At 40.2% G+C, this 56,511-nt stretch overlaps 9 protein-coding genes across 11 annotated transcripts; 4 read left to right on the top strand and 5 right to left on the bottom strand.

Annotated features, from left to right (window-relative positions):
* Positions 1–21,709: 21,709 nt before the first annotated feature.
* On the bottom strand, positions 21,710–23,363 carry J3458_021347 (uncharacterized protein). Its single transcript, XM_007816870.2, has one exon. It carries the CDS (start codon positions 23,220–23,222, stop codon positions 21,750–21,752), a length of 1,473 nt encoding a protein of 490 aa, XP_007815061.2. The 5' UTR covers positions 23,223–23,363; the 3' UTR covers positions 21,710–21,749.
* A 322-nt stretch (positions 23,364–23,685) lies between these two features.
* Positions 23,686–24,393, bottom strand: J3458_021346 (uncharacterized protein; the record flags this gene model as incomplete). Its single annotated transcript, XM_007816869.2, has 1 exon — positions 23,686–24,393. The coding sequence occupies one exon, from the start codon at positions 24,391–24,393 to the stop codon at positions 23,686–23,688; it is 708 nt and encodes a 235-aa protein (XP_007815060.2).
* Positions 24,394–27,621: 3,228 nt separating this feature from the next.
* On the bottom strand, positions 27,622–30,447 carry J3458_021345 (uncharacterized protein). Its single transcript, XM_007816868.2, has one exon. The coding sequence runs from the start codon at positions 29,618–29,620 to the stop codon at positions 27,854–27,856; it is 1,767 nt and encodes a 588-aa protein (XP_007815059.2). The 5' UTR covers positions 29,621–30,447; the 3' UTR covers positions 27,622–27,853.
* Positions 30,448–33,254: 2,807 nt separating this feature from the next.
* J3458_021344 (uncharacterized protein) lies at positions 33,255–37,304 on the bottom strand. 2 transcript variants are annotated; one of them, XM_007813779.2, is made up of 2 exons: positions 35,910–37,304; positions 33,255–35,851 (listed from the first exon to the last, which is right to left on the bottom strand). In XM_007813779.2, exons 1-2 carry the CDS (start codon positions 36,364–36,366, stop codon positions 33,864–33,866), a joined length of 2,445 nt encoding a protein of 814 aa, XP_007811970.1. In that variant the 5' UTR covers positions 36,367–37,304; the 3' UTR covers positions 33,255–33,863. The 2 variants fall into 2 exon arrangements, with proteins under 2 accessions (XP_007811970.1, XP_065972316.1); XM_066122560.1 differs by having other exon boundaries at positions 33,304–36,581.
* A 377-nt stretch (positions 37,305–37,681) lies between these two features.
* On the top strand, positions 37,682–41,025 carry J3458_021343 (uncharacterized protein; the record flags this gene model as incomplete). Its single annotated transcript, XM_066122559.1, has 9 exons — positions 37,682–39,217; positions 39,276–39,410; positions 39,530–39,790; positions 39,847–39,912; positions 40,002–40,142; positions 40,211–40,297; positions 40,354–40,394; positions 40,457–40,620; positions 40,692–41,025. The coding sequence occupies exons 1-9, from the start codon at positions 39,136–39,138 to the stop codon at positions 41,023–41,025; spliced, it is 1,311 nt and encodes a 436-aa protein (XP_065972315.1). The 5' UTR covers positions 37,682–39,135.
* A 1,026-nt stretch (positions 41,026–42,051) lies between these two features.
* J3458_021342 (uncharacterized protein) lies at positions 42,052–43,401 on the top strand. Its single transcript, XM_007813777.2, has 2 exons — positions 42,052–42,416; positions 42,493–43,401. The coding sequence occupies exons 1-2, from the start codon at positions 42,310–42,312 to the stop codon at positions 43,253–43,255; spliced, it is 870 nt and encodes a 289-aa protein (XP_007811968.1). The 5' UTR covers positions 42,052–42,309; the 3' UTR covers positions 43,256–43,401.
* A 33-nt stretch (positions 43,402–43,434) lies between these two features.
* J3458_021341 (uncharacterized protein) lies at positions 43,435–45,102 on the bottom strand. Of its 2 annotated transcripts, XM_066122557.1 has the most exons (2): positions 44,797–45,102; positions 43,435–44,640 (listed from the first exon to the last, which is right to left on the bottom strand). In XM_066122557.1, the coding sequence occupies exons 1-2, from the start codon at positions 44,916–44,918 to the stop codon at positions 43,497–43,499; spliced, it is 1,266 nt and encodes a 421-aa protein (XP_065972313.1). In that variant the 5' UTR covers positions 44,919–45,102; the 3' UTR covers positions 43,435–43,496. The 2 variants fall into 2 exon arrangements, with proteins under 2 accessions (XP_065972313.1, XP_065972314.1); XM_066122558.1 differs by having other exon boundaries at positions 43,435–45,102.
* A 153-nt stretch (positions 45,103–45,255) lies between these two features.
* Positions 45,256–46,264, top strand: J3458_021340 (uncharacterized protein). The gene is made up of 2 exons (XM_066122556.1): positions 45,256–45,543; positions 45,613–46,264. The coding sequence occupies exons 1-2, from the start codon at positions 45,361–45,363 to the stop codon at positions 45,877–45,879; spliced, it is 450 nt and encodes a 149-aa protein (XP_065972312.1). The 5' UTR covers positions 45,256–45,360; the 3' UTR covers positions 45,880–46,264.
* A 5-nt stretch (positions 46,265–46,269) lies between these two features.
* On the top strand, positions 46,270–51,546 carry J3458_021339 (uncharacterized protein). Its single transcript, XM_066122555.1, has 4 exons — positions 46,270–46,679; positions 46,749–46,949; positions 47,007–49,628; positions 49,695–51,546. The coding sequence occupies exons 2-4, from the start codon at positions 46,848–46,850 to the stop codon at positions 49,794–49,796; spliced, it is 2,826 nt and encodes a 941-aa protein (XP_065972311.1). The 5' UTR covers positions 46,270–46,679; positions 46,749–46,847; the 3' UTR covers positions 49,797–51,546.
* Positions 51,547–56,511: the final 4,965 nt, after the last annotated feature.

Here is a 56,511-nt window from a genome sequence, read left to right as displayed (position 1 = left end):
TATTCTTATAGTTAAATAATTTAAATCTCTATTAATTAATTTAAGTAATAGTCTTATTATTAAGAGTTATACTCTTAATAGCCTTATTATAATATTACTTAAAAGCTACTTTATAGTATTTAACTTAACTTACTTTTTAAGAAATAAACCTATTATACCTTAGAATTTAAGCTATTATTATATTTTAATTAATTCTATTTAATAAGTTACCTTAAAACTTTAAGTAATAATAACTTTTAAGATATTTACTTTAAGTAGAAAGACTATTAACCCTAAGAAGATAATAAAGTACCTTTATAATAAGATTATTAAGCTTAAGAAGTAAAATTTATAGCTTTTTAACTAATAGAATAATCTCTACGAAAAACTTAAGGTATAAGAAGAGAAACTTATAGTAGTTTAAAATCTTATACCTATATTCTTTATTAATAATAATAATATATTAAAATTCTCTAAGCTTAAATTATATAATAGTTATAAGGGTAATATAAGAAACTTTCTTATATAAGCTTAAGCTTACCTATAAGTTAATAAAAAAATCTATATAATACTTAAGTTATAAATTCTTTATATTAATAATCTCTTAACTAAAAAAGTAATAGAATAATAGAAGCTAACTCTTTATATATATCTTAAATATAATATTAAAGTTAAAGTAAAAGTTATTTATATCTTCTTTAATTATAAAACCTTTAAAGAATAACTTCTTATTACATTTAAAAGCCCTAATAAGTATAAAGAAGCTATATAATAGCTTACTTAACTTAAGTTAACTAGATTTATAGCTTATTATACTAGGGAATTTAAACGTATTATAGTAAAACTTAATTAAAATATTAAACCTAAAATAAAAGTCTTTTATTAAGAACTTAAAGAAAAAGTAAAGAATAATATTTATTAAGATGATTATTTTAAGTTATTTAATAACTTTATTAAAATAATTATTAAGGTAAATAATTATTTATATAAGTAATATTACGAAAAAAGTTATAGGAAATTTAAATTATATACTAGGTTTAATAAACCTAATAATAATAAGTTACGTTAAATATTAATAGTATATAGGTACCACGTTAAACCTATAGAACTTAACGCTATAAATAAGAAAAGGGAGAGAACTTATTATAATTATAGTAAGATTAAATACTTTATAAATGAATGTAAAGCCTTAAAGAAGCTATAAAAGCTAATTCCTAAAGGTAAAAAGCTTTATACTATAAACTAAAAAGACTTACTCACGTGAAATCTTAGTATAATAAGTAATAAAGAAAGCTTTACGTTAATAAATAATATTAGTTTAAATAAAGATTAGAAATTTAAAACCTAATTAATACCTAATAACTTTTAGGAATATTAAATACCCTTATTAAAAAGTAAACCTTTACTAGAATAAATCTAAGAAGAAGAGAATTATTTAATTAAGAAAAATAAACTTAAAATTAAATATAGACTTTTTAATTAAACCTTTTATTATAATAATAATTATTATACGCACCTTAATAGTAAGTAAAGTAATAAATAGTTTTTATAAGAATAAAAGGGAAGAAAAATAACCCTTATAATATAATTAAAATTATAATAAACTAATTTAAAGATATTAAACGAGAAGTTATATTATACTAAGAATAACGTATATATTATTTAAGTTATAACCTTATAATATAAGAAGAAAGGGAATTATATAATTATAAGTAACTTACTTAGCTTAAGTTTAATTAATATAAATAGTAAATTAAGCGATTATTAAGAAAGCTTTAATAATACGTTAAAGAATAATTACTAATAATAGCGCTTAAAGATACGCGCTAAATAATAAAAGAAGAGAAATAATAAATTAGAAAATAATAGCTATTATTATAATTAAAACCGATTTCTTAACGGAGATTTAATAGGTCTTTATATACTATAAATATTAATAGTATAATATACCTTATAATTAATATAACTATAATAAAACGAAAGATTTAAGTAATAATTAATAGCGGAGTATAAGGAAATTTTATCTTATTAAATTTTATTAATAGATTATAATTACTTTAAACACCTAAAGATAAGCTTTATTAACTTATAATTATAAAAGGAACTATAGTAAAGTATAACTAAGAAGTAATTAATAAGAAAGTAGCGTAACTTCTCGTTAATATATAAGGTATAAAATACTAAGTTACATTAAATATTATAGTAATCTTAAAACATAATATTATATTAGGGATACCTTAATTATAAGCGAGTAATCTATAAGTTAATTAAAGAATTAATTAACTTTAATAGAATTTACTAGAATATAATTATAAAGCTAAGAGTAGCCTATAAAGAGCACCTTATTTAAACTATAATAGGCCTTTAAAAATATATGTAATTATTAGAGAGCTAAAAGCTAAGATAATAGAGATTTTTAAGAAATACTTAAAGTATAATAAGCTATTTAATAGAGAGTTAAAAATAAGACTACTAGAGTATTTACGTTAAGACTATAAGATTAAACTTTAGCTTAGTATTAAATTAACGTTTAATAAAATTTATTCTTAGAACCTTAAGTAAGATAAAGCGCTTAAGAAGTATTTAAAGAATATACTATAAAAGGGATATATATAACTATTAAAGTCTCTAATAGAATATTTAATCTTATAGGTATTAAAGAAGAATAAAAAACTATAATTATATATTAATTATTAACACTTAAATAAGATTATAATTAAGAATTAATACTTATTACTACTTATAACGAAAATTAAAGATAAAGTTAAAAAAGCTAAATAGTTTACTACACTTAACTTAAAAGAAGCTTATAACCTTATATAAATAAATGAAAGCTACGAGTAAATAATAGTATTTTAAACTAGTAAAAAATACTAGGAATATTTAGTAATACCTTTTAAGCTTACTAACGTATTAATAACCTTTTAAAGAATAATTAATATAATCTTATAAAAATAACTAAAAGTGTTTATAATTATATACCTTAATAATATTCTTATTTATTTAAATACCCTTAAGAAATATAAATAATATATATATAAGGTACTATAAACTTTATAGAATAATAAACTCTTAGTTAAAGCCTTAAAATACTAGTTCTATTAGAATATTATATACTTTTTAGGGTATATACTTATATATAAAGAAATATAAATAAGCTTAAATAAAATTAAAACTATTAAGAAATAGCTTATATTAAAGAATTTAAAGGAAGTTAAAGAATTTATAGTATTTATAAACTTTTATCGTAAATTCTTAAGCGAATATAAAGATATCTTATAACCTTTTATAAACCTAATAAAAAAAGAAATTAGCTTTTAATAGAATAAACTAAAAGCTATAATATTTTAAAAGATAAAAGATTTAGTTACGTTAAAACCTATATTAAAAGCATTTAATTAAAATAAACCTTATAAGCTTAAAATAAACGCTTTAAACTTTATACTAGGCGAATAGCTTAAATAATAAGATAATTAAGAAAGATTACACTTAATTATATTCTTATTAAAGAAACTTTAAGAACCTAAACTTAATTATAAGATTTATAATAAAGAACTTATAATTATTATTAAGTGCTTTAAAGAATAAAGATATTATCTTATAAGAGTAAAGCATTAAATTAAGGTTTATATTAACTATAAGAATCTTATATTATTCTTAACTATAAAGAATTTAAATAGATAATAGATTAAATAATATAAAACCCTTATAAATTATAACTTTAAGATTATATATTATAAAGGATTTAAAAATAAAAGGGTTAACGCGCTTAGCTAAAAAGAGAATTTAAAATTAAATAAGTAAGTAAGTGATATACCTTTACTATACGCTATTAAGAATAAGAACCTTATACTAGGCACCTAAGAAGTTAATATAACCTAGTAAGTTAAGCTAAATAAAACATAAATATAATAAATTATATTATATATTAAGAATAATAGTTACTTAAATAATTAAAAAATAAAAACGCATTTATTTAAGAAAGGTAAAACCTTCTTATATAATAAACGGTAGTATATTTCTAGTATACTTTAAGAATAGCTTATTAAAGAAATATTAGAACACCTATTATATAAATATTAGGGTATAGGGAAGATAATTAGTAGATTATAAAGATTATATAACTTTCTAGAAAGTAAAAAAAATAGTATAAGAAGTTATTAAGAAATATAACACGTGTAATAAGATAAAGGTAATATAATACGTACTATACAGTAAACTATAACTAATATTACCACTTAAAAGAGTATAGTAAACTATTATAATAGACTTTATTATTAAACTATTAAAGTTAAAAGAACCTATAATAAAAGTAACTTATAATAGCATTTTAATTATTATAAATAAACTTATAAAATACGCTTATTATATTCTATATAAGAAATTAAGTAATACTAAGAACTTAGCGTATATATTCTTTAAAATAATTATTATATAATATAAATTACTAATAAAGCTTATATTAAATTATAATAAATTATTTACCTTAAACGTTTAGAAATACCTTATAAAAACTATAAAGATTAAATAAAGCTTATTAATAGTATTTCACTTATAATTAAATAAATAAATAAAAATCTTAAATTAAATACTCGAATAATATTTATAAAGCTATATGAACTACCAGAGCATTGACAAAAAAACTACACTACATGTAGTTTTTTAGTGTAGTTTTTAGTGTAGTGTAGTTTTTGTAGTTTTAGTGTAGTTTAACTACACTACAACTACATTTATAGTGTAATATGTAATTATAAGGGCTTTAAAAGTAGACTTATAAGCTTATAAAAATAATCAAAAAATACTATAATTTTAGCTTATTATAATGCTATAAAAATATCCTTTATAAGTTAATTAATAAGTAAGATATTAAAGTTTAAAGAATTTTAAAAATAAAGATATTAACTTGATTTATTTTAAGTATTTAATAAGAAATAAATGCTTCTTAAATGTTATTTATATATATATAATATATGTAATTAATATAAAAATTTAAAATATATATTTTTTTACCTTAATTATATGTAAATAATATTTTAAAATATTTTTAGTTTTTATTTATATTTTATTTAATTAAAATAAATCTATAAAAATAAGTAATAAGTATTTTTATATTTTATATAAGTTATCCTAATAGCTTATTAATATAAAACGTATAACTTTATCTAATATATATTTAATAAAATTTATATAAATTATTTTATATATAATTATATATGTTTTTTAATTTAATTAATATATATTATTTATATTAAAGTAAAATTATATATATTATTAATTTATATATTATAAAGTATTTTATAAGCTTAAATATATATTTAATATAGTTAATTCTATATATATAAAGATTAATATAAATATTAAAAACTTTATTCTTAAGTTTTTTTTATTCTATATATTAAAACTATTATAACTTTATGAAAAAAAGGAGTTTAAAAACAAGAGTAGTATCATTTTAAAGCTTATAATCTTAGCTATTTAAAAATATTAACCCCACTTAATTTCACCCATTAATTATAAAGATAATAGCCGTGGTATTTAGTGGGGCAAGTTAACTAGGGTAAAACGCTATAGCGTTTTACCCCACTTTAATAAAAAACGCCACAATTTCTATTTCCTAATATCTCTACGAATACTTGACTAAAATTTATAAGCTTATAACTAATCGATAGCCCTTAAAAAGCCCTTTAATTTATTACTAGTTGCATAATTATAAGTCTAGTATTCTAGGAGTTATATTCGGTTAAAGTTTTAAGATACAAAGATTTCCTGTAAGCTGCATATGCATGTTTTAAGTGATAAAACAGCATATTATCACATAATATAACGCCTTTAATACATTATAAGCACACCGGCTTTTTCAACTGTTTCACTATAGTTACATTTTCTCGTAAAACTATTCTATTATTTTCCGCACGAATATGCATGTTTAAGGGGTAAGTTAGGCATTAAAAAAATGCCTAAATTTTAAGGTTTCTAAAACCGTTTATATTATAAATTTATTCTATATATTGACTGTATTCTCCCACTTTAAAGTTCAGAACCTTTCTTTTCTACATTAATCTTCTTACCCTTATAACTCTACGAATACTTAACTTTTATCTAAACTTTTTTTATTATTAGATAGCCTTAAATTTAGGCTATCTTATAAAAACTTTTTATTATTTAAAACCTACCTTTATAATGGATTAAAATCCTCTTGGAATTACACCTCTTATTATTACGGATAATTCAAGCTTTTCTCAGCAAACTTCAACTAAAAAAGACTATACAAATGATAAAAGCTATCAATTTCGCACAAAATCATATATTATTCAACATAACCTTTTTTCTTATAAGGTTTCAGCAGTTAATTTAGAAAAACCACGAGAAATCACCTTTTTTTACAGCTAACCAAGCTGTAACTTTACTTTTACCTACCTAGCTAGCCGTTTTCAGTCCTCCAATGGTTTAGCACATTATAGGAAAAAACATCCTACTATTACAGTATTAAAAGCCGAAGAAAACGATAAAATAACTAGTAAGTTACTTCTTTTATTATTTTATATCTTATTATATTATTATTTTATATCCTATTATATTATTAATTTATATATCTATAATATTATAAATTTATAATTTACTAATTTACTTATAAATAGTACCTGCTATTATAGAGTTACCTTTAATATCCGACTTTTCAACTGAATCTAGCTTTTCTAGCTTTTTAAGAAGCAATAAAAGACCTAAAAATAATACTATTACTAGTAGTAGTAATGGATTTTCTAAGGATACTACTCTTATATTAGCTCTTGAATTTATGCTTTAAAATAACCTATCTTTTACTACTATAACTAGTAAAAGCTTTAAAAAGCTTTTAAGTTATTATTACAAGTAAGTTTATATTATATTATTATATTATTTATATATAAGTTATATATTATACTAATATTAAGTTATTTTAGCCATGATATAAGCTTTTTTCATTATAGAGGCCTTACATCTCACATGAAAATATTACATTCCAATATGAAAAAGAATATAATAAATAAAATTCAAAATCAAGTTAATAAAATGGGTTTTATATCTATTTAACTTAATATTTGGACTTCAATTAATTCTAAATTATATTTAGGGGTTATAGCTAATTGGTTAAACCCCTAATTTAACTTAGAATATTATTTAATTGGTAAGTATATTTATATTTATATTTATATTATTATTATTATTATTATTATAATTTAAAAGCTAATTATATATTAGGATTTGAATATTTACCTACTAGCCATACCGGCCATTTAATTAATTCAATTTTTAATGAATTATTAACTGAATATAATATAAACCCTAAAAAAATTACAAGGTTAGTAGTTTATAATTAATAATTATATATAAAATAATATTAATTTCCTAACTTTTTAATTATTATAGCTTTACTAGAGATAACAGCTCTAATAATAACACCTTTTTATCTTCTTTTTTAAACTTATATTCTAAAAGGCATAAAAAGCCTTTAAATATTCGTTATACAGCCTATATTTTAAATATAGTAGCTAAAGATATAATATTTATATTTATTAACGAAATAACAAATACCGAAAATATCGAAGATTATATAAATAGCGAATTTTTACATTATTCTACCGAAGAATTCAACGATTTATCTGCTGAAAAAAGAACAAAATTTAATAATTTAATTCCAGGTATTTATTATAATTTATAATACTTATTTTAAGTTATTTTATATAATTTAAGCTAATTATAAAATAGGAATTATTGGAAAAGTTAAAAGAATAGCTATTCTTATTAAAAATAACTAACAACTTTATTTACAATGGTTAGAAGCTTTAAAAGAAGCTAAAGATAAAGGATTTATTACTAGAAATAGTAATCTTACAAAAATACTATTAGGTAAGTTATTAAATCTATATTATAAATATTATTTAAAGCTTTAAAAGCTTATAAATATTATTATTAATATTAATAAGTTATAATAACTAACTTTACTTATATTAGCAAACGCAATAAGATGGAATTCAACCTATAAAATGCTTTACACAGCTATTTTATTAGCAGAACCTATTAAAATATTACAAAAAAAAACGAATTTAGCAGCTTTTAAAGATGCTAGCTTAACTACGCAAGAATAGGCTGATTTAAATACTTTAACAAGTATTTTAGAGATTTTTAATCAGCCTACAACACAATTACAAAGCTAATCTTATAATACTATAAGTTTAGTATGTTTTTTTCTAATAAGAATTCATACTTTACTTTAAGATATATTAAAAGATCAAAAAGGTTGGCTTAAAAATGTAAGTTTTATAATATTTATAATATTTATAATTTTATTTTAAATTACTAACTATTTTATAGTTAAATACTTATAATCCATTAGCTAAGGTCTTTATTTTAGCTTTAGAAAAAGGCTTACATAAATTAAATTACTATTTTCCTAAGGATATTAATAGTAATTATAATTTTTAGAAGCCTTATTTATTTGCTATTATATTAGACCCTAGGCTTAATTTACAATCAATTAAAAATCAATTAAGTATTAATTCTAATACTATTAATCAACTATTAAAAGACTTAAAAGCCGAATATAAAGAGTAAGTTATAATTTATTATATATATATTTTAAATCCCTTAATAACTATTAACTAATTATATAATAGAACTTATTAAGAATATATAAAAGACCCTAAAATAAAGCAATTCCTTATATAGAATTAGAAGAAATTTCTTCTAATTCTAAAAAATCGACTAAAAATATAAATAATACTCGAATCGAAGTTAATTTACAACAACCAGCTAATTTAACTTCTTATAATAATACTAAGCTTCAACCTAGCTTATTTAATAACTTATTTCTAAAGCAAAAAACTAAAGCTATTAAAAAAACTAGAAAAAATGAGATTTCTAGTTATTTAAAGCTTAATTTTAAAGAAGATACGGTATTTTTTATCTTTATAATATTATTTATACATTTATAATTATAAGCTAACTTTTAATAGCAAGATATATTTATTTAGTAGGCTAATTCCACTGAATCTTTCCCAATTCTTTCTATAATAGCTCGAAAATATTTAGCTATTCCAGCTACTTTAGGAGCTATAGAAGGGAATTTTAACTAGGGAACTAATATTATTACTAAGCGAAGAACTACTTTATTACATGAAAATATTCGAATTATTTTATTATTAAAAAACTGGGTTAAAAATAAGAATAAAAGGGTAGAAAATAAGAGATATTATAATTTATTTTCATATTCTAGTGGAAATTCAGAAGAAAAAGAAGAGGAAGAGGAAGAGAAAGAAGAAGAAGATCAGAATAAAGTTTTAACTAATTCTAATAAAAATAAGAATATTTCTAAGTCTAATTATATAGATATTAGTGAGGATATGGAAGAAGAAGAAGAGGAGGAAAATATTTATGATTCTGATACTTAATTTAATATTAAAAGGGTTTTTTTATTATTATTTTTTATTTTATATAAAAGAGTGAAATTTTAGCGTTATAAAAGTCTAAAAAGTAATATTTAAAGTTAATTATATAAAGAGTTATTTAAATTTATATTTTATATAAATTTATATATATAATATAACTAAAAGAATATAATCTCTTATATTTATAATAATAATTATATTACTTATAAGGCTAAAGCTAATATATTTAATTAAGAATATTATTTATTACCTTAATATATTACTTATAAGCTTTATATTTAATATTTTTATATTTAAGTTATAGGGTAATAAGTTAAATCTCTTTTTTTATAAAATATTTATATATAAATAATAGGATTTTTTTCCTTTATTAAATTAAGTAAATTTTAATTATAATTATAATATAAAATAATACTTACTTACCTAATATAAATCCCTTAAATTTCTCTTATACTTTCTCTTATTTTTATATTTTTATTACGTCTTTAATCCCTGTTTTTAGCTTATCTAAGCTAGCTAATCCCTGCTTACTAATACTAATATTAGTAAGTAAATTTAGCCCTATTTTAGCTTACTAATTATATTAGCTAATAATAGCTTATAAATTTATTAATACTACATATTACACTAATTTTTAAAATGTAATGTAGTGTAGTAAAACTACACTACACTACACTACACTAAATTTCACTAAAAACTACAAAACTACACTACTTTCAATGCTCTGTTAACTACTAATAAAATAATTAGGTAAAATAGTTATTATTAGTATAATAGGCTTATAATAGCTCTAAGATTAATAATATAAAGATATTATTATTTAGGGTAAATTACGAATTTAACCCTATTATTAGATATATATAATATAAAATATAAACGCGTTAATAGCTATAACGTATATAGTAACTATAATAAAAATATAAAAACACTTATAATAGAAATAGATATTTTTATAAAACTAAATAAAATATTATACGAATAAAAAGAGATTATTAACACTAATTTTAAAGAAGAGATATAAAGTATGCCTTATTCGTAAAAACATTAAAATTAAGCGACTTAATAATAAACTTAACTAAAAGAAGATTAGACTATTTCTTATTAAACGGAAAATCTTAAATACTAATTATAAACTATTATTACTAAATAAAATAAGAATTCACCTTATATTTTATATATTACTATTAGAGAAAGTATTAAATAAATCTATAATTACTATAAATATTATAATAAAAGATACTAATAAATATAAAGTTAAACGAATACTTAAAGTATAAGGAAATATAAAAAATTATTATTACCTTATTAAATAAAAAGGATATTTAAACACTAAAAACACTTAAAAACTAGCTAAAAATCTTATGAATTACTTAACGTTACTTAAATAGTTTTATTTTTAAGAAACGTATTTTAATTAATCTTTTAAGTATTATTTAATAACTTAATATTAAATTTAATATTTAAGAAACGAACTAAAATAGAATTTAAATTCTTAAAAGAAGTAAAAAGAACCTTTATAGTCTTTTAAAGCTATTTTACTTTCTTATATTTTACACGTTTTAACTCTTTAACGTTATTAATACTACGCGTAATTACACGTATTATTTTCTTAAACTATAATTTCTTTTATTTTTATAAACGTAAGACCTTTTAATTCTTAGTTAAGGCACGCTTCTTAGCTTCTTTAAGCTCTCTCTTAAGCTTATAATATTAATTTATAATACTATAAAGCTATTAAAAGGTTACCCCTATAATATTATAATTCCTTTACTTATCTACTAAGACTACTATACACTTTATATAATAACTTAAATTAAAAATAAAGGCTTTATATTAAGAAAGTCTTATATAAGTGTAATAAGTGTAAGCCTTTATAAAGCATAAAGATAAATTATTAATTATTATAAAAAGAAGGTTATTCTAGTAAAGGGAAGAAGTAAATAAAGCTTTAAACCGCTATTTTAAGACATAATTAGTTAATATAATAGTATATAATAATAGAAGAAAGAAAACGTATAACACTTAAGCTAGCTTATTTTAATAGCCTTAAGAATAAAATTAATAAAGGAGAGGTATAATATTACGAATAATACTATATAAGATATAAGACGAGACTATATTAGCTAAAATAGGTATAACCTATAGGTATAAGAAGAAGGTAAAAGCACGTAATTAGCTACGTAATCTAAGAGGCAATTAAAGAGGTTAATATTTAAATATATTAATTAAAGAGAATTAAATTAATTAAACCTTAAGCTAATTAATTAAAGTTTAAAGGGATTAATAGTTAAGCTAATTAATTTAAGACTATAATAAAGAGATAAACGAGTACTTAAAAAGAAGATATTCCTATAATTAAATAATTTAGATCTCTATTAATTACTTTAAGTAATAGTTTTACTATTAAGAGTTATACTCTTAACGGCCTTATTATAATACTACTTAAAAGCTACTTTATAGCATTTAACCTAACTTACTTCCTAAGAAATAGACCTACTATGCCTTAGAACCTAAGCTACCATTATATTAAGGTATAAAATAAAAGAGTTTTAAGCCTTAAAAGCGTAAAAAGTTAAAGGCCTTATAAGTAGCTATAGCATTATATTAAGTGATTTTTAATAGTAAGCTTAACTATTATAACGTGCGATAATAATAGATTAAATATACTTATAGCCTTAAAAATTAATTATAATTATACGTTAAGTTAATAATCTAATAAGTTTAAGTATAATTTATATTTATATAATAAAAGACTTATAATTAAAATAAGTAATTAACCTACCTTATTAAAATCCCTTATTAAAGCTCTAGTAAAGCTAATAGCCTTTAAGGGCTTTAATTATAAATAAATAAGATATACGTAGGTTAATAGCCTCTATTAGGTATCTTATAATAATTACTATTAGACCTTCTTATAATACCTATTTCGTTTTCGCGGGTAAATTACTATAAAAAGGTATAAACCTTATAAAAGGTTTAATAGGTCTTAAATAGCGGAAAAGGCCTAATATTAGCGCCTTTATAGTAGCCTTCTTTAAAGGTATTATAGCTGTTATTGATTAATATAATAGAATAATTATAATAATAGGTAAAAGGGATAAATATAATTATTTTAATAATTAAAAAATAATATTTATTTATTTATTTAAGTACCCTAAAGCTATTATAGCTATTCTAGTACTTTTACATGTAGTTTAAGTGGGAAAACCCTTTATATAAAAAGAAAAACCCCCTTACTTTTATTCTAAGTTATCCTCGCTCTGCTATAACCTATAATTATATAAAGCGTATTTTAAATTATATAAGTTAAAGGTACCTACTAGGCTAGCTATTCTAGTAGTAGTTTATTAAAGCGTATATAGTAGGGGTTTAAGCTAAGTTTAGATTAGCTTTAATACGTTAATTAGGTAGCTATTCTAGTATTTAAGTATTTAAGGCTATTATATAGTTTCCTTTAAGCGTTATATTATATCGTATTATTTTAGGCCTAGCGTAACGCTATATCCTAGATATTCCTAGTATAATTAATGTATTATAGTAAACTTTACTTTATCCTTACTTTTAGGGCTACTTAGCTAGGCTTAGCTAGCTATTACCAGCTATTTAAGGCCTATTATAGCCTTTATAAGAGCTTTAAATTAAGCTACTAATTTTCCTTTCTTTCTTTCTTCTTTAAACCCTTAATTTTCGTACGTATAACCTCTTTTTATAGCCTTTAATATTAGGCTAGCCTTATAATAGCTTTTAGCTCTCTTTATAAGCTTATTAAAGTCGTGCTTATATTAGCTTATTTTTTAGGCGTTTTTTAGGCGAATTTAGCTAACGCGCGTTATTTTTTTAGGCTTTTTCTCGTCTTATATAGCTTCTATAAGCTTTTTTTGATTTAAGGTAAGTTCTTACCTAATATTAGCCTAACGCTAGGCGTCTCTCTCCCTTATCTTATTTGCTATTTTTAATCGTATATTAGTTTATTTTACTTTATACGTTTACTTAACTCTAGCTTAGTTTTAATATCTTTCTATTAATATTTTATAAAAGCTTATTATTTTTAAAATAATTATGCTTAACGCTACCCTTAAGGTACGCCTTAACTAATTAATTAACTCTAGTTTAATAGTAATATTAACTTAACTATAAAAGAATAGCCCTTTTAAGGGTAAGATACTCACGCTTACCTAGGAGAAAAAGGCTATTAAGTAAAAGGTTACTATAAGTACCTCTATTCTACTCCGGCTAGAGCATTAAAAGTAGTGTAGTTTTATAGTTTTTAGTGAATTTTAGTGTAGTGTAGTGTAGTGTAGTTTTACTACACTATATTACATTTTAAAAATTAGTGTAATATGTAATATTAATTAATTTATAAGCTATTATTAGCTAATATAATTAGTAAGCTAAAATAAAGCTAAATTTACTTCCTAATATCAGTATTAGTAAGCAGGGATTAGCTAGCTTAAATAAGCTAAAAATAGGGATTAAAAAACTAATAAAAATATAAAAATAAGAGAAAGTATAAGGGAAATTTAAGGGATTTATATTAAGTAAGTAAGTATTACTTTATATTATAATTATAATTATAATTTACTTAATTTAATAAAGGAAAAAAATCCTATTATTTATATATAAATACTTTATAAAAAAAGAGATTTAACTTATTACCCTATAACTTAAATATAAAAATATTAAATATAAATTTATATAAAATATAAATTTAAATAACTCTTTATATAGTTAACTTTAAATATTACTTTTTAAACTTTTATAAAGCTAAAATTTTACTCTTTTATATAAAATAAAAAATAATAATAAAAAAACCCTTTTAATATCAAATTAAGTATTAGAATTATAAATATTTTCCTTCTCTTCTTCTTCTTCTATATTCTTACTAATATCTATATAATTAAACTTAAAAATATCCTTATTTTTATTAGAATTAATTAAAACTTTATTTTTATCTTCTTCTTTCTCTTCTTCTTTCTCTTCTTCTTCTTTTTCTTTTAAATTTCTACTAGAATATAAAAATAAATTATAATATCTCTTATTTTCCACCCTTTTATTCTTATTTTTAACCTAGTTTTTTAATAATAAAATAATTCGAATATTTTCATGTAATAAAGCAGTTCTTCGCTTAGTAATAATATTAGTTCCCTAGTTAAAACTCCCTTTTATAGCTCTTAAAGTAGCTAGAATAGCTAAATATTTTCGGGCTATTATAGAAAGAATTAGGAAAGATTTAGTAGAATTAGCCTACCAAATAAATGTATCTTACTATTAAAAGTTAACTTATAATTATAAATGTATAAATAATATTATAAAAGATTATAAAAGATTAAAAATACCGTATCTTCTCTAAAATTAAGCTTTAAATAACTAGAAATCTTATTTTTTTTAGTTTTTTTAATAGCTTTAGTTTTGGCTTTAAAAATAAGTTATTAAATAAGCTAGGCTTTTTTTAAAGCCTAATATTATTATAAGAAGCTAAATTAGCTGGTTATGATAAATTAACTTTAATTTAAGTATTATTCGTATTTTTAGTTAATTTTTTAGAAGTAGAAGAAATTTCTTCTAATTTTATATAAGGAATTGCTTTATTTTTAGGGTCTTTTATATATTCGTAATAGGTTCTATTATATAATTAGTTATTAAGAAATTCAAAATATATATTATATATAATAAATTATAACTTACTCTTTATATTTAGCTTTTAAGTCTTTTAATAGTTAATTAATAGTATTAGAATTAATACTTAATTGATTTTTAATTAATTATAAATTAAGCCTAGGGTTTAATATAATAGCAAATAAATAAGGCTTCTAAAAATTATAATTACTATTAATATTCTTAGGAAAATAGTAATTTAATTTATATAAGCCTTTTTTTAAAGCTAAAATAAAGACCTTAACTAATAGATTATAAGTATTTAATTATAAAATAGTTAGTAATTTAAAATAAAATTATAAATATTATAAAACTTATATTTTTAAGCTAACTTTTTTAATCTTTTAATATATCTTAAAGTAAAGTATAAATTCTTATTAGAAAAAAACATACTAAACTTATAGTATTATAAGATTAGCTTTATAATTATATTATAAGCTAATTAAAAATCTCTAAAATACTTATTAAAGTATTTAAATTAGCCTATTCTTACGTAGTTAAGCTAGTATCTTTAAAAGCTATTAAATTCGTTTTTTTCTGTAATATTTTAATAGGTTCTACTAGTAAAATAGCTGTGTAAAGCATTTTATAGGTTAAATTCCATCTTATTACGTTTACTAATATAAGTAAAGTTAGTTATTAATACTTATTATAACTTATTAATATTAATAATACTATTTATAAGCTTTTAAAGCTTTAAATAATATTTATAATATAGAATTAATAACTTACTTAATAGTATTTTTATAAGATTACTATTTTTAGTAATAAATCCTTTATCTTTAGCTTCTTTTAAAGCTTTTAACTATTATAAATAAAGTTATTAGTTATTTTTAATAAGAATAGCTATTCTTTTAACTTTTCTAATATTTCCTATTTTATAATTAGCTTAAATTATATAAAATAACTTAAAATAAGTAATATAATAAATACCTGGAATTAAATTATTAAATTTTATTCTTTTTTTAGTAGATAAATCGTTGAATTCTTCGGTAGAATAATATACAAATTCGCTATTTATATAATCTTTAATATTTTTAGTATTTATTATTTCGTTAATAAATATAAATATTATATTTTTAGCTACTATATTTAAAATATAAGCTATACAATAAATATTTAAAGGCTTTTTATACCTTTTAGAATATAAGTTTAAAAAAGAAGATAAAAAGGTATTATTATTAGAACTATTATCTCTAGTAAAGCTATAATTAAAAAGTTAATAAATTAATATTATTTTATATATAAACTATTAACCTTATAATGTTTTTAGGGTTTATATTATATTCAGTTAATAATTCATTAAAAATTAAATTAATTAAATGGCCGGTATAGCTAGTAGGTAAATATTTAAATCCTAAATATATAATTAGCTTTTAAATTATAATAATAATAATAATAATAATAATAATAATAATAATAATAATAATAATAATAATATAAATATAAGAATACTTACCAATTAAATAATATTCTAAGTTAAATTAGGGGTTTAACCAATTAGCTATAACCTCTAAATATAATTTAGAATTAATAGAAGTCTAAATATTAAGTTAAATAAATATAAAACCTATTTTATTAACTTAATTTTAAATTTTATTTATTATATTCTTTTTTATATTAGAATATAATATTTTCATGTAAGATATAAGGCCTTTATAATGAAAAAAGCTAATATTATAACTAAAATAACTTAATATTAGTATAATATATTATATTTAAGTTATATATTAATATAATAATATAAACTTACTTGTAATAATAACTTAAAAGCTTTTTAAAGCTTTTACTAGTTATAGTAGTAAAAGATAGGTTATTTTAAAGCATAAATTTAAGAGCTAATATAAGAGTAGTATCCTTAGAAAATCCATTACTACTACTAGTAATAGTATTATTTTTAGGTCTTTTATTGCTTCTTAAAAAGCTAGAAAAGCTAGATTCGGTTAAAAAGTCAGAAATTAAAGGTAATTCTATAATAGCAGGGACTATTTATAAGTATATTAGTAAATTATAAATTTATAATATTATAAATATATAACTTAATAATATAATAAGATATAAAATAATAATATAATAAGATATAAAATAATAAAAGAAGTAACTTACTAGTTATTTTATCGTTTTCTTTAGCTTTTAATACTATAATAATAGAATGTCTTTTCCTATAATATACTAAACTATTAAAGGACTAAAAACGGCTAGCTAAGTAGGTAAAAGTAAAGTTATAGCTTAGCTAGCTATAAAAAAAGGTGATTTCTCGTGGTTTTTTTAAATTAACTGCTAAGACCTTATAAGAAAAAAGGTTATGTTAAATAATATATAATTTTATACGAAATTAATAGCTCTTATTATTTGTATAGTCTTTTTTAGTTAAAGTTTACTAAGAAAAGCTTAAATTATTCGTAATAATAAGAGGTGTAATTCTAAGAGGATTTTAATCTATTATAAAGGTAGGTTTTAAATAATAGATAGTTTTTATAAGATAGCTTAAATTTAAGGCTATTTAATAATAAAAAAAGTTTAAATAAAAGTTAAGTATTTATAGAGTTATAAGGGTAAGAAGATTAATGTAGAAAAGAAAGGTTTTAAACTTTAAAGCGAAAGAATATAATTAATATATAAAATAAATTTATAATATAAACGGTTTTAAAAACCTTAGAATTTAGGCATTTTTTTAAATACCTAACTTACCCCTTAAACATGTATATTCGTGTGGAAAATAATAGAATAGTTTTACGAGAAAATGTAACTATAGTGAAATAATTAAAAAAGCTAGTATACTTATAATATATTAAAGGCGTTATATTATATGATAATATGCTATTTTATCACTTAAAACATGTATATACAGCTTATAGGAAATCTTTATATCTTAAAACTTTAACCGAATATAACTCCTAGAATATTAGACTTATAATTATGCAATTAATATTAAATTAAAGGGCTTTTTAAAAGCTATTAATTAATTATAAGCTTATAAATTTTAATCAAGTATTCGTAGAGATATTAGGAAATAGAAATTATAGCGTTTTTTATTAAAGTAAAGTAAAATGCTATAGCGTTTTACTTTAGTTAACTTACCCTACTAAATACCGCGGCTTTATTATCTTTATAATTAATAGGTGAAGTTAAGTGGGGTTAATATTTTTAAATAGCTAAGATTATAAGCTTTAAAATAATATTACTCTTATTTTTAAACTCTTTTTTTTATAAAGTTATAATAGTTTTAATATATAGAATAAAAAAAACTTAAGAATAAAGTTTTTAATATTTATATTAATCTTTATATATATAAGATTAATTATATTAAATATATATTTAAGCTTATAAAATACTTTATAATATATAAATTAATAATATATATAATTTTACTTTAATATAAATAATATATATTAATTAAATTAAAAAACATATATAATTATATATAAATAATTTATATAAATTTTATTAATATATATTAAATAAAGTTATACGTTTTATATTAATAAGCTATTAAAATAACTTATATAAAATATAAAGATACTTATTACTTACTTTTATAGATTTATTTTAATTAAATAAAATATAAATAAAAACTAAAAATATTTTAATATATTATTTACATATAATTAAAGTAAAAAAAATATATTTTAAATTTTTATATTAATAACATATATTATATATATATAAATAACATTTAAAAAGCATTTATTTCTTATTAAATACTTAAAATAAATTAAGTTAATATCTTTATTTTTAGAATTCTTTAAACTTTAATATCTTACTTATTAATTAACTTATAAAGAATATTTTTATAGTATTATAATAAGCTAAAATTACAGTATTTTTTAGTTATTTCTATAAGCTTATAAGTCTACTTTTAAAGCCCTTATAATTACATATTACACTATAAATGTAATTATAGTGTAGTTAAACTACACTAAAACTACAAAAACTACACTACACTAAAAACTACACTAAAAAACTACATGTAGTGTAGTTTTTTTGTCAATGCTCTGACTCCGGCCCAGCATCGTGTTAATATCCGTACAGGTTAGCGCTTAGCGCTAAATTCTATGCTTACCCTATGTGGCCCGAGTCGCCACCGGCGTGGAGGAGAGCCGAGCCTATCTCTGTTATGCTATCTCTGGTAAGATTGTTCCCATGCCCTGGCTCCGGCCTGGCTCCGCTAACTCCCATAGGATCTAGTACTGCTACTTGCTTTAATTGCTGGGTCCGTAATTGTCCCTGCCCGGAGGATTAAAAAATAATAAGAATAGCTTTAATAAAGATGTTTAAGAGCTTAATTAATTATATTAATAAATTTAATAATATTATTAAAGGAGAGAAAAATTTACTATAATTACCTTATTATACGCTACTAAAAACCCTATATATTATAATACCCTTAATTAGGTTATAACTTAACGCGAAAAAACGCGAAAATAATAATAGATCACGATTTCCATTTAATTACACGTAAATTACATACGAGGGTGTGGCAGCCTAAATGTGTGTGTATCATCTTGTGGAGCGATGTGGGTTACAGCGCTCATGCATACAGCGGCGAATAAATGGACTCTGTCCACTGGGTATTAGAGCATCGCCAAGGTCAAGTTCTCAGGCTTTCTAAGCGGCTTATCTGTTCGCATTCCGTACCGCTGTCCACTTACGGATGATCATTTGGGTAAATCTATCTGCTTTAAACGTCCACAACTTTCCTACTTAGGCGGAAAAACACTGCTAACCCCTTTCACTTTAGCCTTGAATATTTGTACACGTATACATACAGGCTCTCCTTGCACAAATTCATATTCCAAGGCAGCGGCAGCAGTCTTAGGGAGCTTCATCTTGCCTAATCCTGTAGCAGAGCTTGAGCTCAAAGGGAAAGGGCTAGCTAGTTGGTGTTTATGTTACAAAGAGACAGAACGTTAGGCCTGGGTACGCTGCGTAAGAACTCCGGAAGGGCAGATTGACCACACTTTTTTCCTCTGTAAATAATCCAAGAAAATGCCATGAGAATTGTCCAGAATAAGCCATAAGATGCCAATTTCAGCCTTGACAAGCCCCAAGACCTGGAACACATCACTCTCTTGTCAACAGCGTCATCTCCTCCCCAAATCATGGCTCAAGAGCGAGCACGACTATTTATTATGTTGGCTCAAAAGCTCGAGATTGAGCGCAGCTTGGCTTGGCTCAGACCTTTTCAAATCCTCAAATTAGGGTTCTTGCTTTAAGCTGTTGTCTCAGATCAGGTGACATGGTGACGGTCTTAGTCTTAGTCCCACTTGGGACTTTCCTGCCCTTTAGTGACCTGGACGGTATTCTTGGTGGGATATCGATTATTGGCATGTCTGTTCTACTGCTCACCCTCCCCGTATCAGTGTGAGTGCGCATAGAGTAGAAACTGTGCGAGAAAAGCCCAGGAATCCCACACAACCCCTTATCTGGGTATTTGACCTCTATTGATATTATAAGCTGTTTGCCTGGGAGCTTCCTATATAATATTATCCCGGAGGGGTCTCCAATAAATTAGAAACAGGCTCTGGTGAGAAGTTGTTGTACTTTTCATGGTAGGTTTAACCGTGTATGTATTGTAGTGTAATAATGAGTAAATGTCTATCCCATATGATAATTTTGATGCGTTCCTCTATGGACATCAAGGCCCTGCAACGACAAGGATTGAAAATCTTGACTAGCGTGACGGACTCTGAAAGAGACCTTGCCGAAAAATTGAACCGTTTGACCGTTTAAAGTTCCGCTGCCGAAAATACGATCTGTTGCCTTTTGTCTCAAAGGGACATGTGGATTCTTAAACGTCCGGTAGTCCACAGTGTAGACTGGCCTTGAAGGCTCCCTTGGGTTAGAGATGAGTGCTGTGAGGCTTTTCCGTGTGAAATCGTCTTCTAGATCAATCACTATCGGGGACGTCTCTTCTGCAGTAGGTTGCGTTGCCACTGGTTGAGTATGCTGTCGGTGCTTGACGTGTGCGGGGGAGCTGCACGGTGCCCGAGTATGCGTCATACGACGGAAGGGCTTCAGTGGTCATGGACGACACTTCTGCTCATCTTGGTCGATGAAACAAGTCACTTGGTTGGAATATAAGCGTTGGGCTATTGCAGGGGTAGAAGCAGTGTCTAATTATCGAGGCTGTTTACATAATTGTTGGAAGAAGTACATAATATTTTAGCAGCCAGGGTCATAACTTGGGGGCGTCTACAGTTTGTTTTCCCAACAATAAATGATGTCAGGTCCGCGCCCTCAGTAATCTTGCGTACCATGTGTTCTGCTAAGCGTCGCAGTATAGACTGACCAACAGCACTCAATATATACATGGTAATACATATATCTGTATATCCTCATTGGTTAGGCTCCTTGGTTCAACGTATGTGTTGCCTACGCCAACGTCATGCGTTGACGCCTCACAGCTCGACCCGCCGCGAATCGAACGACAACTGGCGTGCTCCAAATCTAAATGGGACAAATAAACACTTGATGGGATTAGACACACTGCATGGCGAGGATGAAGTCGAGCTAAAGGCCTGCTGAGAGACCTGTACCGTCCAGAAAAACTCACATCAGGCAACAGACTGCCTATTCACGATGTTCAATGCCAGGAAGCTATAGATTAGCAGAAACATCAAGTATATTATTGAACACAAAAGCTGTATATTAGCTACAAAAACTGCTCATGTCAAAAACTCATACACGCTATACCTTTCCATTCCCACACCCCCTCCGAACCCACTCCAAGCCATCCAGACTCCCGTGCTTTGCGCGAAAGTCGTCAGCCAAATAATTGTCCCGCGGCGCAAAGACGCCTTTGGTCGCGGCCTTGGGCATTGCGCCCGCCGCCGCCTTCACATACGTCGAATTCAGATCCAGAAGCGACGTCGGCTGCATGGCTTCGGGGTTCTGCACCCTTGGCACCATGCTCGTGCTGCCGTTTTGCTCAAGAGTCCGAAACAGCCGCACGACCAAGGTAGCAGTCGCGTCGGCACCCAGGGTCCAGGAAGCGTTCGTGTACCCCATGACGAAGAAGGCATTGGGGACATCCTGCAACATGGCGCCCCTCCACATGAACTTGTCCGCCGGGGCCACCGGCTCGCCGTCCACGTCTAGCGTCGCGCCGCCGCCGAGCTGGACTTTTAGGCCTGTCGCTGTGACGATGATGTCGGCGTCTAGGAAGCCGCCCGAGTTGAGTTGGATGCCAGCAGACGTGACGGACTTGATGGTGCCAGTGACCACGTCGGCGTGTCCCGTGTGCAGGGCCTTGTAGAAGTCGCCGTCTGGGCAGACACATAGCCGCTGCGCCCAAGGGTCGTACTTGGGGTTGAAGTGAGGGTCAAAGGACATGGTGGTCGGTAGGAGGCGCAGGGTCCCGCGTCTAAACAGCCATCTTGCGGCCGAGGGGAAGGATCTGCAGAACAGGAAGAAGAGGCGGGACGTGATGATCCAGCGCAACCGTTTCAGCCGCAGCGCGACGGCGCGGGGAAGAATATAGTCGACCAAGGAGCTTGCTGAGCGGTTGGGCAGCGCGACAATGTACGTCGGGCTTCGCTGGAGCATGGTTGCCAGCCTGGCCTTTTCGGCGAGTTTGGGTAGGAGGGTGACGGCGGTGGCGCCTGAGCCGATGACGACGACCTTTTTGCCGGCGTAGTCCAGCTTGTCGGGCCAGAACTGGGGATGGACCACTTGTCCTGCGAAGCTGTCGAGGCCGGGAATGTGGGTTTGCAGCGGCGTGCCGTAGTCGTAGTATCCGGTGCCAAAGACGACAAACCGAGACGAGATGGAGGTGGCTTTGTTGCCTCGGGCTACTGACAGTGTCCATTCTTGGTATTCTGTAGACCACGAGGCATGTTGCAGTTTGTGCCTGAACCGAATGTTTTTGTCTATGCCGTACTTTGACGACGCCTCGGCGAGGTACTCCAGGATGGACTCGCCAGTGGCGATGGGATTGTTCCGATTCCACGGGTACCACTGGAAGCCAAACGTGAACAGGTCCGAGTCGGACCGGATCCCGGGGTACTTGAAGAGATGCCACGTTCCGCCGATGGCGTCTCGCGCTTCGAGGATGCAATATTTGCAGCTGGGAAAGTTGGACTGGATGCGGTACGCAGTGTTGATGCCTGATATGCCGGCACCGATGATGACGACGTCAAAATCTGGAGCGCTGGCCATCATGTATTGTCTTGTACCAGGACACGAGTCGCGGAATGCTCACGATGGATGGCAATTATAGGTGCAGGATCCGTCTCTTATCAAACCCCGGCTGGCCCACAGGGTCGGAAAGGACCCGGCGCAACTCCTCAAGACACCGCTGACGGGTCGTGGATAGAGCAGGTCAGGTAGGCGAGCAATGGTCGGGTGGTGTGCATTCTCAATGCCGAGGCACTCCCGGCCCCAGTCGGCAACGCACATACCCATGTATTAGTTAGTGCAAGTCTTCGAAAGAATTTCCCTCTTCGGCTACAATATGGGCCCAAGGCTGCTAGGTAGTGGAATAATTGGTGGCTGGACATTGGGGTTTTGCTCCGTCTCCGATGGACTTGTGAAAGCCGGGGGCCCGGGACTCGGGACTAACCCGACACGGCCGCCGGGATTGCGTGTCAAGGCCGTAACCACCACAGTGTGGCCGGCACATGTGCTAAATTTCATATCCAGAGCGACGCATATCCGCCAGTGCCTTTTCCATGGCTTGGCCGTCCGCCTTGAACGTCGTGTGTGTCGAGGCTCGCTTTGCATCCACCCACTTCAGCTCATACTGCTGCTCCCAGCGCTCCTTTGTATCCCGTCTGGGGTCCTCGAGTGAATCCGCTTGGGCTGCATACCAGAAAATAATCTTGAAAGCAAGAGTCATCTCACACCGATATGTCGTAATACCTAAAGGCTCACAATGGTGTGCCCAACCGGTCAGACCGCTAGCACGCTCCGTGTTGGTCCCCTCCTCATCTACATCTTCCCAGACATCTCCTCCTTCTTCATCTTCTCCAGCTGCATCTGCTGCGACTCCCTCCTCATGCACGAGTTGGCCGAGTATTTGCGCCGTTGGCGTTGCGCGGGTCAGGCCCTTTAGGGGGAGAGGAGCGACGTGCAAGCCTGTTTCTTCACGCGCCTCTCGCAGCGCGGCGGCATGGATGTCTTCGCCAATGTTTTTTCGACCTTTGGGAAGCTGGTTGATGCCGGTGGACGGGTCGTGAATGAAGGCAACCTTGCGTAGTGTAGGGTCAATGATTACACATCCGCCGCAAACGAGAGCGCCTTGCGACGGCGTGAATCGTGGAATGAAGTCGCTAGAGGGCAAACTAGACGGTGCCTTGGACTTGCTAAATACTGCCTTCGCTGATAAAGGCATCGCAGTGTCTATGCAGTCGGGGCGATGGTCGCGAGCTCATGGACCAATAGCGAGAAAACGGCGCCCGGCAAGTGAGTGTCGAGAATGCGAAAAGTCTGGATTACTCTGCCATGGCAAATAGTCTGATATCTGAATCAAGTTATCAAAGCGCAGAGCGACTGGAACTGGGTTGGGCTGGTTGATGTGCCTGGTGTACGTCATTACGTGGACGCTTTCGACAGTGGCTGACGACGATCCACGGGGCGCAATCCTCAATTCTCGGCATGACTTGAGCCTCTCGAGTCTTTGGGCTAGTCACTGCTCTTCTCATCGGCTTGGTGAGTAGTGTTTTTGCGCCGTCTCGATGGAAGAGCAGTGCTGGGGATGAAGACTTTGTAACAAGGAAGTTAGGTTGACCTTGCAACAGATATTCATTTAGCAAGGAAGCAACTTGTTTGTAGCGCCGCCACACTGTAACCTACATTGATAGCAATTATTGCAACTGGGATAGCGATTCCACAACTACACAAATCTTGCTCGACACTCTTGCATGGTGTAGTCATGTTTTTCGTGCGTCCCGTGTCCATGATAATAGTAACGTTGTTGTCATCCCTTACAAGCTCATAGCTGACGTTTAGTAAATACTCTCTGTGCCATGTACACATCAATTCGAACTTGCGTGAGACAGCAAAAGGCTCACTCCGTCCGGCACAGAACGCCGCCGCCCTTCACTCTGCCGACCCAAGTCCAGATTTTTTTGAAGGCTATCTGTCCTTGGCGACCCTCAAAATATCCAAAGGCATTGAAAATGGGTGTAAAAGGGTCTCAGCGTCCCAGATGCCGACCTAGGTCGTAACATGGGGTCGACATTCGGAGCCTAGGCACAACAGAAGTAAGCGTCACTTCCTCCGGTGATGAGTCTTTGAGCGTTAACCTTTCGCAAGTGTCTTGGCCAAGCGTTGACTGCAAGGCGCTTAGAGAAGCATTGCCGCGGGCTGAATAACATGGTGCGGGAAGGAGTAGAGAGTCGTTGAAAGAGCGGCGAGTACTTTTACTGGCGAATATCAACAAGTGTCTGGTCAGCAAACTGGACAGGCGGTGCAGACATGTTTGTACTTGGTATTTGTGTAGCCCATTTGGTCTACGCCTACGAGGCGCTAGCACGTAACCCGCATATTCCTTCTCTTCCATGAGTTGTCAAAGTATCGGAATTCGCCCTCGGAGATGAGCGGGTGCACCTGGACTTGCGTCTAGCAGGTGAATGCTACCAACCTGATCCAAATGCATCAAGAGTAAAGTGCTCATGTAAAATAGAGAGACACTACCTTGGAATTTGCGCACCATCCGCCGATTATACAGAATTCAGCCATACACCATCATGTCGCGGCATCTCGACTCACTGACTCCCAAGCATTGAGTAATTACAATTATGAGGATACATTGAATAGCAGGACTGGAAGACAAGTAGGCAACCGACAGCACACATGTCCAAAAGCGGACTCATACATCGCTGTTATATTTGGCCGCAACAGGCAAGTTGGCATAACACAGGCTCCATTTTCAACGCAAGAATCATGCGGTTTATACTTTTCAGGGCCACGACGTCTTACAAGCTGTCCCTGGAGTTACGTACTCAACTTGCGGCATTAAAATTAAATTATTAGACATATTCACGCTTCATCCATCTTAGGGCTCCAACTGCCTCAGCCAATACCATGACCGGCTTTGACTGAGAAAAGCTCGGCTAGATGCATTTCGTGCTGTTCGCTGTTATTTTGCAAAATGCACGCAATGAAGCTCATGTAAGTGCTTTTGATGAGCTAATACTATAAATAGTGGATTTTGCTAATAAATACACAGCTCTGTGACGATCTGAAGCATCCCAATCACTCACATATCACAGCGGTGCTGCTTCGCCCCTAGGAGGCCTAGTAATCGAGCCAGCCTACTTTTTCCAGTCGTTTTGAGGAGACACACGGTATTACCGAGGATGGACAACATGGGCTCGTCTTGCCATGCCAAATTAGCGGCCTAGAAAGAAGAGATGTACGAACGAGAACTGGAGATGCCGGACAGCCTTACAAGTAACGGAATGCTCCACAAACGGGCTGCCAATTGCTATGCAATAAGAGCGCCCTTGTTTTGCGATGTTTGCAATGACTAGTCTGCCCACGGGACGCTCACCTACAGGAAATCACAAATGTGACTACTCCCCAGTCGGCTCAGGAAATACGACTGTTATGGTACACAGCGGTGATGTGTCCGCCTTTGAACCCGAGAAAACAAGAACGAACCATACTCCACGTACGTTTTGTATTTTAAACGGACCCGATTCACCCAAAATAAATATAATAAAACGGTCAACCGTGTCAGAATTTCGGCTCCAATACACGAATGGACAGCTTCGTTTTTGAAAGTAGCTCTACTGAGCATCTGTGTTTATCTTGGTCTAGACTCCACCATGACGCGTGACAGCTCACAATAACCATCGAGTGCTCTTGGAGTAAAGAAGCCATGTCCTGACTCGTGGTAAGTCAAACATGTTGAGACAAGCTACATGGCTGTGCGTGCAAGCAAGATCCGTTCCATGCCGCCCGGATGCAGTCTTGTCGTTGCGGGTTTCAGGAAGAGGTGGCAGAGATTCGCGAATCGGGGTCCTTCAAAAAAAAATTGACCAGAAGCATCTATGTAATTGAAACGATTGGCATACAAGTGTAGATGGATGGATTTCCCCCCGATGGCAACCCAGGCACGACAGTCACTAGAAAAGGGTTATGCAGACTCCCATCATAGTAACATTCGGAGGAAGAAGAGAAATGAAAAGAAATGAGAGCGACAGTGGCGGTGATGTTACATCTTGGGAGTAGGAACGCCACTCTCACAGACTGAGCAGCATAATGTTCGTTCCCAGTGTAGACTAATAATTGAAAAAATTATAGAAAACCAACCAAGGCGTGAAATGACACCTCCGAATGTCGCGACTCGCTGTGGTCCATAAAAGAAAAAAAAAAAAAAAAAAAAAAAAAAAAAAAGAAGAGGGCCCCAGCGCACGTGGACGTTTTGTTGAGTTTGGAGTTTGGCAAAGGAAGACATGTGGATTGGTACCGTGAACAAGGCCGAAATTGGGTGCATGAAACGATACTGATCCTTTGTCTGAATATAGCACGGCCAATCATGTCTCATATCAACATTGGAGCGTGCAATGGCAATGCGATGGGGTTACAGCCGAACTTCTTCCCCCGAGAAACAGAATTCTCTACTCATAAGCTAGTGTCCGACTTCCTGTAATTTTAACATGTCACTTGGGCATAATTCTAGCGGGAGGCAAAAACTATTCAACCAAACCAGGCACCTGGCCATCTCGGAATATAGTACAATAATCCACAGCAGTATGTCAGTGAATACATATTAAAACGCACATAAATGACGCTACAGGCATGTATACAAGCTGTCTCCGGTAGGAATGGGAATTGGCTCCCACTCATCTATTCTTCCTTGGCCGCCCGCGTTTCCTGGCTACATTTGAGGTGTCTGTTTCTGTATCCCTGCTTTTCTTGGGCCTAGCAGGGGCGGTTGTCCTCTGGGGTTTCGTCTGCACGGCGGAGCGTATGTTTGACCCCTTCTTCTTTCTCGGACGACCCGGCCCTCGCTTCACTCCAGTCTCCGTCTTCCCCTTTACTGGGGGCCGTCCAGGGCCGGGTCTTGCCTTGGAGTTGCGAGTCTCCCTTGACGAGGACTGGGTGACTGGTGTTGCCGGTTTTGGTGCCACTGCGACCTTGGATCTCTTGTTCGGCACCGTTTGTATCGGTGAGGACTCTGCGGGTCGTTTCTTAGCCGCGATCCTGGCACTACGGCGTGGTAGCGGTGGAAGAGATTCGCCCTGCTCTTGAGATTCGTGTACCTGGTCCCGCGGTTGGCGGGGGCGTAGGCCTCGCGTTCGGGATGGAGGGGAAGCAGCGTGTTCCTGTAGCTCGGACACCTCTTCGTTCTCAGCTGGCGGCGGCCGGCCGAGCATGTGCAAAGCCCCGTGTTTCTTGAGAAAGAATTCAGCGGCGGGGTGAAGCCGGGGTTCCTGCCCCTCGGCCCTCATCCTCGCACGGTACGCCTGTCTTTCTTTTTCGACTTGCGCAGCTTCTGCTTGAACGTCGGCCATCATCCCAGGGAAGTTATACCTTGTGTAGTCATGCATTTTAGCCACCCAGAAACCTTGGGGCTGTTCCGATCTTGGGAGGTTTATAGTCTCTAGCTCATCAATCTCAGAAGGAGTAAACTCCATCTCCGCCGCCACGTCCAGCGGGTTTTCCTTCATCGGATTGAGGGGTGCCAGATCTTCGGGCTCTGGGGAGGGAGACTCGTGCCGCCACTTCCAGGCCGTGACGCAGTTGCTCTTGTTGAACTCGTCTCGCCAGTCCCCGCGTTCTTTCCACCACTTGATGACTTGGTCCTGGACCGAGTAGGAGTAGCGGCCATGGCCCTCATTGGAGAGGCGCATGTACCTGTGAGCTTCCTCGGCCATCTCGAGCTGAAAGATGAACCAGGGCCGAGAGATTAGGAAAGCCTCTGCTTCGGCGGCAGTAGTGTGATGTCCAGGGTGAGAACGGGGAACCACGGGGGCATACTCACCACGCGCCAGGTTTTGGCGCAGGCGCACAGCGCGTGCAGCGAGCTCGTATTCATAATCGTTCCCGGATCCAAGGTCGTTGACTGCCATCGCGGGCTCCCACCACCACTTCCAGTCTTGGTACTTGTCGCGAGGCTGCATTTGACGCCCGGCAAACCCCCAGTCTGGATTCCAGACGCCGAGCTTCTCCCAGCGACGTTTGACGTTGTGACGAACAACGACACCCTTGCGCCGACTGAAATTCAGTGTTCTGAACTCTGGGGGCAACGGGCCCTTGGGAATATTTTCTTCAAACCGGCTCTCCTCAAATTTGGCTTCCGCATAATAAAAATCATAAGGACGTAGGTGCTGTCTCAGAGAGCTAGCAATTAGTTTAGCCTCGTAGTCGTCAATGGGACGCTCCATTACGGCCTGTAGCTCCTCTGGAATCTGTCGACACCGTGGCGGTACCATGAAATCTGCCTCGTGATCCGATGACTCGCTCGACGAGACATAGGGCGGGGGGTCATCGCGCTCAAAGCGACGCAGGTGTCGCAAGTGTTCGTTTGAAGCGATTGCCTGGAGAACAGGCATGGCCTGGTTGCTCATAGCCTGATTGAAATGGACCGGGTCTAAAAAGGAAGGCATGGTGTGGTTAGGTGGAAGGGTTGCGAGAAGGGTTGCGAGAAGCAAATGAGCCGTTTCACGCCGTCAAGTTGGGATGGGCATGACATTGACCCGATAAGGCCTTATCAGCGCGCGCGTCAACTGGTGTCTGGTGTGCAGCCCTCAAGCTGGCAGGTGGACAGCCGAGCAGCCCTGACGCGAGCGCATCGCGGGCGGGTAGCTGACCAGAACCGCAATGGTTGATTGGCTGTGACCCTAGAAAAGGCTGCCTTGGCTCGCCTTGACAAGACCTTGCCCTTCCCCTTCTTCTCTCGCCGAGTCGTCCTCCAAGCATCCCCTTATCCTCTTCTCACCATGATGAGAAACCCCACGAAAAAACACTCTTTCACCTCGTACCAACCAACCGACTCGCCGAGGAAGCCCTCGCTCACCCTGACGATATATTCCAGGACCGCGGGGGAAAACGGCCAGGGCGGTCCGAGAACAGGCATGTCGCTTCGCAGGCTGGGGATGAACAACACCACAATCGAAAATCCTCCCGATAAAGCCCGAGCTACAAGGGGCTACTCGTCAAGACCTGTTGCCAACTGCCGGGCCTAGTGCACCCCGCCAAATGAATAATGGCCACGAGAAACCTCGCCAGCAAGCAGCGGCCACGCCCGATCGCTTAATCACATATCCGCCACGCAACACACGGTCCCGCAAGCAGCGTGGCGACTGATACATGGGCACCCGGGTGCCCAAATAGACTAGCGCACCCAGGTGCCCAAATTATGTCAGCACTCCTCTAGCGCTGGGACAGAACCTGTGCCCCAGCATGTTCCTGCAGCCACTGCACATTGCAGCGCCAATCAGATTGATGAAACATGGATCAGGCAGCATTCCCTGACGACGTTCTTCCACCCGAAGGCACATATGAATCACGCGAGTCCTTACTTGATGCTATCAATTCTTGGGCGAAACCTCGAGGGTACGCATTTACAACAGGGAAATCCCTCAAGACACCAAATGGCAGAGTCAGAGTAATATTCGCTTGTGATAGGAATAAACCTCCTCCAAGCCCTTCTACTGATCGAGTGCGACGCACTTCGAGCCGAAGAACTGGCTGCAAGTTTTCAGTTCTAGCCAAGCAATCGCTAGATGGTAGTACATGGGTCTTGAGCCATCGACCAGACATCGAATGTGCTAAACATAATCACGCGCCCAGCGATGATCCTTCTGCACACCCTGCCCACCGCAAGCTTGTGGGAAAAGATGCGGCGATCGTCTCCAAACTCGTGAAGTCTGGAACTGCCCCTCGAGAAATAAGGACCTACCTCCATAACCACTCAGAAACACTTGCAACTCAGCGGGATATATACAACCGGATTGCGGCAACCAGGAGAGATCTTCGCGAAGGCCAGAGCAGCATTCAAGCCCTAGTCGACCAATTAGATAACGAGGGCTTTTGGTGTCGCGTCCGCTTGGATGTAGACAATCGACTGACGGCTATCTTCTTTGCCCATCCTGACTCTGTGGCGTATTTACAATGCAACCCGGACGTATTATTGCTGGATTGTACCTACAAGACGAATAAACACGGTATGCCGCTACTCGACATGGTCGGAGTAGATTCTAGCCAGCGGTCGTTCTGTATCGCATTTGCATTTCTATCCGGTGAATCGGAAGAGGATTACTCTTGGGCGTTACAACATCTCAGGTCACTTTACCAGCGTGAACTTCCGTCAGTTGTCTTGACTGATCGATGCCTAGCTGCAATGAACGCTGCTGCACATTGGTTTCCAACGACCAAAGCGCTCCTCTGCCTCTGGCATGTCAACAAAGCGGTCCTCCAGCGCTGCCGGCCCTTTTTTGTGCAGAAAGAAAACGAAACCTCAGAGCGGGCAGAAAATGACACATGGGAAGAATTCTACACCTCCTGGCACTCGATTGTTGCTTCACCAAGTGAAAAGATATTTGACGAGCGCCTGGCCAAGTTTGAACTGAAGTATGGCGAAAAATATCCAGAGTGTGTAGGGTATATCAAGATGTATTGGCTCGAGCCGTACAAAGAGATGATCATTAAAGCATGGGTGGATATGCACTTGCATTTCGGCAATGTGGCCACCTCGAGGCAGGTGGCTTATACTATATGCAATTGACAAGACGCTAATGGAACGTTCCCAGGGCCGAGGGTATCCATTCACTGATGAAAGCACACATTAAGAAATCGAATTTGGACCTTTTCGACGTTTGGCAAGCCATGAAGCATGCCATCGCAAACCAACTCAAGGAACTTAAACATATTCGAGCTTCGCAACAGTTACGCACACCTCTAGATGTATCCGGGCTCATGTTCGAAGCAGTACGAGGTAGGGTTTCGCATGATGCTTTGCGCAAAGTCCAGGGGCAACGGCAGTTATGTCTACAAGAGCCACGTCAGATTCTATGTAGTCAGACTTTCACTTCGTCACATGGGTTGCCGTGCTCCCACACCCTCGAGAAGCTGGAAGAAGAAGCTCAGGGTCTTCTGTTAGAGCATTTTCACCCACATTGGCACTTAAAGCGAGGGGTGGCACTGCCAAAACCTGTTCTGGAACCTCGCCGGGCTGCAAACCAACTAAATAGGACTCAACCCTTAACGAGCACAAGACGCGAACCATCCGGTTTCGAGAGAATCCAGGGTAACAGAAAGGCTCCCACTTGCAGCGCATGCCACGTGGTAGGCCACATTATGACCTCGAGGTCCTGTCCGCTGAAGTTCAAGGGGTCGCCGGTAGTACCTCTGCCGGAAGCTCGAAGTTCAGTCACATTTTCAGGTGCCACGGCGGAAATGGCTCCTGCGGGTGTCTCTAAGGCCCCCCCGGAAATCGTGCCAACGACCCAGCAGTCGCAATGTTCAAATGCAGTGGCGGATGCCTTGGCAGAGATTGATCAACCCTCTTCCTTTGCAGCACGCATGCCACCCATCCGTTCATCTCCTCTCATGAGATTTAATACGTCGACTGACTTGGGGTCGCTTGCCACATCAAACAACGCGCCCGGCAGTCCGCCAATGTTGACCGTTGAAGGGCCAACGGTTGAGCAAGTCCAGTCTTTGTCTGGTGTCACCTTGGAAGAGCCGCGGTACGATTCCCCGGGTGCCATTTATGAGAGATATGTAGCTGCTAGAAATGCGTGGTACGCTGCGCAACCTGCTGGCAGCATCAAGACCAACCAGCAATATCGCAAAGCGATGGGGCTCCCACAAAGATACGACAAGCGGAGTTACGAGTGGTGCTTGGACTACAAACAAATGTCGAAGCATCGCGTCACTGCGACAGGGTCCAGAGAATGGACGAAAGAGGAAATGATGGCGTATCTAGACTGGAGCAACCAGGAAGATGAGCGGATTGAAGCCCAGGTCGCTCGGGAGATGGGTGATCATCCTTTGGCTAACAAGAGAAGAGGAATGAAAGAAATATGGAAGAGAATAGAGGTAGACAGTAATGAGCAACAAGCTTTGCACTCAGCGAATAGCGCGACGGAGGATTGCATTGTTGTCAAGTTGTAGATTAAACTGGAGAGAGTAACTAGTTGAAATGATCTTCCAGCCGGGTCTTGCGGGTCTGTCCCAGCGCTAGAGGAGTGCTGACATAATTTGGGCACCTGGGTGCGCTAGTCTATTTGGGCACCCGGGTGCCCATGTATCAGTCGCCGTGCCGTACGGTGTATGTATGACACAGTACAAAAACAAGATCAATTTGAACTACACCATTTTCATCACTAAAACACCCACACCAATCTACCGTGTCTGTCATGGCGAATGACGGACCATGCCCTCGCAGCTTCGAAAGAGAAAGAAAAATAGAAACAAAGCTTTTAAGCGTGCCACAGATACAGTATATCTCAGGTCTCCAGCAACATAAACAAAGAAAAACAGACAAAAAAATGACCACAACAAAAAATAAAACAATCAATATATACCAGCTCTAAAGCAATCGTACCGTAAACAATGGGGTATCAAGATTTTGCACGTGTTGCATACTGTCCATTTCTCCAGCTCGCCAATTCGTGTTCTGTTGTCTCCAGACTTGGGGCTGTGCAGTTTCAGGTAATCAGAACGCTTGGAAAAAAAAACTTTTCATGCAATCTAAGTGAGTCTAGCCGTGAGAATCAAGCTAGCCATAAGAATATGGAGGTTGAAACCCCCCCTGTGAAGTTCGTCCATATGACCGATAAGTCAGAGTGTTGTTAGATTAGACAATACTGGGTGTAACGGCGAGCACCGTGTGCTACATTTTCGTCAGTTCAAGCCCAGGATGTCACTACTTTTGACATGTCGAAATGTTTTCAGTGTCGGCGGTTTGAAGTGAAGTTCGCCGTCGGATGCAGCTCTCGACTTCTGAGGGCTTCCCTGGCGGGCAGAATATTCTGACATCTCGCTACCGTAGTTCTTGTCCATCTCTTCGCCTGATGACATAGTATCATCTCGCCACCAGTAATACAGGACATCGCACTGCCATCGCCAATAATCCCGAACTTTAAGCCCGCATTCTGAGCCAAAAACAGACTGTAGGAGTAGCGCATTCAAAGGAGACTGCCTCAGCTGTTGGAGTATCCAGCGATTGACCAGGTCCGCCTTGCTGTCAGAGTCGTAGCTTTGAACAAGACTCTCGATCGCATACTCTTTTGCGGCAAGATGTTGTTTTTGGCTTTTGAGGGGGTCGTTATATGGCAGCGTAGATACGGTTGATAAAGCTTGTTTCGCTGTGAGTGGCACTGGACCATCCAGCAAGTGACTCTTCTGCGCGAGTAGCTCAGAATAACGCGGATGTTTTACAGTTTTGTACTTTTCAAGTATGTCGCGAGTGTCTTCAAGGACCATGTCTTCATATACCATATCAGGGTTCAACAAGTAAGACATTTGTAGGGGTAAGAACTTCTTCATGGCCCCCTTCTCCTCACATAGGAGTCTCAGTCGCTGTACTTCACTTTCAAGCTCGTTGATGACACCCTCCATTCGAGATTTCTCCTTCGGCAGCTCGGCAAAGAATTCCTCGGCATCCAGATTTATGTTTCGGCCTGTCCCTTCTCTCAGGGCTCGATCCTCTTCGTACTCAGAGTTCATAAGCAGTAAATCCTCATATTCCTCCTTTGCGTTCTCCAAATTGCCAACGGCGGTCGAAAATTTGTGATACAGGGGGTGAACGTCTTCCAAAGACTTGTCAGCAGATATTCCAATGAGGAAGTATGGAGTTTCTGAATCAGCGCCGCGGGTTGCGTCGGTAGTGCTTGTACGAGTCGGCTCAGACTGCTCTGCGTGGCAATCTTGTCCCGCCGCTAAGATGCTGAAAAACTTGGTCTCAAGTCCACTGAGCTCCTGCTCCTCCTCGTCCAGGTCAAGCTCTAGGCTTTCGTAGCTCGCTTCGCTGAAGTGGTACTCCTCCCTCAGTTTCAGCATTGCGGCCATACGGCTGTCAAGGATTTTGAGAGATGATGACAAGACGTCGCTCCGTTGGCTCACTAGCAAAGGACGTAGAACAGCCATGAATGCATTGTCAGCATCATCCTTTCGAAGCCGTAGATTTCGTAGCTCTTGTCGTCGTTGAGTCATATGCTTCCTTATATCCTGCAATTTTGCCCTCTTCTGCTTAAGTTGCTTCCACAAGTGTTCCACCGCGGCGTGCGATGAAACAGCAGATGACTGGGATCTTGCAGCTTCAGACTCGAGGAGGTCTGATAATGTAGGTGTGGTCCCTTCTTGGCGTCGTAACCTAGCAGGACTGTGTGACTTTTCATACTCAGATACCCAGTTTGTGATTCGATTTGTGGCGGATGACCTGTTTCGTCTCGTTGATAAATGTTGATTGGGTTGAGCTGGAAGCTGAGGAGGGAATTGCCTAGCATTGCGATATGCAAAAGTGTCCTCCTGAGAGCTATATTCAGAGCTCGATGCTTCTTTACTTGTTTCAGGACATGGTATGAACTGTAGTGTCTTGTTGAAGCCTTGACTAGAGCAGCTGGAGCTTTGCAGTTGCATAGGGCTCTCATTAGACCTCGTAATGCTTGGGGACGGATATTGCCGGAACAAGACATTTGTGCTGCTTTCTGACTGTGGTTGTGAGTTTCTGTGCGTTGCCGGTAGTGAAAATCTTTGGTGGTTTGTATCTAATTTTTCCGCAAGGAACCTTGGCGGCGGAGGAAAAGCATACGGCAGGGGGGCCTGAGGAGCTCGATCAAAGCGGAAGCCATCTGGCAGAGGAAAGGATTGCGACAGGATATGCGTTTCCTCTAAATATTACGTTAGTCTGGCAGTGAGGAACTCCGCCTGCGGAAAGACAATGCGAACCATTTGTACCAATATTTGGGACTGGAGCGAGGTTGAGGGGAAGCTCAGGAACTTGGCGAGGCTGATTAAACTGTTGGGAGTATTGAGGGTCGCGATGACGGGGAGGAGGGGGCGGTGGCGGCAGGGCCCCGGGAATAGGTATCGCTGGCGTTCTGCTGGCGTGGGGAGTATGGGTCTCGGTTGTACGAGAAGACAGTGATGGTCGTGATATTGGCGGTGGTTGTGGATCCGGCGTAGTAACTCGGCTCGAGGCAGTCGATGTGTCGCTATGCAACTTCCAACTATCACTTCCCTTCATATCATCGTCATCACGCGACGAGGCCGTAGTCGCCAGCTTTTCCATCAATCGATCTGTACTAGCAGACATATCAGACTGGACAGCATGATCCGAGGCCACTATATCCATGTCATGATGTCGAGTCGACGTAGCGACGGCTCGAAAGGTGGCAGACTGCATAATGAAAGATGGTGACTGATGAATGTTTCTGAATCAGACGTTTCTGTTGCTGCTGCACCTCGTACTGAGCAGGGAGACTGCGTCAGCGATGGGCAGCGGCCATGCCTTGCCTGGAATGAAGGCATTCGAGCCTCGCGAACAAGGCCGAGACAGGAAGCGTCAGACTCGAGGTTGGCAAATACTCCGTCGGTCAAGTCGCTGTTCAGTATGGACGCTGGCGGGTTTCAAGAGTCGTCTTCCGCTTGTTTTCTGCGTGTTTCTTGCGACGGCGCTGCTCGTTCCCGCTGGACTCGTAAAGACGTCACTCCTTAAGTAAGAAGGTGTGTGAGGCTTCGCCTCCGTCGGGCATCCTTTTGCCCGCCCCTTGACGGGCGCTGATATTCGTCGGACGGACTGTCACAGAAACTCGGTCAAGCTTTGCTTTGTTGATTGTACTACAGCTTTGGCACCTAGGCCTCCTCGTCAGCTCCAAGCCAGCACACGGCCTTGCGACAAGACAGGCCCAGTGCAATCCGTACTCCAAACAGAGCAGGAAATTCCAGTGTTCAAGTGTCGGCCAGGGAGGGCAGGGCTCACAGACTGGTCCATGTCTTCGTTGGTACGCGGGGATTGGATGCAGAGAAAACGACAGACCAGTGAGATGAGTTTGAAAGCAGGGTGCGTCTGTTAATAGCCCGGGAATGGCACACCCAGGACACATCCATGTCTCTGCACAAAGTGTTCATTGTTGTCTGTGTCTGTGACACGAGGCCATCCGCGGAAGGACGAAATAAATCAAAGTGAAGGACAAGGGCAGCCTGGTCACAGCCGCCATGTCCAGCCACCAGTCTAATGCTCCCCGGACTGGCTCCTCATGCACGACTGATTGCAGCGGTGCATCCGGATTCCTGTACAGAGTAGCCAGCGCAAAAGAACCCACAAGGCACTCGACTTCGCACTGGACAGACAGACAGACAGACAGAACAGACGGACGGACAAACAGACGGATGGACGGACATAGACCACTTGACGGCCCCGGGGCTGACGCTGGTGCATCATGGACATGATGGACCGATGGAAAACGGAGGTGTAGGGTCGTGTCCAGCGTCTGTCGGACTGTCCACTGAGGGGACAGTTATGGGTGCACGGGTTGTGGGTCTCCCGCCACCAAGGCGCCACAGGGGAGGAAGGAGCCAACGGAACGGGCCTTCAGGGCAGCTTCGGCCAACTCGTAGGGAAGGAGCCACTCACGCGATGCGCAGATGGTGAGGAGGAGGGGCCAGCTGGCATGGCACTTGAGACCCAGCAGTGCCCGTCATCTTCCAAGCCTTTGTTGCTCATGATCCTCGCAGTCCCCGTTTCGAGCTCCTTTCCCCGTTGCTAAGCTGCACTAGAGCTGCGAATTCTCCTGCAACTGGACGTGGGTATACCTGGTCAGGCTGCGATCTGTCGACTCGTTTCTCATTTGCATTGTACCGTACGGAATCGCAAATCTGGCGCTGGTGCAATGCCCGCCCGCACCTCTCCCCGCTTACGCGCTCAAGCACGCCAACGTGTCCTCATCTGAGCCGGCGACAGGGCTGGGTGAGAATATTGAGGCTCTGTCGGATGTGCCTTCACAATTGCTTCGTCTGTTTGGCGGTTGCCTAGGATTCCTGGTGTGAGAGCTGACAGTTGAGTCACAGTCCCATATAATATGTTTCACTTTGTCTGGCTGATCAGGGCTGGATATCAATGCGGGATGCACCACCATTTGGAAGTGCGCCTGGGATGACTGCCCACCATCACCTCCCACGCCGCGGACCATGGGCCCAGTTGGTTCAATACAAAACGCTGTGTCACTCAGATCCAGGCGCGCATTGTGTGCTCATCATGGCCCGGACAACCCCAAGTTTGCCGGTGTACAACATTGAGGTGCATTGTGGACTTCACAGCAAGCCGATGGAGTCTCCCACCATGGCCAACCGCTGCTGTCCCTTGCTCTTCATGGAACGCCAACGACCTGCCCACAATGAGAAAAACACATCTCCAGCGCTCTCCTGTGGATGAATTGCTGACTGGCTAGTGAGCTGACCGGAGCACTAGGCTTGACCTCCCGAGTGGTTGCACCCATGGAATAGGTTCATGGCAAAACACGCAACCTCCAGTGAATCCGGGTCCCAAGCTGGGTCTCAAGACCGACGTGTGCGCGACCATTCTGTCCGCTTCCTGCACTCCACCCCGTGGTAGCTTATCCTGTCCTATGCTAGTTTTGCTATCCTATCCGTGTGTGTTGGGGATGCCGTCAACCCACTTGATGCAGCACCGTCAGATGCCAACCAACCCAGAGACGCGGCTGCATGGGCACCGCCGCCGCGTGCGCAGAAAACGCCAGAGAGGGGGGGAAACATTGGCCCACGGCCTACCCACGTCTGGCGGCAATGTAATAGTTCTTTGAGACGAATTTACGACCCGTGCGGCGTGGGATCCTCGCTATCTGGTGTTGTGCCCCAAGCCAACTCACCCGCTTGTCGCAGCGGCAACTTGGAGGCTGCCGCTTCAGTTGCTTATAGCCTCCACTTTGGGTCCTTGAGCCGCACCCGCCCATGCTTTGGATCCCCCATCCTACAAGAACCCCTCTTGGCCATCTTAGGATAGGTTGTGTTTGTTGCTGATACTCGCCTTCCTGGCGCAACTCGTGCTTGTGACTCGCCTTGTTCTTGAATAGCGCCCTCGTGTATACTTGCACATCAGACACGGGCAGAATATCGGCCGAGAGGCTTTTCATATGTTAGCTACCCCAGCGTCACAATGGACACATGGAGCCCTTGGTCGTCTTGGGCCTACGATCAGGAACAACAGATTACGTATCGTGTTCGGCAGGACAGAAACGGTGGGATACCCAATCTGGATCATTACCTTATTCGACTTCATTGCTAAACCACTAGCAGGAAATTTAGATTATGATTACAACTATGATACCCCTCGAGAATCTGGGGATGTTGCGGGAATAACTCAAAGCCTAGGAAATACCCGTCTCTCTCCCTCTTCCTCGAGCTACGAACAGCAGCCACCCAATTCACCAGGTTAGTTGTATCAAGTGAAGTGGTTTCGGTGTTGGACACCTTTGCCAAGACACCATATTTCCACCCCCCAGCTTCTGAATACTCTTGAAAACTGACAACGTGTCCTGTTGAACTCAAAGAGAACTATGTTGTAGCTAGTCATAAGGACAAGGAACGGTCCAAAGCATCCAAGTCGAAAAGCAAGGACAAGGACAGGTCATCAAAAGAGAAGAGCAGCAGCAGCAGCAGCAGCAAACATTACTCGCATGATAAGACTTCTCCCTATCGTAAAGGGTATGGAAGCTCTTCAGCTTCGGCGTCTTCTCACGGCCTTGGAAGCTCTTCCACCACGCCGCAACAGAGCTCCCATCCCCCCTCATATGATCAAGCACAGTCACAATGTAAGAGCCATGACCACTGACAAACGACCTACTGTCACCTATGCTTACCAGAGCAGACTCATATGATACGCAGAAATACGTCATGCCAGGGGACTACCAGACATCGGAGGCACCTTACGCATGTATGTCGCTTTGAACAGGCAATTCCGTCTACCTACCTGGCCGCTCAGTATCAGTACTCGCGTACAAGTCTTACTAATTCTTACGACAGCTACTCAGGGCTCTGGCTATGCTACGACTCATGCTCAACAGCCGCTGCCACCAGGCTACGATGATATCCAAAACCTGACATATGGCATGGGTCAAGCTGCGGCCGGCCCGTCAGACTTGAATTACTCTGTTTCAGCACATAGTACGTCAAAATTTCTTCTTACACGAGCATGTTTATCCCCCAACCTGAGTCTAATAACAGCAACACAGCCTACGAGCAAGAGGATGATGGCGCTTCCACTCCTCGAAATTACATTGCCGCAGATATGGGAGATGAATTTGACGCAATTGATCCAAGTAAGGGACTGATCATCCATATACATGTCTATATCGCTCATGTCGTATATCGCTAGGGTACCGAGTTGAACACTCAAATAAATTCGAGCCTGGAGCGGTGAGTTCGCGGGTGCAAGTACAACCAGAAAGCGGTAATACTGATATATCTCCAACCCATAGATTTTCAAGGTGCTCTGGTCCGAACCCAAAGGATCCGCGGACGGTCCAAAACATCCCAGTGTTTCTGGGAAGCAAGAAGTACAGAACAAATATGGTGCGAAATTCCATGTGGGATTTCGCCGCTTCATCGTGATCGCAAATGACCATGGGCATTGTACCTGCGTGTGAGACTCAGCCGCCTGATTTTGTACAGTCCAATTCTAGCATAGCGGGGCAAAGTGCTAATATTCTATAGCCCGATTCTCACCTATGGCGGCAGAGGCTGTAAGAAGTCTGGTGTTAAACCCAACAAGCATGGAATCGTTTACGAAGCAGGCCAGAGACCTCGCCAGGTCGAAGGTGAGCCTCGGCTAGGATTTCAGGCCGTTCAGGTTCACCTGACAGAAGATGGTGAGAAACTTTCCAGAGAGTCTCGCGTAAATTATTCCAAGCTGGTGACTATTGAACACAACGTCAATGTCTTTTTCATTGGATTTGTTGCGCAAAATAGCTGGCCCATTGTTGAGGAAGCCGTCAATCAATGTTGGGACCAAAAGGTCCACCACCGACATCCAAAGCATGAGAGATAGAGCGGTCATTGCGGCGCACTCGACTCATTCTTGCTTCGGCTCACAGACACGTTTTTCTCTTACTCTTTACCATATCTCTCGACGCGATATAGCTATTTTAGGCGTATCGCAAAGCACAAATACGTTCCTCTCCCAGCCGTGCAATGGCCGGCTGACTTCCATGCTGTGGAGATTTCTCTTCCGTCTCGCAGGCTTTTAAAGAAATAAGCTGCTTATAGGAGTAGGGAGATCTTATGAAAGATGATTTGGGGGTAGCATCAGACAAGAACGCAGAGGCTAGGTCAGGTTTTTCGCCAATTTTATTCTAATTTTTTTTTTTTCGTTCCACTTATTCTTTCACGCGGGCAAAACAAGGGTCAGTTTGAACAGAACACAGCTCTACATTTAGGTAGAGAGCAACACGTCATGGAGGCAAACGGTGATAACCCTTTAAGGTTTCATCTCTAATGTCATCAGCATGTTGTTTCCTTTTTTTTTTTTTTTTTTTTTCCTACGCCATATCTGCCCTGCCATCTATAGGGCACTTGTTTTCGTGTTTTATTTTCCTACGGTGGAGGAACAGTACACACATAGGTGGTTACAACACCACATTATGATGATACAGCGCATGCCAGTCGCAGAATACAGTTACCAAGGCGCAACGGGTATACCTCCCCCCTTTTTCTCCACGCAATGACCATGTAATGTTTGGCATCGATTTGTTTCTGGTGGAAGCCCCGTGGTGTCCTTGGATGCACGTCTCCTTGGTTGGCAACTTGGTTATTAGGTTGTTAGTCTGGACTTTAAATTGATTACATTACTCCGTACTTGGCACTCATTCTATAAGACTGACCTCGACCCTGCATCCGAGGCGGCCAACTACTCCGTACTCGATCTAGAAATATCCCACATGGCTACAGAGGAGTTTATCAATTGATTTGACTGGTTGAAGTTGTCTAGATCCCCCACATCGCGCAGCCCCGTATTACTAGTATTGATAAATACCTCGGCATCTCCCCCACAAACACCAATGCGTCACTGGAGCCCCAGGCACCGAGGTGCGATTCCTCCCACGTTAGCCGGAGCCGCAGGTCTCACTGCCGAAGACCCCGGAGTTTGGTCGCCCAGGTGTGTAACAGTGTAGCTAACATGGGCCGAGGACCAACCTTGGGGTTGCATGGTTTGACACTACGGCTTCATACATAATAACCCTAGCTTCCCACAGACTGCCCTCGCCTTGCTCTGACTTCTGTCTCTTTTCTTCCACACACTCGGCGTCATCATCCCCGACAGATAGCAGCAACCATGGCCGAGGCCCAATTGGCAGATTTCCCATCCCTCTTCTCGCTGAAGGGCAAGGTCGCAGTGGTGACTGGCGGTTCTCGCGGTCTCGGACTACACGCCGCATCCGCGTAAGTTGAGCCTCGCCACCAAGGAGAAAAGGGCAAGACGAAGCAAGGACAAAAACGGCTAACAATCCGCCAAAAGCTTCCTACAAGCCGGCGCCTCCAAGGTCTTCATCTCGTCCCGCAAAGCCGCCGCCTGCGACGAGGCCTGCAAAGCACTCAATGCGCTTCCCAACCGCTCGCCCGGCGCCGTTGCCATCCCCGTCCCCGCCGACTCGGCCAACATGAAGGGCGTGACGCACCTGCTCGAAGAGGTCAAGAAGCACACTGACCGCGTGGACATTCTCTTTGCCAACGCCGGCGCCACCTGGGGCCAGGCCTTTGACAGCCACCCGGACGAGGCCTTTGCCAAGGTCATGGATCTCAACGTCAAGGCCGTCTTCAACACCGTCCGCGTCTTTGCGCCGCTGCTGGAGAAGGCCGCTTCCCGCGCGGACCCCGCCCGCGTCATCATCACGGCCAGCGTCGCCGGCTTGGGCATCGGCTCCCTTGGCAAGCAGGGCACCTATGGGTATTCCGCGTCCAAGGCGGCCGTCATCCACCTCGGCCGCAACCTGGCCATTGAGCTGGGCCCCAGGGGCATCACCGTAAACTCCATCTGCCCTGGTTTCTTCCCTAGCAAGATGTCGAACGGGCTGCTGGAGATGGCGGGCGGCGCGGACAAGATTGCCAGCAAGAATCCCATGGGGCGGCTTGGCATGCCCGAAGATATTGCGGGTGTGGTGGTGTATTTGGCGAGCAGGGCCGGTTCGCATGTCAACGGCGAGGCCATCGCCATTGATGGAGGTGCGTTGTGGGCGAGGGGGGAGATGGCTTCGTCTGGGGAGGAGAGCTCAAAGTTGTAGATGTATGTGTACGGAAAAGACCAATGCAATGACCGAATGTGAAGTTCATGAATCAGGGGGTCAATGGAAATGCCGTGAGTCGCCACGTCTATTGCTGTGCATATTTCTGCTCACTATCAAAATTTTATACGCAACAACAACGCTTTATCCCCCCCCCCCCCCCCCCCCCAACTCCCAAAACGAAAATGAACACCATGCACTGGGCTTGCCAACTCGTCAAATCTTGCACACAGGCATAGGGTCAATCACCTCCATCCTGTTCCGGCTTCCTTGCCACCCATGCTGCGGCTTTATATACAGTGTGCAACATGCTCTCGCTGTCCTGGATATATGGCGTCTCTATCCCCGTCTGTTTCCACTCCACTGTGAATCCCAGCTTCCCCAGCAACGTCATGACCTCGTCATTAGACAGCTCGAAGCTCCCCGGGTCTGCAATGCCCGACGAGTTATTATAGTCGTGCTCGCCGTCTCCGTCGTCGTCATGCCCATGGTTCCCGGGGGCTTGGTTCTCAAAATGCCACAGCAGCGGGCCGACATTGATGAGAACACCACCTGGTCGGAGACAGTGGTGAATGACTTCCAGATACCGTATCAGATTAGGCGCAGTGTCAAGGAAGAACAGGCTCGCGACAACATCGTACGACTCCTTGTGGTCCTCATCTGCGTACAGGCAGAGAAAATCAGCCGCGCACATGGACATGCTCCCTGCGTCTGCTGTATTGGCCAACGTCGTGGCGGGATGTATGTCGGGCACTTTGTAGCTCCGTAGGTGGTTCGCCCGGGTGAGATGGTTGGAGAAGGTGTGTATCCAGGGGTATATGGTGTATTTCCCAGCCGTTTGGCACTCGTTCAACATGTAGGATGACGCCAGAAGCTGGTGATATGAAATCTCGTTGCCTTCGGCTTCGTATCCCTTGCGGCACAGCTCAAACACCAATCTCCCCAGTCCCGCGCCTGGCACCAGCACTTTCGGTCGTCTGCCCTCCCCGATGCGTGCTCGTTCTTGCTCAAGAGTCTTCAAGATGGGCGCGTAGCAGATGTCGCGCTCCACGGCGCCTTCTGCTGTCCAGTCCCTGTACAATTGTCTGATTGTACTCCGAGCCTTGTCAATATCTCCATGCTTAGCTACGCCTGTCCACTCCAGTGGTATCATGGGCTCGCCCTGTGGTGAGACGGCTGCAAGGTTGTGGAATGACCGTAAACCATGGGCCACAATTGCACGGGCCAGCTCCGCATTAGCATCTATTGCGTCGTCTGTCCTGTCTAGGGTTTCAAGGAAATTGAAAGGGGGCGCCGCCAGCATTTTCCAGTGTGCTTGAGGAAGTGCGTAAAAGGAGCGCCGTCTGAGGTGAGTGACATTAAAGTGTGCGACTTTGGGGTACTGTCTGAAAAGGATGGGGTCAGTACCAAGTCACATGTCACAAATGAACCAAAGATCAATAAGATGAATAGCAGGCAAAGAACCGTTGTGTTGTTATTGGGAGAAGGAGCGGTGCAGCCGGCTCATTGGGGACAAGATTCACAACATGTCTAGGACTTACGAGAAAGAGTCGAGAGCATAGAAAACGACTTTCACCTCCTCTGGATCGTCCATGTTATCTTCCGTGCCGCGCCAGGCGGTAGTATCAGATGACGAAGCTAATTGCTCGCCTTGATCCGCCATCTTGTTGTGTTGGGATATCTAGTCACAGGATACTTATTGCACTGCCAGCAATGGCCGGCTAGCGTGGATTCGAGGCGGCCTTGGTAAAAATAGTTTAGACAGTATCCGGGCCATACAGACTTCTCAAAAGGGATCTCCGGTTTACTAACGAGAACCCAGAATATACAGCATTGGCGGAAGAGCGAGACTTTGGTTTGCTTTTTCAAGCACGGAGGGGAATGAATAGCGGAGCTTGTAGATACGTGCACGATCCAATCAGGCATAACTGCTATAAGGTTCTAGCCAATCATGTGATCTACCTTGAGCATCAGATTTCCATTTCAACACCAGGTAGTTGCATTGTTCATGATCAACAGCTGCGGTTACACACGTCGTAGCTCTTGCGCACACAAACCCCGGAGCATTTATTAAAATTCTTCTCGCCTTGGCACGGGGTACAGACATGGCAGCTATTCAAAATGAACCCCTCAACTTCTCAATACCCCTCCCCCACTCTCTGGACACGCGTATCTACGTTCGCCTGAGCACCCAGGCCAAGGCCATCGTGTTGTCTCTGACCACAGCAACACAAGATGAGTTGGCGGCTCCGAAGCCCATGGGCTCCTTTGTTTATGCATTGCCGAATGTTTGTCAACCCTTGGGCTTGTGTGCAATGTAATGATTGAATGTGGCTAATTGGTGACGTTACATGTAGAGGTTTGATGACAAACAGCCGCTCTCGACGACCCTGTTCCCTTCAGAATCAAGCGTCGAATTCACGACTCGATTGGCAAAGCTTCTAGCCAGGAGAGTACAGTTGCCCGTTTATGTGACTAATTCTATGAGCTTGGCCAACACGGGGATGGGAGGCACTGTCGAGGAGGAAATGGAAGCGTTTAGGAACCTTGTTGCGGTGATAGTTGATAAACTAAAAGCTGCTGGGGCGGGTGCGTTGGCGGCGAATGGGGAGTTTTCCGAGTGATGGTGGAATTTTTGAAAGCATTGGAGAAAATATCACGCCGGTCGCGTGCCTTGGGCTTCGTCGTCGGCAGGATGTGCGCTGAAGGGCCCGCCGTGAGGAAATTTTGCAGCCACCAAGCGGCAATCTAAAGGGTTGGCTGTTTTCATATGGACAACACAGTGTTTGGGTGCTCAAGTACTGCTCCACGTGTCGGGTATGTTGACTCTACGTGCCTCGCCCAAGCGCCGCCGGTTGAATCACGTTGCGGTCATGCAACTGGATGCGACGCGGGGGCATTCTTGAACTGGACCCCCGGTTTTGGCCGCAGAGGCCACCGAATGTTGAAAAATTGCTGCCGACCCCTGGCTTTCGCTGGCACTCGACATAAATAAAATCTGGTAGAGGCAACTTGGACCGTGTGTGTGGTCAGGGGATTGAGCCAATGAGCCTGCAACCCCGACCAGGAATGGATGCCCGGGTTATCGTTATCGCACCCCGCCACCACAATGTCTGGTGCGGGCAAGTTTGTTCAATGTCCAGTTGGTTCCCCGCCAGACCAAATGGCACTGCTTGCACAAGCGCCATTCAGCTTCGCAAACAGGTTTTGATCACCCTTCGGTGCTCAGCAGGCGAAAGGTCTTGGTGTCTTTGACAACCGCTGCTCCGTACTTGGCATTCCTCCAACGACGCTTGCTAACTCTCGAGTCTCGAGTCTTGCATACCGGACGGATACCCTGACATTCGTCCGGCCTACCCCACGACCCTGGTCCTACCTGGAGGGGCAGAAACTTTGACCTTACCATCTCACCTGACTGTACCGAGTATGCCATTCACAGGCTGCCCTTTGCCCGCCCCCGTTCCTCTGAGCTAACAAGCTGATGCTCGTCAAGACGCACTCCTGCCAAATCACGCGCAAAAGAAGTCTTTTGCTCCAACCCGTCCCCGACACAACGCCAGGACTCGACTCCTTCGTTCCTGAAGTCGTCGAAATGTCGTGGCAACCATCTCAGGACTCGCTGAGGCAGCTCGCTGCATGCCTCAGAGACTCCCTGAGCGGCTTCGATAAGAATGCTCAGAAACAAGCCGAAGTGGTCTGTACCTCCTCGCCTCTTTGCTCACATAGTGAACTGCTACTGAGTCCCGCCTAGATGCTGCAGCAAGCAAAGAGCTCCCCCGACGTTAATAATTATCTTGCATATCTCTTCTCGAGCGCCCACCCACCAGATGGGTTGCAATGCAGCGAATCTGACTACCACCTCGTGCGATCGGCTGCGGGAATCATGCTGAAGAATAATGTCAAATCGGAGTGGAAGAGCATACCGGAGGAGAGTCTTAACTTCGTCAAGATGGCTGTTCCGATGGCCCTGCAAGATAAGAACCCTCAAGTTCGCAACTATGCTGGAAACATTGCGACAGAAGTCATTCGGAGAGGGGGCCTCCTGAGTTGGCCTGATTTGCTACCCCAGCTGATGGATATGGTCGGAAACACTAGCGGCCATGTTGCCAACGAAGCTCAGGAGGGAGCCATGTCAGCCATGACTAAAATATGCGAGGATAATCCTCGTGTTTTTTTAAGAGAAGTCAATGGACAGCGTCCATTGAACTTTGTGCTCCCCCAGCTCATTGCTGCCACCAAGAGCCCGCTTCCCAAGGTCCGCGCCGGAGCTTTGACTGCCATAAATGTCTTCACACCTCGAGCTTCCCAGGCCATGGTCAACTCCATCGACGAGCTCCTACAACACCTATTCGTTCTTTCCAGCGACACTAGCCCCGACGTTAGACGACAAGTTTGCCGCGCCTTTGTTCACCTTGTTGAAAGGCGGCCAGACAAGCTGCAACCCCATATCGGCGGCTTGGTGGACTACATCATTTCGCAGCAAAAGGGAGATGACGAAGATCTTGCTTGTGAAGCTGCCGAATTCTGGCTTGCTGTGGGAGAGCATGACGATTTGTGGCAAGGCCTACAACCATATCTTCACAAAATCATCCCTGTCCTCTTGCAATGTATGGTTTACAGCGGTGAAGACATTGCTCTTCTTGGTGGCGAGTCCGACGATGAGGATGAAGAGGACAAGGAGCAAGATATCAAGCCAGCATTCGCCAAAAAGAACTTGAACAGGAATACCAATGCAAACGGTGACTCGGCGAATCAAAATGAAGGCGGCAATGCCTATGAAAAGCTTGCTGGCATGGATGATGACTTGGAGGAAGGCGAGATTGATGAAGTAGATGATGGAGACGAGAACCCCGATGAACGGTGGACGCTTCGTAAATGCTCAGCTGCAGCACTGGACGTTTTTGCCCGGGACTTTCGAAATCCTGTCTTTGAGGCCATCTTCCCTTATCTATCTCAGAACTTGAAGCACGAAGAGTGGCCACACCGTGAGGCCGCTGTCCTGGCTTTAGGAGCCGTTGCCGAGGGCTGCATGGATGTCGTTGTTCCTCATCTTCCGGAACTTGTGCCGTACTTGATCTCCCTCTTGGAAGACTCCGAACCTGTTGTCCGGCAAATCACCTGTTGGACGCTAGGTCGGTATTCAGAATGGGCAGCGGAATTGCCGGAACAGAGCCAGAGAGAGCAATATTTCGTGCCGCTCATGGATGGTATCCTTCGCAAGATGCTCGACAAAAACAAGAAAGTCCAAGCTGCCGGTGCTTCAGCCTTCGCCAACATTGAATACAAGGCTGGCTCCCACCTGGAGCCATATTGCGGGCCCATTATTCAACAGTTTGTTCGATGTTTTGGCAAATACAAGGACAAGAACATGTATGTCCTCTACGATTGTGTTCAGACACTTGCCGAGCGTATTGGATCATTGCTCGCCACTCCTGAGCTCATGAACCAGTTGATGCCAGCCCTGACAGAAAGGTACAACCTCGTCTCAGACCAATCTAGAGAAGTTTTCCCACTACTGGAATGCCTATCTTATGTTGCCTTGTCCCTGGGGCCCGATTTCGCCCCATATGCGCCGCCGATCTTCGTACGATGCATCAATATCATTCACATGAACCTGGAGCAGAGTCTAGCCGCTGCAAGCAATGGTGCTCTCGACACCCCTGACAAGGACTTCCTGGTAACTAGTCTTGATCTCCTAAGTGCGATTATTCAAGCCCTGGGTGAGGAGAAGTCTACAGAGCTTGTCAAGACATCCCCTCAGCCGTTCTTCGAGCTACTTACATTCTGCATGGAGGACCCGGCCGACGAGGTCCGACAATCTGCATATGCTCTGTTGGGCGACTGCGCAAATTACGTGTACCCATTGATGCAGCCACACCTGAGGTCTATTTTACCTATTGCCATAAAACAACTAGACTTGGATTCTATGCTGGACGATGAGGTTGGAGATGGTTTTGGAGCGTACAACAACACCTGTTGGTCTCTCGGCGAGATTACCATGCAGCACGGCAAAGGCATGGCACACTGGGTTCCTGGTCTTCTCAAGCACCTTGTTGAGATCATGTGCAACGCTCGCGTTCCAAAGAGCCTCGCTGAGAATGCCGCTATTGCTCTGGGTCGGCTTGGCATAGAAAATTCGGAGCTGTTAGGCCCGGCTCTCCCAACGTTTGCCGAGGATTTCTTAAGCCTAATGAAGAAGATCGAACCAACTGATGAAAAAGCTTCTGCTTTTAAGGGTTTTTCTATGATTGTGGGTCAAAATCCGCAAGCTATGGAAAAGGTGTTGTTGGATTACTTTGTGGCAGTTGCGCAGTATGAGGACTCGGAATTGCAGAATCCATTGAAGCAGGAACTTCACGATGTCATTCAGCATGTAAGTATATATCGATCAGCACCGGCGGTGACCCGATCCATGTGACTAACAGCGATTTGACGCTAGGTCCTGAACCAGTACAAGCAAATAATGCCGCAATTTAATGACTTTATCGGACAAATGCGTCCCCAGGATAGACAAACTCTCACAAATAACTACTCGGTTTAATTGCTCTGAGTTGGCTAATTCAGAAACATCAAGGCTGAATGTGCCGGTTGGGAAGCAAAGCATGGTCTGGAACATGGCTACCCTATAGCTTGAATCTTTGACGGCGTAACCTGTTTCTTGGCGATACTTCCAAGGTTGGGTGGAAAGGAATCGGAAGCAGGGCATGAATCAATTATGGAGGAAAACATCATGGAGTTGCACGCTTGATGATTCGGGGGGTTGGGGGAACTTCGGCATGTTTTTGGAGGCTTATTGTGCTGTGGATGCAGGTATACCAGTGGTTATGATACATTGTTCAAGGGATGGGTTTATGCATGGCACCATCAAGTCCCCCGGGACCAAATATTATACAAGCATTTGCAAATCCATTTACTAGATAGCTATAACGTAGATAGAGGCGTCTCGTTCAGCCAGGTCGAACCGAATGGAATGAAAAGCATTGTGACTTTGATTGGCAACACTTTGGACTTGACTTCCTTCCTTCACAACTAATCGACGTGGCCCTCCTACGGCACGGGGCAATCGGCTTGCGAGGAAGGTACGACGCAGCCAGCGTAAATGCCAGCTGGCAAGAAACCGATGTCGACAGTGGCTATGAATTGTGTGACTCTTCTTTTCCCCAAGAATGATGCGTGAACACAAAATCCAGCCTCTGCTGATTTGAACGCCCCATCTCCCCTATTAAATACATTTCAATGGATCGCGCACACGCATCGCCGCAGACTATCTCGCGTCAGTTATCCAGCAGAGCCTGAAGGTGTCTGGAAATGCCGTTCTAACGTCCTCGGTGTTTGAAGTTACCTGGTACGACTAGGTTCGGGACCATTCTTTAGCTACACACAAATGACATCCGCAAAACATTGGCATTCTCACTGCGCAGCATATTCCAAGTCGTTTGAATAGACCGTGTGTTCAAAATCACTATGAACTCTGCATCTGAAGATGCGATTTGCGAAGGGGGACCTTTTCTATTCTCTGTCCCAGGGACGTCAGGTAAGGTGGCATCCACCCACCTAGGCCTTCTGACCAAAAAAAAATTGTGCTTACAGTGTACCGCCGTCGCCGGAGGCAACATCAGAAAAGGCAGTTTTCGATTGGCGGAAGGTCTGGCCATCTGATGACAGGCAAAAATGTGGGGGAAATAGGCAACACCATCATGCCACTAGCACACAAGCCATGATACGCCAGATTTGCAGAGAATAATGTGTGGCAGTACTGGCAAGAAGCCGCCAGTCTCCAAATTCAACATTTATCTATCATAAGTCTTGACGAAACAGCTTTCTGGTTCTGTCCGAAACTTTAAGTTATCCGAACAAGGCGTTGGGTCGACGGTGCGCGCTTCAAAATGCCCATTGAATGGAAGCTGAAAGAAGGTATTCGGCTAAACCATGAGACGCTCGGGGTAATTGCAAACGAGGTAGTGCTTGGCTTGGCGGGACGGCTGGGAATCAGTCAACCTTCCTTTGTCACATGAAGCAACTCGGCGGTCTGCCAAGTCCACAAAGATTTGTACGGTACGCCAAGTTCTAAATTTAGGGTTATACCTCCCACATGCCGAAGCAAAAGAAGCTAGCTCCTCCATCAGCAGCCAGTGACCATCGTCATAGTACTTGGTCAGAGACGCCCCTGGTGTTTGCCATCCGGTCAGCCCATGCCATTCTTGCCCTAGCTTTTGCTCCAACAGAGTGAGCGAGAGAATCTTGGCGTACAATAGTGTACCAAATAATGTCTGGGCGTTGATCATTCAACCGGCAGAAAACCAAGGCAAAGAGCAAATCATCACGTGAGGCTCGCCAAGCTGCGGGACAACACCGGTCCTTTGCCTTGGGTTCAATCACACTTTTTTTGTCGCGATGCAGAAATGCAGAGTGAGATACCTAAGTCTGCTGCGAGGGCTATTGCCGAAGTGGTTCCAAAGTTCTGTGGAATGAAAGCTCCGGCATATCAATGTAACTACCCACGGGTACCAGAATGCAGTCACAACTCTCGCATTGATCTGCGGCAACCCTACGGCTTGGATCTCTGAGCAAATCTTGTGAAGTCAAACGTGGGTGCTATTTTCAGTCCGTGCGAAAGACGTCCCCGACTGGCTGCAAGGAGACAACGGGATACACACTTGCATATGTTATGGAGTCTGAACAGACATACTTCAGACCGCTACATGGATGACGGTCTCCAAGGCGGGATCTCATCGGGCTGTGCCGAAAAACTGGTCATCCGAGAAGGCGACGCCATTCCACATGGTGAATTTGCCTAGAAGGCGAGAACCTCCCCAGCTTTTCCGCTAGACAACACGGCCGTGCGCTCCTTCCACACCACGGATCGCATGGCATTTCAACCCTGCGCCTGATAAACGATTTAGACGTTCTTCCTCAGCTGCATCTCTTGTGGATGCCGTTAATTTGAAGGTCGCATCTCTTGGGGCTTATAAAATGCTAACGATCAATATAGTCTGCAAGAACTGGACGAGCAGAATTACAAAGTTTGTGACTGTGGCAGACACTACGCTTTTGCAGTAAGCTACCGGTGACGAAGTATCGTTTACAAACCATCGGGATATTTGACGGGAGATCTGTCGGAGCTGGTGGATCAGACCAGCGCAAAACAAGATCATTACATAAATTTTGGTACCGGCTTGATAGGAAGTCAGCCACATCCATCAGGGATCGCTAGTGGCCATGAAACGTTGTATTTTGCCTCTTGCATCGCCCCCCCACACCTGTTCTGCGCAGACGGCACTCCGTAAAGCTTAACCTTTGCCCGAGGGTTTAGGGAAATGCCAGCGTACTAGGCCAGTCGGGTGCGACTTGAACGGGTGGAAGTGGGCTAACTTGTCCCATTGCACATGACTGCATTTCTGTGAGATCCTGCTGATGGCCTGAAATGCGCGAGAGCATCAGGGTGAAGTTGCTACCAGACCTTACGCTGCTCTAGCAGCAAGGGAGTCAACGCGCGTCGCTTATTATTCTTACCGGCCACACACAGGGGGGGACTTGGTGTTGGAGTACCGTGTAGGACAGCTACGTATTTTTACAGTCTCCCGTCCTGTCTGTGTACAGCGCAGCTGGGCCGCTATTCAAGAACCCTCTTCGATGATAAGTTTGAGTTTTTGCGGGTTGGTTGGGTTTCAGAATGTCCGACTGGTGCGGCAAGCATTTTTGGGGGACAGGCGCATTCGCAAAACCACAACGGCTAGTGCTGGACATATCATGCACTAGTAACTACTCCATAGATTCCAGAGGATCGACACGGTTTCGGCCGCTCTGTCAGCCACCAGGACCGGTAAGGCTACATGCGTACTCCGTATACGCGCTGTCGTCTCGGACAACACAGGCGGTGGTTGATAGCCTCGGTCGGGTACACATGGAGGTATTTGGCGAGGTTGAACCATCATGGAGAAGGGCGAAAATGCAATGCAATCAACAGAATGGGGACATGCATATGAGCACCTGGCAACTAGCATGAGAAGGGGTGCTGGCGTCTGAGCGTTGGTCTGCAGAGACCTTAAGGGTTGGTGCCAATTTTGGACACGAGCTGATATCCTTCCGCCAACGAGAGGACAGGAACAGAGTGATTCAGATCTTGGGTCATACGCCGCAAGGTTTTGGGCATGACGAGCCAGGGTAATGCTGGTACGAATATCAGGGTTCAAACGACTACTACTCGTGCCACGCCCCACCATTAGGTAATTCAGCTACAGAAGCTCTCACCACCTATGGTGGTGCTTATCACCAAGGCGGGCACATCAGCAAGGCGGGCAGGTTAGGGTTATAATATGTAAATATTTAAATATTTAAATAAATATATTATATTTAAATATATATAAAATTTAATAAATTAATAAATATTAGTATTATTATTATTATAATTTTATTTTTTCAAAAATACTTAAAATAAATATAATATAATTAAAATTAAATATATTTTTTTAATTTTCTAAAAATAAAAACTTAAAGAATATTTTTTATAATTTAAATAATTATAATATATAATATATAATCTTATATATATATTAGATATATATTATTAAATTAAAATACATTTAAAATTATCTCTATCCTCTCCCCCTCCTTCCTCCTTCCTTCCTTTCTCTTTCTCTCCTTTCTCTTCCTTTTCCTTCCCCCTTCCCTCCCCCTCCTTCCCCTTCTTTTTCTCTTCTCCTCCTTTTCTCTCCCTCTTTCTCCTCTCTGTCCTCTTTTCCCTCTCTTTTCTCTCTTTCTTTTCCCTTCTTCTTCTTCTTTTTTCCCTTTTTTTCTTCTCCCCTCTTCTTCTTTCCCCTTCCCTTCCCCCTGTCCCTTCTTCTCCTTTCTCCCTTCCTCTTCTCTTCTCCCCTCCTTTCTCCTCTCCCTCCTCTCCTCCTCTTTCCCCCTTCTCTCCCCTCTCTTTCTTTTCTCTTCTCCTTTCCTCTTCTCTTTTTCTTTCCTTTCTTCTTTCGCCTTTCCGCCCCCTTCTCTTTCCTTCCTTCCCCTCCCTCCCCTTCTCCTTCTCCTTTTTTCTTCTCTCCTCTTCTTTCCTCTCTTTTCTCTCCTTTCTTTTCTCCTTTTCTTTCTTTTCTTTCCTCTTCTTTTCTTTTTTCCTCGTCCTCTTTCTCTGTCCGTGCCCGCCTTGCTCCTGTGCCCGCCTTGGTGATAAGCACCACCATAGGTGGTGAGAGCTTCTGTAGCTGAATTACCTAATGGTGGGGCGTGGCACGAGTACTGGCTGCCCATGGTAACAGCACAGTCGCTGGGTTATGGAGAAGCAAGGCATTGCATTCAAGACCCCCTGTCCATGCAACAAGCGGTACGCTTTCATCCTTTTTGGTAATTGTCGGTCCAGAAGAAGCTGAAAGCTGCAATCTAATTCTCACTTGGTAGTGAAGCTTTCAATCAAGGCGACAAAAAACATTATAGAAGACGATGCCTAAAGAATGATCCACAAGGAAGAAGAAAACTTCCTTCTACGTTTGGACCTGCAGGTTCTGATGTCACATTTTTCGACGGGTCTCGGCGGGATGATCTGATAGCACTACTCCGGTACCGTGCTAGAGTTTAGCTCAAGATCAGCGCAAGCTTGGGCTTTTCGCGTAGGCATATCTTGAGCCATACCGAGCTTAGGAGAGCGCGAAGCTGTCGGCTACGCCATGTCGCCTTTCATGGAATCAGTTTCCCTGTCAACTCCAGCGACGGACCTAGTACCAGGGATCTGTCAAACTGAGACAAAACCGCTAGAGAATGAAACTGGAGAAAGATTGAAGTACATGGCCCGAAGACGCTTCGGACAGTACATGCTATAGGTCCTGGGTATATAACCCGTATGTTCCGTACGAACCACCGCATGAATACCGAGAGCTACCGCAGCCACAGCTGCAATGAGCTGCCAGGGTCCAGCTACGGCTTCTGGATAAATTCTGAAAGGAGTTAGTATAACCACAAGAGGGAGACCTGGGCCTTCCAGATTCAACGAAGAGCGTAAATGAGAAGTCACCAGATGGTACTCCGTATCGTCTTGCCATTTATTATGGTGAGGCAAGAAAGAATTGGATTGCCACACGTGTATGGAGCACAGCTTGCTGTCACTGTCGCTGTGAACCTTTGGCCGTGCGGCCTTGGCTCTGCAGATGGAGCGCTCATTCTGTGTGGGGAAATGAAATTTGAGTTGAACGTAGCGACTTGCATGGTGACCACCAGAGACAAGTTGCCGTTTATTATAGGAAAGGATTTGCCACCGACTGAACTGCTGTCAAAGGCTTGGTCGATAGAAATGGGAGGCCCAATCTTCTGGCGCAGCACGAGACAGACGCTGGCCTCTGCAATATCCCCATTCAACATTGCAGGTCATCAGCCGAGACCATTTGGGGATCACAGAGAGACGCCCTGTTTAGCTAGGCTGTCTGTATTATCAAGACGTGTTCCTTCGGTGTGACAGGGGCGGCGTCTTCACATAATGCCTCGATGACACGCAGCAGTACTCGTGCGAGTCGGGAGCAGCCTGAAAAGCATGATATTTTTGGGTGCGAAAACAGGCGGCAAGAGTAACACCGAGAAGCACACCGGCATGTGAAGCAATAATATCGCAAGGTTTTGTAAACCTACAAACGGGCGAGGCTCTCAAAAGCAAGCAGATCAATGTGCTTCCCTCATCAACAGCATTAACAATGGTATATTGCATTATGCCAGTGCTTTCGCCCGGGCGCATTTCACATTGGACACATTGTTTGCCGAGTCAAGTCTGACTTGGTTACTTATTCGACTGGGCAGGGACCTTACGATGGGAATAATGCACAAGCCACTGGGTGAATGCGATGCTGTTGAGCTCAACTCGGTGCTAGGGATATCGCATTGGCTAATTCGTGGCGTTTAGCTTGAGGCTCAGCGCCATCATACGCCGACGGCCTGGCATTCCCCCGGGGGTTATCACGAGGACCGACGGCACAAGCCCGGAGGCAGACTCCTGCAACAGCGTACGTGACACATACATTTACGGTTGATGTCTTGTGAGATACCTAGGTACTTTGCAGTTTGTCAACCAATGCACTGCTTTGTGCATCTGGGAGCGCCGTGGGGCGAAGCATGGGAGATCTGTCAAGGGCGTAACTCATGAACTGATGCTGCATGACTGGATCTGGATCCAGAATAGGGTAACATTGTAGGCCTCAAGCAAGGGGACGGGGGCCGGTAGGTTTTGGCGGCGGCAGAGGAAGAAGGAAGACTTACAGGAGTTGACAGGACCGAGG

This window comes from Metarhizium acridum (genome assembly GCF_019434415.1).
Source record: "Metarhizium acridum strain ARSEF 324 chromosome Unknown scaffold_579, whole genome shotgun sequence".
Taxonomy (NCBI): domain Eukaryota; kingdom Fungi; phylum Ascomycota; class Sordariomycetes; order Hypocreales; family Clavicipitaceae; genus Metarhizium; species Metarhizium acridum.
Note: the sequence above shows the minus strand (reverse complement) of the source record. Positions and strands in the feature narration are given on the sequence as shown.

Excerpts from the sequence above, each read along its gene's own strand:
- J3458_021342 (XM_007813777.2), top strand. The coding sequence starts at position 42,310 with ATGGCCGAGGCCCAATTGGCAGATTTCCCATCCCTCTTCTCGCTGAAG. Across the intron at positions 42,417-42,492 it reads GGACTACACGCCGCATCCGC|CTTCCTACAAGCCGGCGCCT; the intron begins GTAAGTTGAGCC and ends ATCCGCCAAAAG.
- J3458_021345 (XM_007816868.2), bottom strand. The coding sequence starts at position 29,620 with ATGCCTTCCTTTTTAGACCCGGTCCATTTCAATCAGGCTATGAGCAAC.
- J3458_021344 (XM_007813779.2), bottom strand. The coding sequence starts at position 36,366 with ATGCAGTCTGCCACCTTTCGAGCCGTCGCTACGTCGACTCGACATCAT. Across the intron at positions 35,852-35,909 it reads CCCAAATATTGGTACAAATG|AGGAAACGCATATCCTGTCG; the intron begins GTTCGCATTGTC and ends CGTAATATTTAG.
- J3458_021347 (XM_007816870.2), bottom strand. The coding sequence starts at position 23,222 with ATGATGGCCAGCGCTCCAGATTTTGACGTCGTCATCATCGGTGCCGGC.
- J3458_021341 (XM_066122557.1), bottom strand. The coding sequence starts at position 44,918 with ATGGCGGATCAAGGCGAGCAATTAGCTTCGTCATCTGATACTACCGCC. Across the intron at positions 44,641-44,796 it reads TATGCTCTCGACTCTTTCTC|ACAGTACCCCAAAGTCGCAC; the intron begins GTAAGTCCTAGA and ends CATCCTTTTCAG.
- J3458_021340 (XM_066122556.1), top strand. The coding sequence starts at position 45,361 with ATGGCAGCTATTCAAAATGAACCCCTCAACTTCTCAATACCCCTCCCC. Across the intron at positions 45,544-45,612 it reads TTGTTTATGCATTGCCGAAT|AGGTTTGATGACAAACAGCC; the intron begins GTTTGTCAACCC and ends CGTTACATGTAG.
- J3458_021339 (XM_066122555.1), top strand. The coding sequence starts at position 46,848 with ATGTCGTGGCAACCATCTCAGGACTCGCTGAGGCAGCTCGCTGCATGC. Across the intron at positions 46,950-47,006 it reads CTCAGAAACAAGCCGAAGTG|ATGCTGCAGCAAGCAAAGAG; the intron begins GTCTGTACCTCC and ends AGTCCCGCCTAG. Across the intron at positions 49,629-49,694 it reads TTCACGATGTCATTCAGCAT|GTCCTGAACCAGTACAAGCA; the intron begins GTAAGTATATAT and ends ATTTGACGCTAG.